Genomic DNA, 72,089 nt, shown 5'->3' with positions numbered 1-72,089 from the left:
CTAGTGGGGGTGTATGCACCTAGTGAGTGCATGTGTGCTTAACTGATTTTTTTATGTGTGCATGTGCAATTGTACACCATGACCTCCTGTCTAACAGTGCAATATTGAGATCCTGAGTGTTGGTCTGACCCCTCAGGGAAACGTCCTCCTTTCCCTATCCTTTGTATTTAAATTACTTTATTCTTTTCAATTTAGTACCCCTGCTCTCTGCAAGTCTGGATCCTATGAAACTTTTGCCTTTCTGAATGAGTTAGTGTTAAAGGTGCCACCCTACTATGCCTGATTTTATATATATGTAGGTATATATGTAGGTATATGTATATGTATAACGTAGGTACCAGTGGAGATGCATTAGTAGTGTTCAGGGGAGAGGATGAAACTCCAGTAAATTGTATTCATCCCATAGTTTTTCATATCAAGACCTACCCAGTATAGATATACCAGTATACACACACACACACATATACATATACATACATACTGGGTAGGTCTTGATATGAAAAACTATGGGATGAATACAATTTACTGGAGTTTCATCCTTTCCCCTGAGTATATGTGTGTGTGTGTGTACATACATATATACATACATACATACACACACACATGCACACATTAGCCAATTGTCCATCAAGAATGATGGGGGAGGGGGGAGGGAGTGGGGAAGCAGGCCCTCCTGCTGCTTGAGGTCCGGGCCTGCTCACCACGGCCTCATCCCCCACCTTCCATCCACTCTGTTGCCTCTGCCTCCAGGGAGCAGGGCTGCGCTGGCCTTGCCATCCCCATCCCCTCTGTCCCTACCACCATAGCAGTGGGTTACCTTCTGTTAGAATGTTTCTTCGCACTCTGATTGGCTGTTTGTTAGTCAATCAGAGCATGAATAAACTGTTATGGACAGACAGACAGACAGACTTTGGCTTTTATAATATTAGAATACACACACACAGCAACTTAACTACAACTGCTACTTTTCAAATCAACCTGGCACAAAGTTATGTCCTCACTTTCCTAATGTGTACCTTCCTACTTAACTCATGCTAGCCTTAATACCTAGTAATGTCAGACCATGGCTTCTGGGTAATCTCCCTGCCCCACAGGAGCAGAAGATACCACTTCATACCACTGGTATAAACATGAATCTGTCATAAATAGAGGTAGGCAGTCCAGAGCAAAGGGTTAGCAACAGGGATCTGGGCCAAAATCAAAGTTTAAAAAGAAAGAATCGGAGATTTGTACAGGAATCAAGGAGCTAGGGAAATCGCTATGCAGGAACCAAGGTAAGCACTGAAGATAAGGCTAGGTCTTAGCAGGCCCACTGAAAGTCTGTGTCAGATACATTGAGCAGATGCAGATGCTTGCCAGCAGTCTGCTCAATCCTTCTATTGTTGACTTTGAGGAAGGAGAGGTATGATCACAAAGGGTATAGTTTCTTGTGAAGTATGGACTAACCAGGTTTTTGCTGAATGAATAATTATGTAAATACTTCCTCATCGCAAGATGTCTCTGTGCTTTATGTAGCATAGGCTGGTCCTGAAATGTTGGACCTTAAAACAGTAATATTTTCATGTATAGAACACCATTTTGGGATCCTCTCTAAGGTTGGTAAAGTTGGGCTCCTGGTTGAAACTGATTTTACTGATAAAAATGTATGAAAAATACTCTCAGCCTTCCACTGCTGGTAAAAGCTAAAATTAAGGTACTGTGTGCAGCCGTAATTTGGTCCAGTCATATGAAAACATTATGATGCAGCATGTTCATAAACATTATAAAACATAATATAATTACAGTTACATGGTATTTTTTCCATAGATACACCACCTCATTTACTGCAAAAGAATGACTAACCCTTGGAATCAGTCAGGAACATGGAGTAGAGGAGATGGTTACTGATGGTCCCTTGCTGCATAAATTGGTAGGTGCATGGTGACTGAGGCCAAGGTTGCAGGAAGAGAAAGTCATTATCTATGAAACCATGTTATAAGTGAATGTTGACCTAGAAAAGCTAATGATTAGGTTAATCATTCTATAGGCAAAGCAGGCCTGGAAACATGTATAATGAATAAGTCCTGAGGTGACACACTAAACATATGGCCGTTTTGTTGGATGGGTGGGGGAGGGGATCTGTATAAGTGTAGTTTAGTCTTTAAAAAAACCCTAACAAACCCAAAAAAGAGAAAATCCATTATTTGGCATCTCATAGAAATCATGTAAAGGTAGAAGATTTAGATTCACACCACAGACTTCTACTTGAGTAGGGACCTATCTCAATCACAATTTTGTGGATTTCATAGAAATCATGAAATCCAGCATTGCCTGTGAAATTGGGCAATCAATGAAAAAATTGGCAAAAAAAAAAAAAAGTGAGGTGGGGGGACTTACTGAAAATAAAATTTTGGCTCCCAGAGGGAGTACTGCAGGCTGGCTGCACAGCCCATCAAGGGGAAAAGTGGGGAGGGAGACTGCAGACATGAAGGAGAGCCAAGATGGTTGCCACCCACCCCTCACCACTGATTGGCTGAGAATGCTACCTGTTATGTGGCTCCACCCCCTCCCCACCAACTGGGGGCAAGTGCAGGGTTGCATGACAGGAAACCCTCACAATCAATCAGAGATGAGGCATGGGGAACTCCACCATGATCAGCCCATGAAAATGGTGGACAGCCCCATGATCTCCCCACAAAATCATCTGGCCACCTCCTTGAACTGGGTAGACCCTGCCCCCCCGCATAAATATGAGCTAGGGGAATAACTGATAGATCATTACAACACACTATTGCAATATGCTATAAAAAGGATTGGGGATGGGACATGATATGATTTGCCAGTCGGTTTTAGAGACTTGCTGACAGCCAAAGACAGCAAAACATCAGGACTCTTGAGTTTCATTCCAGGCTCTAGAGTGGAGAGTCTTCTAGTAGGCACATACTTTTCTGCCCATTCCTTGATACATTTGACTCCTTCATCCCCTGCCCCTAGTTTTGGTCTAATCCCCATTTCTGGATCCCCGTTCAGTCCCTTTCTTTTCATTTAGTTAGTTTCAGGCTTGATTTCTCATATTTTTCATCCCATTCCTATTGTTCAGGTAATCACAAGTCCCTCACTTCCTAGCTCTTCATCAGATCCATCTCTTTCCCCTTGCACTGGCTCCTACGTCTCCCTCCCTGAGTTTATCATTTAATTTCATACTTCTTCACTTCTCACTATCTCTTGCCCTTTGTCTCAGTTTCTAATGAGGTGAGCTTCATCCCTTGAACACTTATGCATCTCACACACACACAATCTATATCTGTATCTGCTTTGGTTAGTCTATATATTGCAAATCTATCCTGCCTTCAGTTTCTTTGCCCAGCCAGTTCTTGTTTTTGCTGTTCATTCCAGATTCTTGTCTAATCTGTATTCCCCTGCATTCCCCTTTCACACTGGTCCCAAGCCCTAATTTTCTAAATTCCTCAACACCTTGGTAGAGTAGAGTCCCTTCCTGCCTTTCTATTTGCATCACTGGATCCAGTCCCAGATTCCTGGACATGTCTCCACACTGAGTCAATCTCAGTCTGCCCCCTTATTCCCAATTCCTTTTCTCTACTCCTTCCTTTAGTATCACCTACCTCTTTCCCTCCACACTTCCGATCTGCATAGGAGTTGGGCAGCCTCCTTTGCAATGCCAATTAGATATCAGTGAGTACAGCTGTCATTTAGAAAAAAGAAGAGACAGAATCTCTGTTGTCACTTTAGGTGATCTGCCTTACCAAGCTGAGAGCTGCATTCCATGGCAAGTCTAGCTACACTCATGAGGTAGCATGCTCAGTTGTGCAGTTAGGATGGCACAGGCTATTCATATTAAACATTAGAGCTAGGAGAGGTGCCAAGTGCTTAATAACTCTAGGAGGGTGAAGTTTGTATTGTCTAATAAACACTAGGAGCTGAAAGGCTCCAGCATACTCAGTAGAGGATGGAATGTTTAGAAAAAAAATGGCTACTAAAGTCTAAGAGGTATGAATGAAGACTATGTAAATTGTAATTTTTTTAAGGGATGATACCTTGGCCAAATTTTCATAGTGATGGAAAAGGGAACATTTGGGTCAAATTACAGTTCCCTGCTCTAGAGAACAGGCCTGCTAGTTTTGTTTTGTTTTTTTAAGTCAGAGTTTTTATTTATATCTAATTTTGTTTTACAATCACACCACTTTTTTTCCCTAGCTTTGTTAGTTTGTTCTTGGAACTAGCTGAGGCATTTTGGCCAAAATTTTGCAAACCTCTCTGCTTCAGACAAATACCCTGCTTGGAAAATTTTTGATCAAATACTGGAAGTTTATCACAGTTATAAACAAATGAAAACAACATTTAAGAAAGCCAATTAGCTTTAATAACCAGGTCCTACTTAAAGCACAACATGCAAGTTGATGTGGTTTGGGGTACACAGGATTCATCGCATTTCTCTGGGATGACCTTCAGAACTTTAAGATAGTGTTGGCACTCCAGTTATGCAGATGGCATCATAAGCAGTTATAGTTTTCTACAAGCACACAAAATAAACAATTAGTTCTTGTAAAACTGGGCACTATCCTACATGGTTTTGGGATTGCTTATTTCCTTTGGGAAGATTTTGCAGGATCAGGCTTTTAAGCCTTACTGCAACAGTTGTTCACCCAAATGGGGAGCAACAATCATATGAGTCATCCCACTGAATGCATTTTCATATGTGTAAGTGTTTGTGAGCCTAAGAATTTAAGTAAATACATTGCCTTAAGTTTTAACACTTCAATTTACAAGAGTAAAACAATATACGTAAGATGTTTTGGTTATGAATCAGCTGGAAATGTTTTTATTTAATCTGTAAAAGAATAATAGCAGTCTACAAGGAATACTTGTTTAATCAAGATTTATCTTGCAAAATTACATCTGGTATATCCATAACATTCACTTATCATGCTTGGTGAATTCCAAGTCAAGTTTACTAAATGAAACACATTGTCACTGGTACAGACAAAAATGCATTTCCATAAAAACACTGCAAATTTATGATAATATATGCACATCAGGACATCCCAATTTGTTTACAACAACACCAACCATTACTGTACTAATCCTCCATGAGGTTAAGGAATAATTTAAGATGGCATTAGAGTCAAATGGAGGGAAATGATTTTCTCATTTATAGGCTTTTGAATAAATCTAGTTAAAATATGCCACAGCAAGAAGGCAGCAAGGCAAGCCAAGTTTACAAAGTCTGTTTTATAGACTACAAATGTCATCTTAAGACTACAGGTAATATGCACTATTACTTACCAATTATATGATATATGGATCTAGCATCCAAGGTTTTCAAACAGCAGTACTTAAAAAAATTCCATCAATATTTCTGCACCTTGATAAATGTTCTTGTCTCCAGGGATGCTGAGGGTTGCCAGCCTGATAACCAGCTTCAAGCATTTCTCTTCAGCTGCTTAGGCAGCAGTTCAATGCAGTGCAGTGGGGCTCCATTAAATTGCCCACCTCAGGGCAAAAACCCATCCCAGAAAGTGTTGTTTCCTTTAGAGAATAACACCTGTAATTTATTTATCTATACTGCAGCAGCTAGAGCAACCATGACAATGTGGGGAATTTATGCATAAGTTAGAACTTCATAATATCGAACCTGAATGTCTTATGTAGTTGTCAATGCGAATAAAATATTTTTGCAGCTTTTAGAGTCACATGTCTCCTCAGCTACACACATTAATTAGTTTCTAAATTGTAACAGGAAGCTCTTGAGGTGGAAGTAACTTGGGACAATGGGTTAGCAGAGGCCTAGGCAAGCCCTGTTTGCCCAGGTTTGTCTACAGGTGATTCAAGTTTGGAGTAGTCAAAAGCTATCAAAGGGCCGAACAAGGAAAGCAGGCATTAGAAAGGGAACACACGAGAGCAGAACTAAAGCACACATGAATCTTGGGCAGGAAAGGGGAAGTGATGGGCAGGACTGACCAATTTAGCAGTAGGACTGACTTCAGACTTAGTAGAGGGAAGAGAAGACAAGCCATAGGTTGTCTGCCTGAAGAAGGCTGACTCTCACAGACTGCAAAAGGAAGGCTGAGCTACAGTATGGATCATTGCATTCAGGAAAAATTGTTTTCTAATGACTTGTACACCCCCTCTCCCCCATCTTGTATCACAGGAAGATAGTGCTCATGAACCTTGATCAAAAAACCTTCTTTCAGAAATGAGCTCTGGGAGAAGGTGTGACAACTGTGTACTGGACAAAGGGACTACACAGTCAGACTATGAGGTCTTGGATCTTCACAGATGCAAAACAGTGTGTCTCATTTAGAGGCTCCAAGACAGAGGCAGTGTTTGGATGTTTCTGATATCTGAGCCACTTAAATTGGATAACATTGGATAACATGCCCAGAAGTCTAGTGAGTGTCCACTGAGAATCCTTGGTTAAATTTTGTCAAAAGGCTGTACAGAAAGCAGAGTGCTATTGTACAAGGTAATGTCCACACATATTAGAAAGACACTCCCTGCCCACACAACATATAAAGAACAGGACAGACCAAAGTTATGGCTATATCTCTCCTTAGCAATCCCTGCTGTCCATTCATTCCCACTCCACCCATGCCACCTGCTTACAAAATGTTCCATAGCTGGTGTTAGTGGTGCCAAATACACAGTGTCCCATTCAGAAGCAAGCTCAACATGACCTTGTATAGTTGATTTTTGCTGCATGCCCAAAGATACTTTAAAGGTCTTTTTTCAGCACAAAGCATGTGTAGAGTAGAATGTGCTGATATGGCTTGTTTCTTAGTGGTAGTCAGAGGATTGCCTTGGGGAAGGGTTGGAAGTACCCCGAGAGAGAGAGAGAGAGAGAGAGAGAGAAAACAGGTAGAGGGAAGAAGTGACTTATCCAAGGCAACACAGAAACCCAGAAATTGAATTTAGGTCTCCTGAAAACCAGATCTGTGTTCTTTTCACCTAGCATCTAATGCCGTACATTTCTCATATAGGTTCCTTCAAGAATAAAGACAGCATTATTTATTGCTATACAATAAATGTACAATAAATAGTACACTATTTAGTGAGGTGAAATATTTCTAGTTTTGGAAGCCTAAAATTAGATTTTAACTAATGACTCTGCAAAATGCAAACTACAAAGACTGACAGTATTCCTTCTGAAACATCTCTTGTTCCACAGACATTATTTATACTAAAGGCAACAAGCAAACACCAGCACATAAAATAGCTCCCTCCTACCTCAGTAAAACAACTATGAAATAAGCCAGAAAGTCTAGTTATGAAAATAACTATAGATGTTGGATACATGGGACAAGCTCCAGTGGCAGACAGGCTTTTTTTTTTACAGTTTCAGGATAAAAATCAAACTTCTTTATGAAGTTTCATCCCCATGGATCGTATGCACAATACTTTATTGTAAGAGTTTTACATAAAGAACAAAACAACAAAATAATTTCTCTCAGTACTTTCTTGCTGATCAGGATTAGGCCACAAACTTTGTTGACCTACTCCATGTCGGGACCGAGGGCAGTCTAAGGCTATGGCCAGTAGACCGGACCATCAGGTGGGGTTTTTCCACGATGGAGTAGAGTTAGGCATGGAAGCGTATTGGTTGTACAAAGAAAGCTTTACTTACACTGCCAATGGTCACAGTGCAGGAAGGAAACTTGCTTGAGTTACAGTTGCACACAAACAAACAGAAGTGAGATCTCTTCTCGCACCGAACCGAGATGAGTCGTCAATATACGACTCTGCACGCTGAACACGGGGAATACGTCAAATTTTCCACTATGACGGGGAGTGGCTAGAAGCTGATCAGGCCTCTATGTCCTCCTCCAAGACACACGCGGAGTTTGCTAGGCTCCACAGCGCGCTTAGAGTTCCCCACGAGATGGTTGTGGAGTCCTCCAACTTGGGAGGAAACTGCTCTAACCTTTTATACGGCTAGCGAGCCAATTGCTAGCCGCCACATAGGAATAATTTAGAATTGACCAATAGTGGGACACTAATTTGCATACGCGTGGCAGGAGCTCTTTGCACCGGGGTTTTCTCTCTGCAGCTGAGAAATCCACCGTGCAAAGAAAGCTCCATGTGGTGGGAAAATTCCAATGTGCCGAGGCACTAAAAATCATTGGGTTATGACACTCCAAAATAAAACTGAGGGGCTCTTCCTAATTGAAAGAGTAGAAAGGGTCCCTCAGGCAGAAGGAAGTTTGGACACTTTTCTCTCAAGAAGCAGAAAAATGTGTCTACAGCTTGGGGGGAGGAAAATCATATTAGAGAGCTTGTAACTGAAAATCAGGCAGAATTTGACAGATGGGAAGGCACTGGGTGCACTCATTATGAAAAGGCACCACTGACACTGTCAGTGGCACCTGTGGGTGGTCGCCGCTCGCCCTCTCCCCTGCCGCTGCTGACACCTCCAGTGACATCTGTGGGTGGTCAGTGATTGCCGCTGGTCATCGTCGACACTGCCGGCAGTAGGAAGAGGACTGTGCTCCAGAGGAAGACCAACCCACTCCACAACCACAGTTCATGCTAATTTAACTAAGGGGGAAAAAAATCCTTCTTGATCCCAAATTTAGCAGTTGCTGTGACACTGATCAGAAGAGCAAGACCTCTGCATTTTCTAGCATCAGTAGGAGCACAGTACTCCATTAAAAAACACAAAACACCAGTCTGGGCTGTGGTCAACTTCCCAATCCCTCAGAAACAGGCAGACACCCCCTAACCCCTGAAGTCAACAGTATTCATGAGAGGAAAATAAAACCTTCCTAGCCCAGCTAGTTACCTCCAAGTCTCTGAGATATGGGATTACCAAATGCTTTCCATGTTACAAGAGCTACCTTTATACCCCAAACTGGGGACTGTAACACATGAAGATGAGTCAGCTTCTGAGAAAAAAACTGCCATCTATTTAGACCTCTCATACACTTAAAACCCACTGATGTTCCAAAAACATTACCATGTTCATGAAGTTAGAATACTTGAGTTAAAAAGAACAAAAGAATAACTGGAAGGAGCCATGCTAGAATACAGCAATTTATTGTTCAATTTCTTTACTAAAAATAGTTAACAGTGTATGGTGGTTTGTCCCAAAATTTAGCATTTGAACAAATAAGCTTTAGTAAAATATAGCCAAACTATTTCCATCACCTCTAAAAAAATCCAGTGAGAACAATTTTTCAACAAGTAAGAAATCACTAAACTGGATTATAACCCTGCTGTTCTAGTTCTGTCAGCTAGAGTGCAACTCATTATGCACAAGAGAACAAATCCTCACTGTTTTTTATCTATGCTGAAACTCAAAAAAGCATAATCAGTGTAGCAATAAGGAAACAGGACTTATTTTCTTTCATTTTTAATAAATCAGGGAACATAGGCAAAGTTATCTGTTTGTCTGCAATGTAACATTGAGGGTTGATTTGCAAGGTAGTACAACATTGGCAGCTTGTCTACTGTGGGAATTGTGGATACCCAGGATGGTAGACAGGGTTACAGTCTCCAAATATGAGGTTCCAAAACATATGAATACTGGAAGTTGCAATGGGAGAGAAGGAACATGTAGAAGATTTAAAAAATGCACTGTTCTCCTTCAGCATCCATGCCCTGCTGCTCCATGAAACAAGATATTGGGCTAGATGGGCCTATGGTCTGACCCAGCAAATGACGTTTCTTATGGACTTAACATCTCTGAAAAACAGGACCCAAGATTCAATACCTGTAGTTGTTACATTGTATCAACTGATATCAATTTATCAACTATATCTAACTGGCAGCCCACCAAGGGTTAAGTTGAAGCCCACAGGCTCACACCTGGCCACCACTTCCCCACCACTGTGGCTGCTGCTGCCACTGCTAGCTGGGGGTCTCTGGGCTTTCTCTTTCTCCGCTGACTGCAGTTTCTAGGCCCACACCTAAATAAGTCTGGGGCCGCACAGGCACGCAGAACAGCTGGGAAGTGGTGGCAGAAGGGAAGAAATTATGCCTGCATGATGCAGCAGGGTGCAGGGGTGCCCGTGGCTCACCCTGGTGTGGTTCATATGCTGTGTGGCCTCTTCTAGTGTGATCCACAGGGCATGCATCCCCAGCCACTTAGAAGTCGGACAGCCCTGAATTGCGGTTATTGAGATATCCCCTGCTCTGACTGTTTTTCCCCTCAATTATGGTAGCATATCAGAGGATCCACAGACAAGGCCATGGAGCCATTGAACAGGAGGATTTTATTCCTGTTTTCACACTTTTAAGGGATTAATTTAATCTTCAAGTCTATGAAAACCTGAGTCCCAGCTCTGTTCAGTATACAGACCTCGGGGATGAAGACAGCAGCTGGTAAACTTAGGAAGAGATGGGGGAGATCTGACCATGACTGAGAAGAAAAGCAAGGTGAGAACCAGTTCTGGATAATACATCTGGAAATTGCTATGTGGAAATGCAAGGGTGAGAAACCAGATTCTCTTGTCATTTTGATGCCAAAGCATGTTGCCTCTACGCTGTCATTGACCTTGAGTGCTGTTTTATCAGTTACCTCTTCACTCCCATAGGATTCCTACATCACAAGGGGACTGGTCTCCCTCCAACCCTGGTCTCCACTCCAGAAACACTCCCCTGAATAATATTTCTGCTCACTACAAAAGGCAAAGAATGGCTGCCTTTGCTCCATCACTGGGATAAACTGAAAGATCACTGACCTAAATTTTCAAGCACCTTGTATATAATACCTAGATTAAGCACAGTGACAGAAACTACAAGTGCTTTGTATATTGATAGCCCTATCCAAAATTGAGGTAGCCAATCCAGTCAATAGTTGCCAAGACTATCAGACTGCCTGGGTGGGGGGCTAGTGGGCAGGTGCCACCTGCAGAGCACTGCTGCCATGGAGGGAAGGTCTGGGGTCTCCCACAGCTCAGGAGCTGTTTGGCCTGCTGGCAGCTCACCCTCCGGCCACAGGAGAGGCAGGTAGGCCCAAGCACCCCATGCAGCCTTTCCACTACTTGGGTCCACCTGGGAACAGTTTGGCTTGCTCCTGGGGCAGTGCGGCAAGTCGTCAGGAGGGTGGCTGGGTGTGCTGGTGACAGGAGAAGGCAGCTGGGACAGTGCATGAGGCACTGGAAGCCTGCCAAACCTGAGCTTCCCCAAGCATATCTGGGCTTTCAGTGCTCCGTGCATCGTTGCACTTCATTACATAGCAAACAAATTACTTCAGATGGGTTTTACCTTGCTATGAAACAAGGTAATTTAAAAAAAATACGCTGTTGATCATGTCATGAAATTAAAGCAAAATACACCACCGAAGGTGTAAACAGCAATGCTGTTAGTGGTGCAAAAGGGCAATAAAGCCGCCTTAAAGTGCAATTTGATCACATGTACAAGCACCCCTGGAATTTAAAATAGGTGAAACTGGCCTAACCTCAGAGTAAATTAAGTCACCTAAAGACACTATACAATATTTCAACATTCAAAAAACGTTGGCCACAACTGAGTGCCCTTCTCTGCAAAGAAACCACCAAACCCTTGCTATAATAAGTAGGGTTATTGCTTATACCACATTCTCCAATGTGTCAAAAGCTCTATTTAAAAAAAAAAGTCCAAAACAAGTCCTGTGGGAAATAATGTCATTAAACGAAACAATAAATCTTACCATAACATAATTTGTCATCTGCCTTTTCCCAACAAATTCATCCCATTATTTTTAACTACAGCCTCTTCTTTGGGATTTACATTCTCTAAGTCCTGCAAGAAGGTAATTTTGTTGGTGTTTAGAAACCCAGGTAACGGTAGCTTTAGTATTGTTTTCAGCTCAGATCAAAAGGGAAAAAAAAAAGAACGTAATCAATTTTTCTAGACGCAGTCCAGATGAAATCTAGAAGTTGGCAATCATAATAAAGAATCTCAAGAGGGCCTGGCAATATCTCCTCTAACTCTCAGCTCTTGACCACTTATTCTAGCATCCAAGTTACCAATTTTAAGGCCAAAAAGATTTTGGGGAGGAGAAAGGAAAGTGTCAAAACTGACCCTATAAAGGAAACTGTTACCATCTTAACTATAAATGGCTCTAAAAGATAACATTTAGACCCAGCCAGCTGACTTAGCTCATATCAGGAGACTTAGAGGTGAATAAAGCAACTTCAACAGAGAAGGCTCCTGTATTCTTGCTGCTCAAGAGGAGCAAAGGGGAGGGGAAGAGAAAGAAATAGGGAATGGTATATGCTTGCTCAGCATATGGAAACAGCAGTGGTTACACTCCTCAGAACATCAGGCAACAATCCTTCCCCTGTGCCACTTCAAAATACAATTATTGTCTGCTTCCTTTTCTGCCTTACTGGTTTATACATATGTAACCACAGAGCTGTCAGAGCTCATTGCAAATAATGAGATATTGACAGACTAGAAGGTTTACTTATGTCCCTTTCTCAGGGTACAGCTGCCAATCAATGGAATTCCAAGCCTCCCAGCCTCCATTCATTAGTAATCCTGGAGGAGCTACCCAAATCTTAGGCAATATGTTTTGGATAAACTTCAATCATCCCCACTGCTGACTCAGTGCTTCTTTCTCCATTTATGCTGTTTTTTTCCTGCCTGCATGTGCAGCCCCAATGTACGGGCTGAATTATACCTTCCTTTGAATACAGGATTTAAATCACCTTCTCTGCCTAGCAGCTTGTCACAGCTCAACCACCAAAGAGAACCACCTACTGGGGTCTAAGGAGATTACACATCAAAAATCACGCTGACTGCTGCTGCTCAAAGGACCAATGGCCATTAAGCTGCAGACTCCGCAACTACAGTGCTATGGTAAACACACAGAAAAGGGAGGAGGTGAGAAATTGAGTAAGATTACTTTTTTCTGGGACAGTGACCTTAATTTTATAATTAAGTGCAGACCCTTTCTTGAAGGTGAGCTATTATTTATATTTAGGTTTCTTACAGTATCTTACAGTATTTAGTTAGTCCATAAAGGTGCAAATCTACTCTGCCTAACGTCAGACCAACATGGCTAACTACCTCTCTCTTCCAGTATCAAAATAAAAGCCAGGTTGCTCACTTGAGTAATATACAGCACAGGGACTCTTCCTTGAAAAACTGGAGAGAGTCTAATAGGAAGGTTGAGAAAAGTTAGTTAGGTATGCCAGAGCACAAATATCTAATTTTTTATGTGGATTTTGCATACAGTCCTAACTCCTTTAGATATACCTGAGACTTTGACCTTCAGACCTCCAACAACGTAATTTACATTGACCGATTCCTGCATACACACAGCACCCCGCTGATTTCTTTTGTATTCTGTGTGAGCATTAGGCTACAAAGCTGTGTCCTAAAAATTATCAGAGGAATGATCAGAGGGTGAGGACTGGCCTAATTAGGGTAGGGCAAATGGGCCAAGTGCTGTAGGCACTGACTTTGTGGGGGAGGGCGTGGCAACTAGAAGTCACCACTACCCCTGTGTCCCAGGTATCCGACTGTGTCCCTACTCTGCTGGGGTGAGGGTGAAAAAGATCTAAGATTTCAGTAACAGAGAAATATTATGCAAAGAAAATATTATTTCCTGGAAATAATCTAAGAATATTATTTCTGAGTCAGTGAGTTTGCACAGTGAGGCTGGTATTTGTGTTTGTTTAAAGGTTTTATTTATTTAGGTATTTATTTTTATTTAAAGTAAATATTTTTGTAGGTTTTCCTACTCATTGTTTTGAAACTCTGGGCCAAAGGAATTGATATTTTGTAACATTAACCAACACTTTTTGGACTCCCGGGGGTAGTTTGGAAGGTAAAAATTATTGCATGGATCCTGTGACTGTTATTCACATGAATAGACCATACCTGTGCCCATACCCTCTCTAAGGATTGATTTCTTCCTTTTGGCCTTATTTTTTGCCATCTTACTGGCCTTACTTTACTTGCTAGTTTAGTCTTCCTGTTGTAGATAGGGGGCATAGTATCTCCTCCCAGGGTGTCAGTCTTGGGATACTCCTCAGCTACTCTCTACTATATGTTTTCTGACATTGGAATCCCAAATAACCGGGCTATCTGCCCCCATAGTTACAACCTGCCTGGCTTCTGCTTCTCAGGGTTTGACATTTTTTGGCTGCCCTCCTTTTCTCATAGAGCACTTTCTCCCAGAGCATTCCTCTCTGTTTGGCTCTCTTAGATCTCTTCTTGCCCTTGCATCTGTGTGCCCACTTCTTGTGCTGTATCCCTCCTTCCTGAGGACTGTTTCACTTCTCAAAGGCTTTCCCAGCTTAACAGGCTTCTGTTGTACTCCCTGGAAAGGGAAGATTACAATGATTTAAATGAGGAAACTTAATTTAAATCAGCAATTTTAATCTTGCTTTACATTTTTTATTTTTAGTTTTTTTCATAAAGAAAGTTGGATTGTGTTTGCATGTTAACCATTAAAGCATCAAATGTTGGCCCCAACTGAGTAATCAATCTTTAAAGTTTTTAATGAAGGCTATAAGGGGATATGCCTTCTTTTACAGTGCACTTGTATTATAACATTTATATAGACTACTCCCTTTTACTACTCCCTTTTGCTAAGTAGGCAGATATACTGCATCTATTTGTCTTTATTTAAAAATAATATGGAGACGAATGCAGAATTCTCAAAAGTGATGGGTGTGTGTGTGTGCGTAAATAAAATTTCTACCTATTGCAAATTTCAAATATATATGAATTATACATGCAAGGAACACTATATCTGGAACTACAGATAGAAAACAGTTACTTTAAAGCTTATTACAATGAAAATTCTAGAAGATATATTGTTTGACTTATAGCTCACTTCCAAAATACAGAGATAGCTGTAAACTCTTCCCTTTGAGGGAAGAATGATCCCAACCATAAATGTTTCTGACCTGATTTCAGTTTTCTAGTAGACAAATGTTGAGTATATTAAATAAGAAAAAAATGTGCCAGTTAGTATTTGTTTTTACAGGATTTTTATGTCAAGTTTCAAACAAACTAAATGGCATATCAAGTCCTTTTCACATGGAACAGCTCATGCCATCATCTCAGGAGTGATCTTTTGAGTCTGATTTGGGAGATTTCTTTTGAAAGTGCAGGCTCCTATCTCCATTCTGTGTAAAACAGTAAGACTTAGTCTAGATTTTCCCTGTAACTGACACTAATTAAGGGTGGTCTAATTTGCAGTTGCATGGTTTCAAAGTAAGCCTTGTCACTAATTTGTTTGCAAGTCTTGAAAGGAAGTATTGCAAGATAGAGTAGTACATTTTGCACACAACAAGGAACAAGAGAAAAGTAAGTAAGCTTTGTTTCAGGTCAGAAGTCTGTCCTTCCAAAATCTCCATATTGCCCTTCTGGAACCTCCACAGGTGTGCTAATCCAGTCTTTGGTCTTTGAAACCAAAGGAGACTTGATAGAAGTATTCTGTCATTCTGTGCCTCATTTAACATCTTATTATTGGTATTTTATAGGCTAGAAAAGGCTCCACTTTATCTGGATGTCTATTTTTAACATGCGACTATGTACGCATATGTGCACAAACTCAAAGTCTAAACAGGGGACGCATCTGAAAGAAAGCTCAACAGATGAGTAATTCTAAATGTTGTCTGAAAAATGCCTATCAGCTTCTTCTGTGTCATATATTTAAAAATCCTAAGCAGCTTGACATTGTCCCTTAAATCTTTAGATATGCTGCCGTTGTAAAAATTTGCCTTCTCATGAATGTTTTGCTAAAGTTTGTATTTCAGTGTGACGGATGCCAGAATGTTTTTAACACATCCCATGTATTTTGGGTATTACTGTTCAATAATGTTGCTTAATGTTCATTCTACTTAGCCCCTTTCCAGGCTCTTCCGTACTCTCAGCCTCTCTCTCTGGGTTCTCAGACCCTTTGGTCCCACACTCCCTCTCTCTGGCCTCATGGGCCCTCTGGCCCAGCTTACACCCCTTGTGGACCATTTACTACGGCTCTCACCCCTTACCTAGGGGTGTGGACTTTGTAGTTTGACTTTCAGGCAACCCCTGGCACTTGTATCTCTTGATCCCACAGTCAGACACTTGGTCTTTAGACCTTCTTTGGTCTCTCTCTCAGCCCTGCTTTGCACTCCTGGTCCTCTGATCACACTCCCAGCACCCTCTCTGGGTCCTGGGCTGGTGGATCTTTTGATCCCCACCCTCTGAGCTCCTGCACTGCCTGCTGGACCCCACTCTCAGTCTCTCTGTGGCTACTGGCAGTCTAAGTAGGCCTTGAGTGTGCCCTTGCAGAGCTCCAGGTTAAATTACTGGTTCTACTTAAAAATAACCACCGGCACCCTCTGGCAGGTGCGCAAATCTTCTTTAGGTTATAACATAAACCAAGGTCTTCTGCTCATATAACAAGCCCCTCTCTGCCCCAGAGACCTTCCCTTGTTCCCAGCCCTGCAGAGTTGCTTGCTCAGTTCCACAGTCAATTCAGGAAGTCTGCTGCCAGGAGCTCCTCACTTCATGGCTCTCAGGACTGAACTGCCTAATGGGCTCAGACCCACGACTTATATATCTCCAGCCCCACCTGCTACTGGTCAGGTGAGTCCCTAATTAATTCTCTTCACCACCTGCAAGCTGCCTCTCCAGCTGCTTGCTCTTTTAAAGGAACAAGCACACCCCAATGCTCTGTTACAGGGTTCCAAAACTGGACACAGATTACATGGCTCCGTGGCATAGATGGAGGTTGAGCACTATTGTCCTAGAGAACTGATATTTTTCTGTTGTCTCTTGACTATCTTCTTTTGTTACTGTGTTATTGCAAAATTTCCTATAACAGTATCTGCAGCTAAGCCTGGTCCTTGAGCCTTTGAAGTCAATGACATCTTCCATAGATTTCAACGGGACCAGAGCTTGACTCTTGGATTAGAATATATATCAGTACCAGAACTTCCACTGTTTTCCTTTAATGGAACAGGGTTAAGTTCTTAATTAACTCCTTTATTTGTGGGCATTGTTGAAACATACTGCTCTTATGGTAGGATTCATCTTTCTAATCTCCTCTTCCTTTAGATGATTTATGAACACATTCTCTGCCTAATTTCTTGGGATGAGACTATATAAAGCAAAGGAGCTATCTAACAGATTTTACTGTCACCTTGAAAAACGTTTTAAAAATTGCCAAGTACCTTCAGCCAGGTAATTACTGATTACTCTAAGATTTTAATTGTAAATATCAAAATTATACTTCTGTGTTGTGATCTCATATGAGTGGAGAATTGGAGGAGCACAGAATATACGTTCAGTGAGAAGGTCAAACTGTGTGCTCTCAGTGGCCATTTTAATAGCTAAAAACCCTCAAAGAACAATTCAAACTTCTTTCAGATTCCAAACAGTTCTAATTAAACTGTATGTGACTCAAGAAGATAGTGATATGTAGCACTGTTTCTCTGGGACTTGAATTCTTTTGTTTGCTTTCTAAAACAGATTGGATTCATGTTATTTCCCAAATAGCTAGGAAAAGACAATCAAATATTCTATCATATTTGCACACAGCGGGCAAGCAAAGGCATTCTCTTCCACTGATGAAAAGTTTTGAACTACAAGCATTGAATCAAACGATCCAAAATAAAATTAAGAGCTTATTGCTAAACAGGACAATATTTGCAGGATGATTTAGCCTCAGTAAAGAAGAAAATCTATTCATTTTTCAGCACAATGAATTGGAAAAGTTTGATAAGATTCATCCTCTCGCTAATTCCAAACAATCCCAATTTCATGCATAGTTTTACTATTTTAGACACCTGTGGGAAATACTTTAGCCCAGGTAACTCAGGTATATACTTCCCTTCTCCAGTTGAAGGGGATTGTTAGCTGGCAGGTGTGCTGTGGGGGAGCTGCAGACCACTCAGTTTCCCTCTGTGCCTATAGAACCAGGCCAGGACAGTCAGGGAACTTAATTATATACACATTTATTTACATTAACTTATCACAAGGAAAAGAAATGTGGATAGAAACATATGTACTTTCTCTCTCTCTCTAAATATATCTAAACAAACAACATAAACAATACCCTCTGGGTAAATGCCATAAAACCTTACACCAGTGTTCCAGATACAGGTAAATCACAGGTAAATATAAGTATTTGATCTGAAACAGATAAACCCCAAAATAAACATAGATAGCCAACAGATAAACTATAGATAAGTATGGGTGAACAATAAATAAGTCAGAAATAAACAACATGTGAAATAATAGCAACAGGGGCCCTAGGGCTCTACTCATCTACTAATTTACAACATGAGAGTTCACAAAATATAAGGCACGATATCACACCACTTATGGCGCAAGAACCCCAAAGGTAAACTCAATCCTGAGGGGAAACCCCAATGCCCTTGTGCTTTTCCCAAGCCCTACAAAGAAGCTGATAACTTTAGCGGGAGCATCCCAGTGGGACCTCCCCTTTCAGGAGGACTTAACTAACCAGGGGGGGCATTCCCCTCCCCTGTGGGAATCCTCCTTTCCCTGAAACTCACGGCACCCAGGCCTGGAGGGTGGCCCTCATCCTCTGCGCCAGATTGCTCTCTCACCTGCAGTGGGCTTCGGGGGGCCAGTGTGGTCCCCATTTACAAGAAGGCTAGAAAGGAGAACCCCAGCAATTATAGGCCAGTCAATCTTACCACGGTCCTTGGGAAGACCTTTCAGAAAATTAACAAGGAACACATCTGCAAGGGCCCATCAGAGAAGGTAATGCTCATGGGCAACCAACATGGGTTCATTGAGGGCAGAAACTGCCTGACTAACCTGGTTTCCTTTTATGATCAGGTCACAAAGTTCCTGGATGAGGGCGTTGAGGTGGATGTCATCTTCCTGGACTTTAAGAAGGACTTTGACACTGTTTCTCACCTCATTCTCTCAAAAAAATTAGGTGACTGTGGCACTGATACCTACACAGTGAGATGGGTGGCAAATTGGCTAGATGGTCACACCGAGAGAGTGATGGTGGACGGGTCATTTTCGACCTGGAGGGGAATGAGCAGTGGAGTTCCCCAGGGCTCAGTCATAGGGCCTGTACTGTTCAACATCCTTATCAGCGATTTGAATGTGAGTGTGGAAAGCACGCTGTCCAGATTTGATGACAATACCAAGATATGGGGTGAAGTGAGAACTCTGGAGGGGAGGGACAGAATCCAGCTAGATCTAGACAGGTTACAGAGGTGGGCAGATGAGAATAGGATGAAATTCAATGCAGACAAGTGCAGGGTACTGCATCTAGGGGGAAGGAACCAGCAACACACTTATAGGCTGGGGAATACCCTTCTTATCAACATAGTGGCAAAAAGGGACCCTGGAGTCATTGTTCACTCCAGGATGAACATGAGTCGCCAAATGTGAGGAAGTGGTCAGTAAGGCTAACTCCACATTGTTGTGCATCTACAGATGCATCACAAGCAGATCCAAGGAGGTGATCCTTCCCCTCTACGCAGCATTGGTCAGGCCGCAGTTGGAGTACTGCATCCAGTTCTGGGCGCCGCATTTCAAGAGGGATGTGGCTAGCATTGAGAGGGTCCAGAGGAGGGACACTCACATGGTCAAAGGGCAGCAGGACAGGCCCTACAAAAAGAGGCTAAAGGGCCTGAATCTATTCAGCCTCCACAAGAGAAGGGAATATACCATTGTGTGAAGCTTTGGGTGCCGATTCAATTTGGAGGAGATTCAGCCCAATTCGGCAGCCGAGTCTCCAATCCGAATCGAATCAGGAGACCAATAAAAAGGTCTGAATCAATTCAAAGCTCTCTTAATTGATTCAGAAAAGATTCAGAGATCTTTGGCAATGTGGGCAATCTCCACTTGCTGCCATGGGGAGCTGTGCTGGTAAGTAGGGGACAGGGAAGGGGGAGCTGGAGGCGGGGGACCATGGAGGGACCCCCGCCAGGCCCCATCCCCTACCTGTTCCCCTAGCCCCTCTGAGTGCCCCTGACCCCTGCTCGCTGTTCCAATCCCCACTCCCCCTTCGCTATTCCAGTCTCCAAATCAGATTCGGCCAAATCAATTCTGGACAGTGATTCAAATCATCGAATCAAATCACTGTCCCCCAAATCGGTCAAATCTGAATCCAAAGTGAATACTAGCTGCTTCTCACAGGCCTAGAAAGCACTCATTGTTTCTGTTGTTTCCTTCTTGGAGCTCCTTCATTCCATAATGGAAAAACAAAACCTATTATTCTTCTTTGTAAAACACCTTAGAAGGGAGAACTCTTTCTGCTTGAACCAAAAGGTACTCTCATAACTTTACACAGAATATGAGAAGCCCCACTAAGTTCAACATGAGTCCTTGCTTGTTTTATGTTAGGCAGGTGCTAAGGCACATTGCTAATTAGAATTAATGCTTGCATTTGTCCTCTTTTAATTTTTAAATGAGTTCTGAAAGATGCTAGCCCAAAACATAGGATCATTTTAGTCATGAGGTACTAGTGTCCCTGACCAGATTCTGTTTTGAGGTGCATCCGGAAAGCTCTCTCTTTCCCTTTCTGCTCTCCTTCCTTCAATTCTGCTTGCCAATCTACGTAGACAAAAGAAGAAAGATGTAGTTCAGAGCTACTCAGTGGATGATGTAAAAAGTCCTGGCAAGTTTATTTTAGGAGCATTATACTTTTTAGGGATCCCCAATTTTAATGCAAAGGGCAGGTAACTGCTTTTTTTCTGTTGGAGATGAGGAGGCAAATGTTCAGTAAGGGTTTGTAAGGAGTGGAAGAGAGAAAAAGAGAAGGAGCACAAGTGAGAGACTCAGGAGGTGGCCGATAAACAGAAAGGACAGAGGAAGGTAGAATAGTATGTAAGAAAACACAAAAGGAAGCATGAATATAGGTGGCAAGTTGAGATGAGTGTCAAGATTCATTGTCAGGAGAAAAGAGAGTGAGTGAGTGATGATTGGGAATAAGGAGAGAGGCAGAGATTTAAGCAAAGCATGAATGAAATGGAGAGGTAGAAGAATGGGACTGGGGAGGCTTTAACTTCATGGTGTAACAGTTCCTTCACACAAAAAACACTGAACAAAATCAAATTACAGGAATCACCAGCAAAGCAAACAAGTAAGCAATGGTAGCTTAGTGACCTAATTGTCCCTCAGTAGGTCAGGAAACTTGCCTTGACTTCTGTATGAATGTATTAACTAATACATTCAGTATTTCTGTCATTAACAATAGAAGAGTTTTCAGAAACTTTTTTGCATGGGCAGTTTTTGGCTATAAGCAAGAATTCAACCCAGGTGCGAGTAAAACAGGTAGCTGTTAGGGGTTACTCACATTTGGGACTGTACTAGCCCAGGACAAATACTGCAGTCCATAGTTTGGCCTCATAATCCCAGGCTCTGATTTTGGAAATCTCTCTCTGCTGCCAAACATTAAACCCTTCCATAGTTAAAAGAGGGCAACTAGCATCCAGATACTTTGTAAATGAAATGCCAGTACTGTATAAAAAACATCAAGTATCCTGTTAACCCATCTCACAAGAGGTCTGGAGCACAACTTGCCTTATCTGCTACTCTTGCACGCATCATATTCTACATGGATTTACATGTCTGAAACCATGCAGTGTCCATGAACTGGAAGGCATTAAAGTGAGAGAAAAAGTTACATTTAAAGATGTCTGACTTCAGTGGGATTTGTCCTCCTAAGTCATTTTAGGCACTTGAGAAAATACTATCCCAAATCATGTAATACATTGACAAAACATATAGGAACTGTAATAATCTTTCTTCAGAAGATTTATTATACCCATTTTACATTGTGTTAGGACAAAAATGGTACAAATTAATCTTTTGCTAAGAAATACAGGATATTAACTGTATTTAACACTTGGAGGAAGAGGGGAAAGGGAACTAATGGACTAGTCAGACAGCTCTTTTGTCACAAAAATTGTTAATTGGAGCATAGAGTGTATTGGGGATTTCACCTATCTTGCAGGGTAGTAAGATATATCGCTACACATGGGTGAATCTAAGATTTTACAAAGGGGAGTGTAGGTGGTGAAATGTACCATCACATATAACATAACACAATGAACATGTTTCTACAGGTAAAAAGAAACCAGAAGCTTTCCTAATATGCTAGGAGCCATGGGCTGTTTAGTTTAAAATGGAAGCAAAACTAAATTTTATTGGAATGTGCATTCATTTGCTCTATTGTATATCATGAATAAAAATCACAACAAACTAGGCAAAAATAATCAAAATATGTTGTTTATTTAGTCCTGTTGTCATTAGAATTAAATTTACATTTCTTTCAGATTCAAAATCTAGCCTTCTTGAGCATGTTGACAATGCTATGCTTCACTAGAAGTTATTTCCATACCCGAGTTGATGTTCACCTTACTTCATTTCCACACCTGAATTAATGTTTTTAGCTAGAGTTAAAAACAGTTTGCAGGACTGTGAAATAGGAGTTACATTATCAGGTGCAGATAAGAGACAGCAGAATTGTAGAAGAAAGGATAACTGGGTTAGTGAAACATCAAGACCATTACAATAGAGAACAAGTCATTATCATCTGTGGAATGAAGAGTTAAGAAGGAATCAGGTCAATTGGCTCCCTCACTGCTGCCTGAGTAATTCAAATGCTGATACCACTGCCAGGCAGTTGTTTTTAAACTTTGGTGGTGCAGGAAAAAAGGGAGGGAGGGGTGACTGCATCCCCACGCTATATCCACTTCTGTTGCTACATACCAGAGAAGACTTTCAGTATCTGCTTCCTGTGGCTAGACGCAATGTGTATTTCTCAGAGGACATGAAGGAATACAGACCAGATGCAGAACTGGAAAGGCAGATTCCTAGATCTAGAGTGAACAAGATGTGAGAAATGGCACACTGTGGCAGGGCACCTTTGGGGTGTCTGCCACTTTAAGGGCAGAGTCAGGTAGCTACCAGGTGCTTGATGGTGGCAGCCATTTTGAGAACAAGGGATATAAAGACTTCAGTTTACTGCTGCCAGCCCGGGCAGAAATATTACGTGGTTGAGCTGCAGCAGGACCATTGTGAAAGTAAGAGCAGGAGGCTCTTGGTCCTGGGCATGACCTAAAACTACACCTTGCCAGGGAAGGGTGGCTTGGTGGGGCTGCTAGTGGTGTGGGAGCCCCGAGGAAATTCCAGGCCAGTTACCTCCCCAGTGAAAGGTGAGAAGAGGCTCTTTAATCCCAGCCCTCATTTTTGGGTGGGCTTTGGAGGCAGTTGTGGGAGTAGCAGGGCCAGGCATGGCAAGTGGAGTGTCACCTGAGCCCAGCAGAGATGTGAGATCCTGGAGACCCCAGAGGGGGTAATGTGAAGATGTGGGAGTAGAGAGGGCCAGGTGTGCTCATCTGTAGGCACCTGGGCCCAACAGGGATGTGAGATCCTGGAGACCCCTGAGAGGGTAGCGTGGGGAGTGTAGAGCGTGGCCCTATACAGAGCAGGGCTGAATAGGAGTAGGCCTGAAGGGCAGTCCCAGGGGTGTCTTGAGTATGGCCGAACTGGGAGTAAGCCTGAAGGGCATCCCAAGGGCCAGCCCTGTGAATAGTTGATCATGAAGATGAGAAGACCCATGTGGGGTGCAGTGTAGAGGCCCTAGAGGGGGCATAGTAGGAACCCCATGTGTGGTGAAGAGGCCAAGGTATGGTTGTGGATGCCGGAAGTCATCGTTTGGGTCACAGGCTAGTAGGGGGTGCAGCCAGAGAGTCCTGACCCCGGTAAGTCCTCCACTGCAAGGAGGTTGAGAGTGTGATGAAAGGAAGACCTTAAGAGCAAGCACAATGACCTGGTGCTCCAGGGAGGGAGTGAGAGTCCCTGTGAGACCCTGGAGCACCAGTCATGGTATGTGATTACATCCTGTGGATGCCATCTGCAAAGCATGGGTTGTGGTGTAGGGAAGGTTCGGAGCTGCAGATAGCGCCCCTGGCATCAGGATGGGGAATGGGTAGCTTCCCATGTTATAACATCAGTTTATGGAAACCGAAAGTAATGGCAAGTGAGACTGGGAGGACTGCCCTGGAGAGATGGTTGGGCAGACCAGCATGAGACCTAGCCCCAACCATGCCCCCTGTCACACACAGCCTGTAGTGATGCACAAGAGAACTTGCAGAAGCTGAATGCTGTAATGCTGACAGTGGGTATCATCTGGCTGTACCCCTCTGCACCCGCCTGGCCTCATATAGGTGCTCTCTAGTGACTTTAGAGTGCACACCCGGTGCTGGCCGCAGGGCGTGTCCCTGGGGCCTAGGCATTGGGTCATGTTCACCCCCCAAGCGAGGCCCCGTTGCTCACCTGCCATGACTTGATCTTCTTTTCTCCGGTGATGGGGCTCCTTCTTCCGGTTCCTTGCAGACTGGGTACTGCTCTTAGCATGCGTTCTTGGGGCTCCACCTCCCCTACACCTCAGCCATGCACCAGCCCTCAGGACAGCCGGATAATGGGTCACCGGCCTGTCCCTTCATGTCATCACCTGCTTTCTTTGCTCCCTGCCCGTCTCTCAGTGTCCCTTCGCACTGGATGACTACAGGACATGGGACTGTCCTTGCCACTGCGTCTAGTCTTCTCTTGAGGTGTAGTAGTCTGCTGCACTACCTCAGCTCTCTCTTGACCCAAGAGGTCTCTTGAAGCCTCTCTCCCTGGTTTGGGGCTCTGTGTAACCTCCAAAACAAAAGTTAAGAGAAAAGAAGAAAGAAATAGTTGGGGCACGGGGACTCAGCCCACCCCACTCACAGGTCCGGCATCTGTGGCCCTCAGGATCCCTCAACGCCATCCTCCTTGGCCCAGCTGCCCTGTGGTGATGCTTCTTTTACAGGAACCGGAACCCTTCTTGTGGGTCTCTGTCTGGCCCCTTGCCAAGCTGCTGACATGACCTGTGTTCAGCCTGGGGACCAGCCTTGCCTTCTGGCTCCTCTCCCTTCCATTCCCTGCTCTCCCCTCCGTTTCCTCGCTGCCAGCTTTTAAATCAGCCGGACAGTGATTTTTGATTATGTCATCCGCTGGCACCCTCCCAGTTGGCAATAAAAGTGGCTGATGAACCTCTCAGGATGTTCATCTTGGCACAGCTCGTCTGGCTCCATTTCTCCTGAAAATAGTAAGTATGCCCCATTTTCGGGGCTTTTTATTTCCTTCTTCAGGTGGGTCAGCCCTGCCTTGGGTCACGCTGTGGGAGGGTGCTCCGGGGCCTCCACTTATGTCCCCCTGGGACACCCTCCTTCTACACAGACCTTGATAGACCACAGAATTAACTCTCATATTACTGAACTGTATGAAGATATGCAAAAACTAGCCAATTACCTGTCAAAAATGATGTGGGGGGAGGGGGTTGGGATGGAGTGCCACCACCTAATGCCCCATGCTGTCGCTGTCCTGCCTCTTGCAGGGAGTGAGGTTGGGGAGACAAGGCCAGTGCTGTTGGCCTCGGCTTCCCCACCCTCTGTCTGGTCCTCAGCACTGCTTCAGATTCAGTGGTGGTCCCCCACACTTGGAACACTCTGGTTGGCTGTTTCTGTCAGCCAATCAGAGCATGAATAAAGCATTACAGAGAGATAGACAGACAGACAGACTTAGGCTTTTATAATATTAGAATGATGATTTTGTCCACAGTACATTTGGAAGCTTACCCTCCAGGAATTAGCTGTATTCCTGCTTAAAGGTCAGCCACTTGAGAGAACAAAAGGAACTTCTGATTTTGAAGTGGGATAGACATGAGACATTAAAATGCATTTAGGTACAGTTCATCTGTTGTAAGCACAATTAATCAGCCTAGCAGATAATGGGCATCCACTGGAAATGGATTTAAGTGTCCCCTACCATCTCCTATGTGAGACAGAAGATTTGGTCCTCATGGAAAAAGCAAGGAGCTTAGCCTCCAAGACACACGGCTTACCAAGGGATGAAAGTCAAAGTCATCCTGAGCCAAAACCTATGAGGCAATTAAGTATGATTCTATATGACCCTGCACAACTCCCTGAGAAACTTCTGTGATGAACCTTCATTTTAGACTTAAGATTGAGTCACAAGAAACAGCAAGGGAGAAGAGAAACCACTTACCTTTTGCATTCATGTTTTCTTTGGGACCTCAAGGAGGGTGGAATAGGCTTGCACTTAGACATTTAAATGGCTCACAAGTAGAATTGGCTCTTGTCCTTCACAAGAAGAATGGCCATTCCTTAAGAATGCAATCCTTAAGGATCAGAGAAAATCCATTCCCTTACAGAGAAAAAGTAGCAGAAGGGTCAAAAAACCCTCTTGGCTAAGCAGGGAAGTTGCAGTCCTCCTACAGAAAAAGAAAGGTGTACAAACAACGGAAGCTTGGGACAGCCTCTAAGGAAGACTACATGACAATGGCCCACACTTGTAGAAAACAGATTAGGCAAGCTAAGGCAGAAACCAAACTAAAACTAGCTACAAAAATCAAGGACAACAAGAAGTCCTTCTTTAGCTACATAGGCAGTAAAAGGAAAACTAATGGGAGTGTGGGGCTGCTGCTCTGTGCCTCAGGATACCTTGTCACTACCACTCAGAAAAAAACAGAACTCCTAAATGACTACTTTGCCTCAGTCTTTCAGAAGACCAAGGGCAACAACATGCCAGGTAGGGCACAGAACAAGCAAGATGGGATTGACACCGTTGCCATAGAACTGGTGTATGATCAATTAAAGAAATTAGACTTACATAAATCAGCAAGACTGGATGAACTCCACCCAATAGTGCTGCAAGAGTTGGCCGAAGTAATCGCAGACCCCTTGGCAAAGGTCTTTCAAAAATCATGGGCCTCTGGAGAAATCCCAGAGGACTGGAGGAGGGCCAATGTTGTGCCCATCTTCAAGAAGGGGAAGTCTGAAGACCCAGGAAACTAAAGGGCAATTAGCTTAACTTCCAGGGAAAATCCTAGAAACATTTATCAAAGAGGCTATATGTGACAAACTTGCAGAAGGCATAATACTGATTGACAGCCAGCATGGCTTCATCGCAGGCAGGTCTTGTGTGACCAACTTCATTTCTTTCTATGATCAGGTGACTCGCTACATGGATGAGAGAAAAGTGGTTGACATCATGTACCTCAACTTCCAGAAAGCCTTTGACCTGGTTCATAGATTGATAGATGTTAGGGTCAGAAGGGACCTCGATAGATCATCGAGTCCGACCCCCTGCATAGGCAGGAAAGAGTGCTGGGTCTAGATGACCCCAGCTAGATGCATATCCAACCTCCTTTTGAAGACCCCCAGGGTAGGGGAGAGCACCACCTCCCTTGGGAGTCCGTTCCAGACCATGGCCACTCTGACTGTGAAGAAGTTCTTCCTAATGTCCAGTCTAAATCTGCTCTCTGCTAGCTTGTGGCCATTCTTTCTTGTAACCCCCGGGGGTGCCTTGGTGAATAACACCTCACCAGTTCCCTTCTGTGCCCCCATGATGAACTTATAGGCAGCCACAAGGTCGCCTCTCAACCTTCTCTTGCGGAGGCTGAAGAGGTCCAGTTTCTCTAGTCTCTCGTCATAGGGCTTGGTCTGCAGGCCCTTGACCATACGAGTTGCCCTTCTCTGGACCCTCTCCAGGTTATCCGCATCCCTCTTGAAGTGCGGTGCCCAGAATTGCACGCAGTACTCCAACTGCGGTCTGACCAGTGCCCAATAGAGGGGAAGTATCACCTCTTTGGATCTATTCGTCATGCATCTGCTTATGCATGATAAAATGCCATTGGCTTTTCTGATGGCTTCGTCACACTGCCGACTCATGTTCATCTTGGAGTCCACTAGGACTCCAAGGTCCCTTTCCACTTCCATGCCACCCAGCAGGTCATTTCCTAGGCAGTAGGTGTGCTGGACATTTTTCCTCCCTAGTTGCAGCACTTTGCATTTCTCCTTGTTGAACTGCATTCTGTTGTTCTCTGCCCACTTGTCCAACCTGTCCAGGTCTGCTTGCAGCTGTTCCCTGCCCTCCGGCGTGTCCACTTCTCCCCATAGCTTTGTGTCATCCGCAAACTTGGACAGAGTACACTTCACTCCCTCGTCCAAGTCGCTGATGAAGACATTAAAGAGTATCAATCCAAGGACCGAGCCCTGCGGAACCCCACTGCCCACACCCTTCCAGGTTGAAACCGACCCATCCACCACGACTCTCTGGGTGTGACCCTCTAGCTAATTCACCACCCACCGGACTGTGTAGTCATCCAAGTCACAGCCTCTTAACTTGTTCACCAGTATGGGGTGGGATACTGTATCGAAGGCCTTCCTGAATTCTAAGTATACGACATCCACCCCTCCTCCTGTGTCCAGGCGTTTCGTAACCTGGTCATAAAAAGAGACCAGATTAGTCAGGCACGATCTGCCTGCTACGAACCCGTGAGTATGCCGTGAGGTACTGATTAGAAAACTGGAAGATATCAGGCTCAACTGTGGGACTGTCAAGTGGGTATGAAACTGGTTGCAGAGTCCAAATGAATAGATTGGTGTCATCCTGGCAAGATGTGGGCAGCAGCATACCCTAGGGGTCAGTACTTGGCCCAGTGCTGTTCAATATCTTCATCAACGACCTGGATGAGGGGGTGAAAAGCCAGTTGGCTAAGTTAGTGGACAATACCAAGATATGGGGTTGTGTGGATGTCGCGGCGGGGTCCTCCAGGAGGGCCGTGATCTCCTTAAGGCCCCCTCTCCACGCCTATTCGGCCCAAGGGCACCCTCTATTCTCTCCTGCCACGTCTTGGATCTTAAGTTAAGTTAGGAGGCTGCCTTACGTCTCCTAGGCACAGTTAGCTGGGACCTCCGTCCCCGTGTTCTCCCGGACCCACCGTGGGTTTCGCTGTACACTGGGTGTGTTCCAGGCACCCTAGCCTTATGGGTTATGCGTGGCTCCTACCAACCCCTAATACCATGCCCCAAGCCTCGCAGATGTACTAGATGTTGGTCTGTCAAAATACTCGCCCGCTCCCCGGGCCTCCTCTGTAGTCTAGCCCACTCCCAGGCCTTCTCTAATATACGGCCCCTCGCTGGGACTCTCGTCGCGCCCCACTCTGGGCCTTCTCTAAAATAACCTAGCCCACTACGGGACTTCCTCCCGAGTCTCCGGGCTCCCTGGGCCTCCTCTGTAGTCTAGCCCACTCCTGGGCCTTCTCTAATATATGGCCCCTCACTGGGACTCTCATCACGCCCCACTCTGGGCCTTCTCTAAAATAACCTAGCCCGCTACGGGACTTCCTCCCAAGTCTCCAGTCCTTTATGCCCACCGCACGGCTACCGTCTCCTATCCAGGCTCACCGCACTGTTATCCCCTTTTGCCGGGGACCACCGCAGCACCTTGCCTTTCTCCTGGGGTGTTGTACTACTAACCCCTTCTGTCGGGGTCCACCGCAGCACCCTACCCCTATCTGAGGGCTCTTGCCATACTAGCCTACCGCCGGGCTCGCTACGCCCGTTCCGGGCTTCTCAATAGTCCCCCTTTCCTGGGACCTTACATGCCCGCGCTGGGCTGCCGAATACTATCGCCCCCTCTCTGGGGCTTGCTGTGCCCCCGCTGGGCTCCTTAATAATGCCGCCCCTTCTCTGGGGCTGGGGTCTATGCACCCCGCAAGTTGTGCCTTTACTGGCGCCGGGGTCCCCTCGCCACTGGGGTTGCCCCTGAGAATACTGCGCCTTCCTGGGCGCTAGGGCCCCACACCCTGTGGACCCTTATAAGTATGCTGCGCCCTCCTCAGGCGCTGGGGCCCCCACCCCTCTGGGGGTCCCTATGAGGCCTCCTCCAACCCCTATAGCCTCACCCAAACCACCTGTTTAATACAAACACTAAAGCAAACACAAGCCTCCTGGCTATAACTTAACTTAAGGCTGCCTGGCTGTAACAACATCATTGCTCTAGCCTCTGGAGCTCTCGCGAGCTATACTTGCGATCAGGGTTCTCCCTATATCCTGGCCAAGGGAACTCCTGCCTCTCCGGCAGCTAGCAGGGAACTGCCAGCCTGGCTTCAGCCCTGGGCTTTATAAGGGCCAGGCCCTGCCTCCTACAGGCAGCTGACTCTCCTTAGTTGCCCCGGCAACCCACAGCTGTACTCCCTAGTCACCGCTAGGGCTCCTTATGCACTACCAAAGCTTTTCCTCTGTCAGTTTTCCCCTCTCTAGGAGCGGGGCAGCGAGGTGCCCCGCGACAGTGGACATACCTGCAGATAGGCTGTGCATACAAGCAGACGTAGCATGTTGAGCAGAATGGAACCAATGAGGTTCAACATGGAGAAATGCAAAGTGCTGCATATGGGAAGGAAGAACCCTCAGCACACCCATAGTCTGGGCATGGTTAACCTGACCAGCAAATGAAAGGGATCTGGGGATAAAAATAGACCCCAGCATGTATATGAGCCGGCAATGTGACACAGTAGCTGCTAGGGCCAAAAAAACTCTGGCATGCATCAATCGATGCATCTCTAGTAAATCCAAATAAGTGATTCTCTCACTTTACTCAACACTGGTGTGGCCACAGCTGGAGTATTGCGTCCAGTTCTGGGCACTGCACTTCAACAAGAATGTGCTAAAGCTCGAGAGGGTCCAGAGAAGGGCCGCCCACATGATCAGGGACTTTCATGGCAAGCCATGTGAGAAGAGTCTGAGAAATCTTGGACTCTTCAACCTAAAGAAAAGAAGGCTGAGAGGGGACCTGGTTATGGCTTACCACTATATCAGAGGCATACATCAGGGGCCCAGTGAACAACTGTTCACTGAGAATGAACTGTTCATTGCAGAACAACAAGGAAGTTTTTTTACCTCCCTGCCTCCCATCTGACACCTTCAGGGAAGGAATTCTACCTGATCAACACATCAAAGAGCTACTCAACACAGCTCACAAAGACACTCTCATGGACCCAGAGGGACAGACTTCCATCTTCAGCTCCCTCTGTGCAAGAATGAAGTTTATTTTCTACCTCTGGGGACTTTTTACCATCTTGTACCATTTACACTTTCCCCAGAGCCTGACGAAGGGACTTTGATCCCGAAAGCTTGCAGAAAAGGACAATTTTCTTGCCATTTTCCAGTTGCTCTAATAAAAGGTATAATTTTGGAACCAAGAGATCTAGATTTTGCATGTCAACTGTTCACCAGGGTGCCCTGGGAGGAGAACTAGAAACAATGGCCACAAACTCCTGGAATATAGTTTCAGGCTGAACATTAGGAAAAACTTCTTTACAACTGGGATGTCCAGACTATGGAACAAGCTCCCTCTAGAGGTGGTGCAATCATCTACCCTGGAGGTCTTCAAGAGAAAAATGAATGGTTAACTGCCTGGGGTCATCTGACCCCAGCTGTCTTTCCTGTTCATGCAGGGAGGCTGGACCCAGTGATCCTTAGGGGTCCCTTTCAGCCCTGTGATTCTATGTGGAGGCCTGTGCATCTGCATTAGCACAGGCACTGCAGATGCCTTGCTATTGGAGTTCTCCTGCCAATTAATATTGTTGGCCCTGATGTAGCAAAACCCCCAGTTTTTTTTAAATTTATTTTAAAATGCATTCCCTCCCCTTCCCCAATCATTTCTGACTTTTTCTCTCCCTCTCTATTCCCTATAAATAAGTATAAGTGAGCTCAGACTTAGGATAGCTTTAACATTTTTATTTTGGTAGCAAGTTTTTGGTTCTGGATATCCACTCTTTTATATTGTATAATTATTAGGTTTGTATTGATTGTTACTGTTGTATATTGTATTATTATCATTTTTGTATTGATTTTTATTGTTTCAAATGGATATTGTATGGTTTAGGCCTGTGTTTGTAAGTGAACCAAAATCATGTCAATTTTCCATTTTGTATGTCAAGCCTCCATCTTCTGCTCTCTGCCTGGGCATCCCCTGTGTCACAACTGTATGAGTCACATATCCCTCCCATGTAAATTGGTTCCTGGATGAATGAGTGTGATTGGGAATGATTGAAATACAATGGTAGCAGACCTGTACTGAATGGCCTGTAATGATTGGGCCATCACCTCGCATTGATTCACCCAGAAACCATGGACCTCACCCAGGAACAGAGACGTGAACCCAGCATTTGAAAGACAAAAGACCCTGCAGAACCAGCAACTCTCTCACCATTACAGACACCTGAAACTGCACATCCCTGCATGGAGCACACATGCACAGTACGCCGGGGCCTGACCCTTGCCTGGGCATGCCTCCTGTCACTAGGGTCACACAAGGTCTGCCCCTATAAAAAGGGGCAGTGAAGACAGACCCAGTGGGATGCCCTCTCCATCTGGACCAGCACCATGCCACACCATCTATCCACCCAGAGGCCCTGCCAGCAACCCCCCTCTGGACAATATCTACTGGACAAGGACCCCTTTCCAGCCTGGATAGATAGATATTACCTGCACACCTCCTCCTACAATTTGGACTCTCTCTCTCTCTGCCTGGACTTCAGTGGACTTCAGGCCCTGCACCAAGCCTCTTTAAGCCTGCTGCCATTGAGTGTGTGTGTGGTTGCAAGAGAACCAAAAAGACATTGTGTCAACATTTCCACTGTTCAATAAAACCACTGTCATTTGCAACCCTGAGTTGGGTCATGTTTTACTGAATCCCAGTCCCTTCCTTATCTTAAATTCCAGCCTCGTTCTCTTTCTCTCTCTGTCTCAATTCCAGCCCCCACCCCTCTCCACTAGTTTCCCGATCTCTTAATTCCTACTGATGAGTACCCCTGAAACTTTTATAGGTTTTTTTATACTTTGGGAACAGCTGTATGTTTTGAAAAAGTATTTTATCCAACCAAGGGCATAGAGTAGGTTGTTTAGGCTGGGGGAGATCGCTTGTTGCCTAGTTGCTTAATTGCTGGCCTTGCTAGAGGGAAAGCCATATCAGCAAGGTCCCTAAGGGGCTGGAAAGGGGGGTTACTGGCTGAGCTTGCTGAATAACAGGTGCCACATCAGCAAATTACACTGTCACGAAGGCAAGTTCAAACTGACTAGGGAGGGGTCTGTAGCTAGGGTGAAGTGCGCATGGACCAAAAGGGGCAACCTATAGTAACTGCATAGCGTGTAAGGCTAGAAGAGGCTATATAAGGCTAATGCCCACTTGGGTGGGTGTGCTTGCTTTGCGAACGATTGCCAAGCACTGCTTTCTGTGCAGAAATAAAGATTAAGTTGGATTCTTCACCCCTGTGTGTTTATTGGCACAAGTGCACCGGGCACGAACTCACTATCCTTTGGGAACAACAATTTCTGGTGACCACGAAGGGACCCTAGCTGACTGCCTTGCCCAGTCCACCTCTTTGGCTCCGGCAACAACTGTGGACGGCGCGAGGGCCAGGCGCCACCGACCTTATTTGTCGGAGGTCTGACCGTCTCCTGGTTGCCTGATGGAGTCATGGAGGGGCACAACGGTGCAACGCTCGAAGGACCAACTTAATCGGGCGGGGCGAGGGAGGTTTCAATGGACTGGTGAGTACTTCTTTCCATATTTTGATCAGGATTGGGAAAGAGACGGCTTTAAAGGTTCCGACCGTGTAGACGCCTTAGGCGAGTGAGACTGGGTAGCAGTCCCATGAATTCCCTTTAATCAGTTGGGTACTGAGGCTGAGCGGCGGTCGCCGTCCGTCAGTTGGACAATGGGAAGTAACCAGTCCAAGATTCCGCCTGCAGCCCCTTAGGATGCATTTTGAAAAACTGGCCAAAGTTTGGAAGCGACCCTATGACGAAATAACAGATGATTCGGTATTGCAATACATGTTGGCCACAGTACCAACTTGCAGATGGTGCAGCCTGGCCGGAGAATGGGTCTTTGGATTATAACACAATCTTGCAGTTACAGTTGTTTTGTAGGCGCCAAGGAAAGTGGGATGAGATGCTTTATGTAGAGGCATATATGACTTTGTATGGGGATGGGGCTACGCAGAAGTCGTGTGGGATATTTAGGGGAAGCGGGGTAATGGCTTTACAGGGGGTCACCACAGTGTGTCCAGAGGAGCCGGGGGAGGAAGATGTGCCGTTGTTAATTGCTCCCACAGCTCCTCCGTCTTATCCGTTGAGCCCTGCATCACCACAGGGGACTTCCACTGCACCTGAAATGGCTCATCAGGGACTCCTGCCTGGCTCGCCCAGTCCATCATCCCCCACCTCCCCTGACAGCCCTGGGGTGCTGTCCCTGGGTCCGGCGGATGCAGGTGGTAGCAATCTGGCGGTAGAAGGGACTGTAGGAGATGGGGCATTTAGCCCTGTGGTGAGTCGCTTATGATCAGGGGCCTAATCAGTAGTTCAGGCCCCTTTGTGTCAAGGGGTGGGTCCTGAGGGTAGACCAGTTTTTGTCCATGTGCCATTCAGCATGGCAGACTTGATAAATTGGAAACAGTCCGTGGGCCAATATCACCAGAATCTGGAGGCAATGACCCAGTTGTTCTCTACTATTTTCCTCACCCACCAACCAAACTGGATAGATATTCAGACCTTATTGCCCGCTCTTCTGACTCCGGAAGAAAAGAGGTTGGTCTTAGAGAAAGCACGCACGATAGCACAGAAGTGTCACCCAACCGGTGATGTAGATGAACTTTGCCCTAAGAAAAATCTAGACTGGGATCCCAACACCCGGGGGGGCCAGAAGGAGTTAGCGCTGTATCAGGAGTTTGTGCTGGCTGCTCTCCGGGAGGCTATCCCCAAGCAGAAAAATTTGTCTAAATTGTATGAAGTGCAGCAGGGTCTGGAGTTTTTATGGGAGATTGTGCGAGGCAGCCAGACAGTGGACGGATTTAGATCTGGAGCTGCGGGAAAATGCCAAGATGTTTAACACACTGTTTATAGGACAGTCAGCCCCAGATATTAGGAAAAAGCTACAGAAAGCTGAAGGAGCAGCTGGAATGAGCATCAGCCAAATGATTGAGATTGCTTATAAGGTGTACTCTAACTGAGATCAGGTTAAGGAGAAAAAGGAAGACAAAAGAATGAAGGCACAGGCGTCGTTACAAGCATCGTTGTTGGCAGCGGCAATTGTAGATCAGAGGAGTAGAGGACGGGGCAGGGGAAGTAGAGGGCGTGGAGGAAGAGGAGGCATGAGCTATGCTCCGGGAGACTACAGCCAGGGTCCCAGGCTGGGACCTAACCAGTGCGCTATTTGCAAGCAGGAAGGGCATTGGAAAAATGAGTGCCCCAAGAGGGGGGAGAAGAGACGAGAGGAGGAAGAAAGGTTGTTGATGTTAGATGGCTCTGACCAGGAGTGACGAGGACTGGGGGCTAACACTGAAGTAAGCCCTGTCTCCCCCGACGAGCCCCTGGTTAGCTTGCAAGTAGGGGGAGAACTTATTGATTTTTTAGTGGATAGTGGAGCCACGCATTCAGTTGTAACCAATTTTAAAGGACCCTTATCAAAAACCAAGATCCCCATAATTGGAGCCATTGGCCAGCGGATGCATCGTTCTTTTGTGTCACCCATGGAATGCAAATTGGGAGGAAAGAAAGTGCCTCATCAGTTTTTGTATATGCCTGAGTGCACCATACCCTTGTTTGGGAGGGATTTGCTGTGCAAATTGCAGGCCCAATTGACCTTTTCAGAGGGCAAAATTACTATGAAGATACCAACTGAGGAGGCCTGGAAGGCTCAGGTGTGTCTCCTATTGCAGGAGGGGGAGGAAGGGAGAATTACCCCCGAAGTAGAAGACACTGTAGTACCCTGGGTATGGGCGGGAGAGAAGCCAGGAAGAGCCAAACTGGCCACCCCTGTAAAAATTGATTTGAAGCCAGGAATCATCCCGCCCAGAGTGCCACAGTATCGGTTGAAAATAGAAGCTTGGAAAGGCCTGGAACCGCTTATAAAGCTATTCCTTGAACATGGTTTGCTTCGGGAGTGCCAATCATCTTTCATTTCCCCCATTTTGCCTGTCAAAAAGCCTCACAGTAACGAGTATCGTTTTGTGCAGGACCTCAGAGCCGTGAACAAGGTCACGGTGACCCTCCACCCGGTGGTGCCGAACCCTTATATTTTGCTGGCTACTTTGTCTGCAGAGGACCAGTGGTTTACAGTCCTGGACCTGAAAGATGCCTTCTTTTGCATCCCACTTGAAAGAAACAGCCAAGAGATTTTTGCATTTGAGTGGGAAGACCCGAATACTAGGAGAAAAACCCAATTGTGCTTGACAGTTTTACCTCAGGGTTTTAAGAACAGTCCCACTATTTTCAGCACTGCCTTAAGTACCGACCTTCAGAAGTGGAATAAAAGTATGTCAGGAACCCTGTTACAGTATGTGGATGATTTGTTGATTGCAGCAAAAACGAGGGAAGAGTGCCACCTGCTGATCGTAAGTTTACTGAACTTCCTGGGACAAGTGGGATACCGGGTGTCTCGGAAGAAAGCCCAGATAGAGCAAAAGCGGGTACAATACCTGGGATTTGACATCTCACAAGGCCAGAGGATGTTGGGCCCTGAGAGAAAGGAGGCCATCTGCCGGATGGCAGTCCCAAAGACCAAGAGACAGTTGCGAGGCTTTTTGGGGATGGCAGGATTCTGCCGGATCTGGATCCCCAATTTTGGACTGATAGCCAAGGTTCTTTATGAGGCCACTGCTGGCAGCGAGGGAGATTTGCAATGGACGGCAGAATGCCGAAAGAGCTTTGACATTATCAAACAGGCCCTCATGACGGTGCCGGCCCTGGGCCTACCTGACCTGAGTAAACCATTTCAACTTTACGTTCATGAACGCCAAGGGGTTGCGTCAGGAGTACTGACCCAGTACTTGGGTAGCTGAAAAAGAGCAGTGGCCTACTTCTCCAAACAATTGGATCCCACTAGTTTGGGATGGCCGGCCTGCTTGCGAGCAGTGGCAGCTGCAGCTATGCTGGTAAAAGAATCTAAGAAACTTACTTTAGGACAGCCAATGACCGTGTATACCCCACATTCAGTGCTGGCGGTGATGGATGCAAAGGGGGGAACCTGGCTTTCCCCTGGACGAATGGCTAAATATCAGGCGGCTCTCCTGGATCAGGGAGACATCCAGTTGCAGACCTCTAGTACACTGAACCCAGCTACGCTAATGCCATTGGAACAGGACGAAGGATTACAGCATGATTGCATTGAAACTATTGAGAGCGTGTATGCTAGCCGGCCGGATCTTAAAGATGCCCCACTACCTAATGCAGACCTTGAATTCTACACAGATGGAAGCAGCTTCATGGACAATGGAACCTGAAATGCGGGATACGCCGTGGTTACATCATGGGATACTGTGGAAGCAAAAGCCTTGCCTCCAAATACCTCTGCACAGAAAGCTGAGCTTATTGCGCTGACCCGAGCTCTCCATTTGGCAAAAGGAAAGACAGCCACTATATACACGGATTCTAAGTACGCCTTTGGAGTCCTACACGCCCACGGAGCTATATGGAAAGAGAGAGGACTCTTAACGGCAAGTAAAAGCCCGGTAAAGCATGGAACAGAGATCCTGAAACTACTTGAAGCCGTGATGGAACCACTAGAGGTAGCTGTGGTGCACTGTAAGGCCCATCAAAAGGGAGATGGTGAAGTTATAAGAGGAAATCAATGAGCAGCTGCTGCGGCAAAGAAGGCAGCTAGAGAACAAGTTCAGGAGACTCAAATGTTGGCATTGATGCCTCAGGTAGTGTTGCCTGAAGAACCTCCCAAATATACTGAAAAAGAGAACCAACTCGCAGAGAAACTGGGAAGCAAAGAACAACAAGATGGATGGTGGGTCTTGCCTGAACTGGCAAGGTCCTGATGCCAAAACTGATTCTTAACAAAGTGCTCCAAGAGTACCACCAGAGCACCCATATGGGAGCTGACGCCATGACCCAAGGTCTCCAAAGAATTGTAGTGGGACCTAAGATGAGGAAAACAGCAGAACAGATAGTGCGAAGATGCCCTGTCTGTTGTGCCAACAATCCTAAGATTTCCCCCAAGCCTCCGCCAGGAGCAGGAAGGCAAGGACTATTAGCAGGAAAATGTTGGCAGATAGATTTCTCTGAAGTTCCCAGGAAGGGACACTACAAATACCTGTTAGTGCTCGTGGACACCTTGACTGGATGGACCGAGGCCTTCCCGTGCCGAACCAATAAAGCAAAAGAAGTGGTCCGGGTGATGTTAAAAGAAATGATTCCACGATTCGGAATCATTAGCCTTGGACCGAGGGCCACACTTTGTGTCAGAAGTGACCCAGGCAGTTTCCCGGGCTCTGGGGATACAATGGGACCTTCACACAGCATGGAGACCACAGTCAAGTGGACAGGTGGAACGAATGAATCAGACTCTGAAAAGACAACTGGCTAAACTTTGCCAAGAGACTCAGTTGAAATGGCCCGAAGCTCTGCCTCTTGCCTTGCTTAGAGTGCACATAGCCCCTAGAGCTAAATTGGGAGTTAGTCCATTTGAATTAATGTATGGCAAGCCATATCCTAAGAATCCAGTGGTGACGCATGGGAGTCAAATGCATGTAAAAGGGGAAGTCTGGGCAAAAGATTATTTGTATTCTTTGTCTGCTGTATTGTGTTCTCTCCACAGGTATGTCCAGGAGCGACTTCCACTCCCCTTAGATACACCAGTCCATAAGTTCCAGATCGGAGATGAGGTGCTGGTCCGAATGTGGAAAGAAGAGCCGCTTCAGCCCAGGTGGAAGGGACCGTATCCTGTGATTCTCACCACTCACGCTGCAGTGAAGGTTCAGGGGGTAAAACTGTGGATACACTACCCCTGGGTGAAGGCCGCACCAGAAGTACCACCTGCGGGAGAAGTTGCTGAGAGTGTCGCACCAGAAGCCAACACAAACGGACACCGTTGGACAGCAGAGCCAGTAGAAGGACTTAAATTTCTGTTTAAACGTCAACCATGTGGACAGTAGTTCTTTGCATAGGCGTAATGTTTCTAGGGTCTAAGGGGTTGGTGCACCAAAGGTTCGAAAAGAGTCAAAATGTGTGGGTTTATTTGGCAAAGGATGTATTAAATGTCACTCATTTTTGTTTGGCGGGAGGAACATCGGTTGAGGATATTTTCACGTCATGCCTTATAGGGGTGCCCACTCCGTTGGAAGCAGTCCGGAATCAGACTTGGTTCGCATCTGAGGGAATAGGAGTTCCAATCAATTACACTAACTACCCCATGTGGGGAACCATTACCACAGAAAGGAACGCCAGTACCTTTGAAATAGATTTGTTGACAGTCACCTCCCCTAGTAACACCAGCTATGCCAATTTTGTGAACTGTACCAAAGCTTGTAAGAGCCTAACCAAAGAAATGAAAATTTTCAATTGCTCAGACGTGACTAATGTATCTTGCAACTACGGTCATGTGGTATTACCCCGGGGGTGGTTCCTTCTTTGTGGGAAGACTTCCTATTCATATATCCCAGCCAATGCCACAGGAGGCCCTTGTGCTCTGGGCCGGTTGACTGTCTGGCTACCAGGTATGCCTACAACCCCTAGTAAATGTCACCGGAGAGGTTTGCATGTGCTAGATGAATCCTGTGATAGTGACATAGACCTCCTGAGTAAGGCCGATGTAGTGTCCTTAGCAGTTTCCATAGTAGGGGTGCCAGGCCTAGTAGTGGACTCTGAGAGGCAGCTTAGTAAGGTGGCCTGTGCCCTGGCAAAGGGCCTAAATACAACTTTACAGGCCCTAGCTGCCCTCAGTACTGAAATGAAAGAACTAAGAGGAGCTACTCTGCAAAATAGAGCAGCCATAGATTACCTGTTGCTGAGGCATAACCACGGATGTGAAGAGTTCAAGGGAATGCGTTGTTTCAGTTTGACAGATAATTCCGAGTTGATAGAGTCAAAAGTGCAGAAGTTAAAAGAAGTTCTGTCCCACATTAAGCAAGGGGAAGGGTTCGACTTCTCATGGCTTACTTCTTGGCTTCCTAATTTTTCATGGCTTAAGCAAATTTTCCTATTAGTTGTGGCAAGTATGTGTATTTTCTTGATGATTTGTTGTGGAGTACAGTGTGTGCCTATGTGTTGTGAGGTACTGAAGAGATCAATTTCTTCCCCCGTTCACCGCATGATGCTTGTAAAACCATCAGTTACAAACCCGATCCAAAAGAATCGGGAGGGAGCGAAGAGATTTCTGAAGATGAAAAAGATGGTCGAGGACTATGGTCCTATTCCATAGGGTCATAGCCTCAAAGTGGGGATTTGATGAGTACAACTGAAACTTTTATAGGTTTTTTTATACTTTGGGAACAGCTGTATGTTTTGAAAAAAGTATTTTATCTAACCAAGGGCATAGAGTAGGTTGTTTAGGCTGGGGGAGATCGCTTGTTGCCTAGTTGCTTAATTGCTGGCCTTGCTAGAGGGAAAGCCATATCAGCAAGGTCCCTAAGGGGTTGGAAAGGGGGGTTACTGGCTGAGCTTGCTGAATAACAGGTGCCACATCAGCAAATTACACTGTCACGAAGGCAAGTTCAAACTGACTAGGGAGGGGTCTGTAGCTAGGGTGAAGTGCGCATGGACCAAAAAGGGCAACCTATAGTAACTGCATAGCGTGTAAGGCTAGAAGAGGCTATATAAGGCTAATGCGCACTTGGGTGGGTGTGCTTGCTTTGCGAACGATTGCCAAGCACCACTTTCTGAGCAGAAATAAAGATTAAGATAGATTCTTCACCCCTGTGTGTTTATTGGCACAAGCGTACCAGGCACGAACTCACTGTCCTTTGGGGACAACACTACTGTCTTTTCCCTGTGACTTTCTGCTGCCTTTCTCTGCTTTCCTGGTGCCCCTGCCACCTTTCAGTCTCTCCTGCTGTTTTTCCTGTGATTTTTCTGCTGTCTGTCTCTCTGTTTTCAGGCTTCCCCTGCACCTTCTGTAGTCACACCCCCCCCCACTGCAGCTTCCCAGCTCCTCGTGGCTGTTCCGCAATTTTCTCCAGCAGCTGGAGCCTTTCTGCAGCTCCCAGCACATACTGCCGCTCCCCGCAACTTCTCTAGCTGCCCGGGAGCCATCCTCTGGCTCTCCACATCCAGAGCCCCTCTTTAACACTTGCACTTTCCCTTAGTCCCATTTTACCTCTCCCCACCTACTTTTTCTGCTCCCCTGTAGCTCTGGCTCCAGTCCAGCCTCAGCCTCTGTGACGGCATTGCTTCCCTGTTCTGCAGGCTTTGGGCATTGTCTTTTAGTCAATTAAGATCAATTAACCTAAAGTTACCCTTGAGCCTCAGTTCTTCAGCCCAGGTCCCTGTAGTCTACGGGTTCTAATCCTGGTCCTGGTAACTTTCACTCCCAGCAACTTTCACTCCGTACACTTCTACTTTCTTACCTTAACCTTTCCCCAGGTATCCCAAGTACAGCAAGCACATACATACATACACACACATCACAATACCCAACTTAGAAACTCTCCTGTCTGTATGTGTAGGTGGGTGGTATGTGTGTGAATTAGTGAATATATATATATATATATAGATATAGATACACACACACACACATATATAAATATGATTGTGTGTGTGGTATATGAATTAGTAATTCATGTATATGTTTTGGATGTGCAGGTGTTGGGAACTGATTCCATCTAAATTTGGAGTGTGTATCTGAGTTGCTAGTGTGAGCATACACATATACACAACAACTAGTTTAGGTTTATGCACACCTATCATATATATGTGGCATTGTGTGCATTATATATGAATTAGTGATCTGTGTCTAACTTTTGGGGTGTATAGTGTATATGCTTGAATTGGTGATAGGTATGAATGTGCCTAGGCTGGTTTGAATGTGTATGTGCCTAAGGTGGTAATATGTGTATGTATGCACCTAATTGATTTGTGTGTTTATAAATATGCAATTGTACACCACGCCCTCCTGTCTAACAGTGCAATATTGAGATCCTGAGCATTGGCCTGTCCCCTCAGGGCAACACTGACTAATGGGGAAGGGTCTGAAGTCATGAGAGACAGCAAGCAAATGTGAATTGTGATTTAATTGTGGTTCCAAAAAGCAAGTTCTCTTATTACATAAGGATTTCATCTCTGATCTCAGAGGTGAGCTGGAAAAAATATTCTAAGGCAGCCACAAGAAGTCCTCTTGGTTGGCTTCAGGATGAAATGAGAAAGGTAAACAGTATCATGATGAGCGAAGTACTTGGCTAGGATTCCATTTTGTGGTAACCTGGGTATGGATAATCCAAATCAGCAGGTGATATGGATGGAAAGGAAGATTTGGCAAATATCTGGGCAGAAATGTTGTGTTTAATTCCAAATGACAATTCGTGATTTTATAGGAAAAATTCCTCTCTTAAGCCATCACCAGAAAACAATAAGTAAATTCCTCAGGCTGAGAGTTTCCGAAGTTCTTTATTCTGTAAAGGAAGGCAACAGACTCAGGAGGTCTGGATTTGGGTCACTAGCATAGGTCCTATCTCCACTGCCTAAAAGAAAGCCATGTTAACCTGCCCCCAAAAAGAAGCCACTTCTTATATGTAGCCATTTTCCCTTAACATTTTCAACTTCATTATAGCGTTTAGAACATAAGAACTTCAAATTATAACCTTAGTAGCTGTGTCTGTTTTGCCATATCAGAAAGCTGTCAGTCTATCAAGTTAAAACTTAAATTTTTTAATGACCAAGTATGAATGTTCACAATGGATATTTACAAAGCCTTTAAGGCAAGTGGCTATGGTCTGTTGATTTTTAAAATGTACTTAAAAAAAACAAACTAGGCAAACAGTGTTGATATGATCATGTAAATAATACATAATTTTAAAATAGACATAACATGAAAAATCACTTACAGATTGCAGGACAATGGTGAATTATTTGATAGCATATGGAGACTATTTGAGGATTATATTCACAATAATGATAATATACAAGATAAACAATTCAACTCGAGTGAATTACTCCTTCTGTGTGTGTGTGTGTGTGTGTGTGTGTGTGTGTGTGTGTGTAATAAGTGTGCTTGATCATTTTTACAGAGTAACTGAGGTGTTAACCTTCATTGGATACTATCATATCTATTTTTTCCCCCACCTCTTCCTTTTAAGCCAGTGGGCCAGCAGTTCTCAACCTTTTTCTGCCCAAGGCACCATTTCTCCCCCCCGCCCCCCCCTGCTCCCCCACTGGAAAATGCCACCTCTTATCTCTTACTCACTTTTAAACTCATTTTTTGACTACAGAAAGATAATACAGCAAGTCTTCTGTTGCAAAGATCTCAAAGATCAACATAGGTCAGAATGTTTTTAACGCTGTGGATTCCTAGTTAAAATTGGTTTATATTGTGGATCACGCTTGCACACCTGACAGTGCTAACACTGTGACGGGCAAGGTGCCATGAAACCATGGTTGAGAATGAGGGAAAAAAAATGAAAGTAGTCAAAGTAAGATGAAGTTGACAAGCCATTATGAGAACCTTGCTCAAGAGTAGAATTTTCTGGATGGTAGATGGCAAAAATATATTTCTAATGTAAAATATGATATGCTTTTGTCAGAACAAATTTTAATGTGGTTCTGCTTTGGAAACAGACTTTGGCTAGAATTAAGAGACTCCAAGAGTTTGTCTGTACTGAAATTCAGAGCTGCACTTGAGGATTGCTTGCAGCTAATTCAAATTACACCAGCTGCTTCCCCCCCATCTGTATATTATCTTGAGGCTATTGCACACTGCTTTTCCTGTCCCTTAACCAGGATCCTTCTAGGACTCTGTCTGCCCAAACTTCTCTCTCCTTTTGTGACTGACACTAATTTCAGGTGGTAGAAACAGCAAATTGGGTCTGCAAGTCAGCAGCATGGAACTGTAAGATTGCTGCTCCCTGTGCTTGTTATCTGTAGCACCTGGGTGAGTTCTAAATACACTGCAGAAAGGGGCAGGTTGGGGGAAGATATGAACTCAGGTTCTGGAACTCAGAGCTTTTAGGGTCAGGCAGGACTGCTATCAGAACTTGAGCTCGGAAGTTTTTTATGTGAATGATGCTCAGAGTATATAGGTTTGAAGGTGACCCTACAATGCAGACATACTCCAGGAGTGCTGAAATAAGATATTTCTCCATGAATCTTGATAGCAGCACTACTAGCTTACCTAGGAATCTGAAGTCAAAGTAAGTTCGGTTTGTCTTGCATTTCATCACCTGAAAGGAAAGTTCTACAGAACAATTTAGGACCTCAGTTATACACCTTTAACTCCACTGTTCTCAAAGTAGATTGTCTCTACAAACATATTAGCTTTCATTGGACTTGTGCCAGTATCAAAAAGTGAATAATTATTCAGGGTTTAAGTGATTTAATCCTCAGAGATAAACCTAATCAGAACAAAATTAATAAACCTCATTTTTAACTGGCTTATTCCGGTGTAAATTTTGACTAAGGCCATTGAAATCCATGGAGTGGCACCACTTTATGAACAGAACCAGGCTTGCTATTTACAAAGTAGCACAGAGTCTTTGAAGAACTGCTGTAACTCAGTATAATTTATTACCTCTTTGGACTTTCACAAAATATGCCTTTTAAATATTGCATTAAAACACCAGATATTAAGCCACACATACATTAAGGATACTGTAAGAAATAAAGCTCCATAGCAATGCAACAATTTATTATTAATAACATGATTACATTTATACCTTCGGTTAAGTTACTAGAAACTTACACTTCCTTTAAATTGTAAAAATCCCTAGGAATTCTATTTTTCTTTCAGTCAGAGAGACTCCTAACCTGTAAAAAGAAGATGACACCAGGAACTATAAAACATCTAACAGTATATATAGACATTTGGGGAGGTTGGAGGGGTTAGATCAAGTTAAAAATGGCTACCCAACCTAAGGTAAGTTGGGATGGAGGGGAGCTAGCCAGGGGAGAAGGGTTAGAGGAGGATCAGGGAGGTTGGTGGGGTCTATGAGTGCAATTGGGGGGCAGGTGGAGTCTACAGGGGATCAGGGGATGAGTGGGATCTACAGGGGGCTTGGGCAGATTGGGAGGGCTAGCAGGGTCCACAGGAGAGGGAGAAACTCTCCCCCCCTCTCCGCCGACCAGCCACTATTTCTGGGAGAGGTGAGGGATCAATGAGTTAAAAATATCCTGGTTTTGCTGGGGGGAGGGGCGGAAGAGGTAAGAAAGGTGCAGGCCCAGAACTGGGGCCAATGTTTGGGCTTTCCCAGCCCTAGGACTCCATTGGGAACTGTATAGAAGTGTAATTATATCGGTTTCACCAGACCTGATCTAAGTTAAGTCTACCTCCAGAGTAGTCTAACTTAGATCTCATCAACCATTTTTACACTGATCTAAACTTCCTGAACTTTACAGTTTGCACTTAGATCCCTAGTTAGGTCAATCTAAGTGAAAGGTTCACACTTGGGTGAACTAAGTTGGACTGAGTGGCCCTTTAACCGCCCCATAACATTTGTACCTAGCTTAAGTGTGTTTATCCAGGCTGTGAAATGCAGCTTTTAAAACTATTAGTTTACTTTAACTTTCTGGTTCACTTTCTTTCATGCTAGATTTTTAAAAGTTATATTTAAGCATCGATTACTGTAGTTTGTGATTTTGTATAAAACATGTATGTCGCAGAGCACTGAGGTGCCCTGCTCCTAGAGAGGGGAAACTGCCGGGGAAAGAGTCCAAGCAGGGAATAAGGTTGCCAGGGCAACCAGGAGGTCATCTGACTGTAAAGGGCAGGGCCTGGCTCTTATAAAGCCCAGGAGCTGAGGCCAGAGGCAGTTCCCTGCCAGCAGCCAGAGAGGCAGAAGCTCCCTAAGCCAGGGTGCGAGAAGAAGCTTGACCGCAGGTACAGCTTAAGCTGAGTAAAGGATGGCAGCTCTGGGACGTTTGAGCAATGTTGTTATAGCCAGGGGACTTATGTTTATGTTATAGCCAAGAGGCTCGAATTTCTGTTGTGTTGTTGTTCATTACCGGTGGTTTGGGTGAGGCTATTAGGGGTTGGAGGAGGCCTCATAGGGGACCCACAGCAGTGTGGGGGCCCCAGTGCCAGTAAGGGTGCTGCATACAGGGTGCATAGACCCCAGCAACAGAGAGGGGCGGTTGAGAAGCCCTAGTGCGGGCATGACGAGCCCCAGAGAGGGGGCACTACTGGGAAGCCCTAGTGCAGGCGCGGCGAGCCCCAGAGAAGGGGACAGCTTACCGGCGAGCCCTGAGAGAGGGCGGCATTATAGGAGAGCCCCGAGAGAGGGCAGTTTGACTGAGAGAGTGCAACCACAGAGAGCCCTAGGAGTGGGTGGTTTGACTGAGAAGGCCCAGTGCGGCCATGGAGAGCCCCAGGAGAGGGGCGGCATTCTTGCGAAGGCCCAGAGTGGGCACGGAGAGCCCCAGGAGAGGGGCGGCATTCTTGCGAAGGCCCAGAGTGGGCACGGAGAGCCCCAGGACGGGGCGGCAGTACCAAGAAGGCCTGAGAGATGGGTGTGAGTGTAGACAGAGAGATTGAACAATGTCTATTCCAACTGCGAGGCTTGGGGCGTGGTATAAGGGGTGGTTGGAGCCACTCGTAGCCACTAAGGCTAGGGTGCCCCGAAGCACCCATCATAGAGTGAGAACCCCATAAGGGGCCCAGGAAACCACGGGGTCTGAACGAACACCAAGAAGTGATCAAGAGGGCGTAAGGCAGCCTCCCAAACTTATCTAAACATCAAAGATGTGGCGGGCGAGAATCAGAGGGTGCCCTTGGGCCAACTTGGCACGGAGGAAGGGGCCTTAAGGAGATCATGGCCCTCCTGAAGGACCCTGCCCCTGACAATGTATTAAAAGAAAGGTTAACTCCAACTTGTAAATGTACTGTAAAGGGCCAATCATAAATCTAAGCATTTGGTCTAAAAGCAAACAACCACATTTGTCTTTGGAAAACAAAGCAGTTTGGGGTAGAAATGCATTTTCTCAAAGAATAGAGGTTTTAGGAATGTGTTATTGAAAGCCATAAGCTACAATCTAAAAAATGGGCTTTTCCCCCCTCACCATCCTGGACGAGAGGCTTCTATTCTGTTACAGAGAGAGACTGGTTTTGTGTGAAGAACTTCTGTTTTGTTATGGGTATAGACTAGTTTCTGATCACTTAGGCCAGGTACAGAGATTACATTTTTACTGGTATATGTTTGACAGCACAGTACTTAAACCAGTTTGAAGCAGAACTTGAATTTTTATTAAGCCCCATTGAAACTCAAAAGATATCAGAATGGATTGAACAGAAAAGTTGTTCAATAAAATGTCCTACCACAAAGATGAAAGCAGTAGGATTATCAGTCAAAAAGTTCTCAAATGAGACAAAATTATTTGATGCACAGTGTGAAACAGCCAGCTTTCCCTCCACAATATGAAATTTCTTTATAGCTGCACTTCTAAAAGTATTGACATGTAAAAACCAGGGGTCAAAAAAAATAAAATAAAAAATCACTCCTAGCTGTAGGCACTGCTATGAGTGCTGTGTTCAAGAACTGAAACTGCTGCAGCCCATAGGTAAAAAATGGGATGTCACCCTTATTATCGCTTTCCTTGCAGTAGTAGATTTATTGAGCACAACTTGTTATGTGTATTCATAGTCTTTCAGCCAAATTCTGTCCTTATGTTACACCATATGTAACCCACAAGGATCACTGAGTTTCTTGTGGATCTGTGTGAGAATGAGGGCAAAATATTTAGTTTTTAAATAGATTTCCCTTGAATTACTGTATACACATCTAGGACTTTGTTTATATTATCACAGGAATATTATGGTCTCTAAACTTCCATTGGCAGATCATGACTTACAACTAACCAACCACTTTATAGCCACTTAAATACTTAAAATAATAATCTCCCTTGCATGTAAATAGCAAGATCCTACAGTTTAATGGATAAATATATATACAGGAAACATTTCAGTGATGTCAATAATAATGCTTCTCTAGGTAGAGTTACTTTCAAGTACTAAGTATTTTTAAGGTCAGGCCCAACCAGAATTATCCAATAGAATCTGTTCCTGGGAATCCCATCCTTCCACAAAACTCTGAAAAGGCAGGCTGGTGGGAGAAATGTCTATTTAGAGATCCTTTCTAGGAAAGGCTTAGGTGGCTAAAGCACTGCATGGTAGTAGAACCATTCAAAAATGATTCTATTATGCCTTTATTCTGAATAGCTTTTTGATACATTATGTGCAGTTAAAATACTTTCTCCCTTTTCACAAAATTCAGCAAGGATCTTTTTATGTACACCTAACTGAGGCTACTAAAACATACCTAATGTGCAGCCACCCAGGGTCTTTTAGCTGTAATGAAATATGAGCTTTCCCTTCAGGCATCAAAGTCAGCTTAACTCAAGACAAAACACCAACAACTGTTTGTTGGAAACTCCTTGTAACCTGCAACTTCTGCACAGAACCATTTCTTTGCCCTTAGTATTTGTGTCTGTGTGCATGCATATGTTGCAGTGGTATAAGTTATAAAGTAGAGAAGCTACCTAGCAGAAGGCTGAAGAACAACATCTCAGGCAACATCTAATTAGTTAGATATTCAGTTTTAGTTAGTAAATTAGAACAGTTACAGTCATTACACTTTTACCAGTATAAGTGTTTGGAAACTGGTCCCTACCCATAACAGAACAGAAGTTTGGCATGCACATAGACTGATTTAAAAAATGGTGGAAACCAGTTTAAGATTTACCACCAAAGGGCAAATTTGTGTTCTGTTTACTACTGATCTAAACTATTCTGTTTATAGAAAACTGAGTAACTCAGGCTTTTTGAATGTCTGTACATAGCTTTAGTGAGAGCCAGACAGAAACTGCAGGAGTTGCACACTTGTCCAGAATAAAATCTGTTGAGTTGTTCTTATTCATGCATATCTGTGTTCAACTGAACCCAGTGATCACTCTGTGTGTGTGTGTGTGTGTGTGTGTGTGTGTGTGTGTGTGTGTGTGTAAGAGAGAGATTTTTATTTTTGCAGCTTTTGGGCACTGCTGACCAGATGAGTAACTTTAAATTTTGGTGCTTGAGGTGGTACAGGGGAAGGAACGCTCACCTTCTTCTGAAGACTGCAGCATCATGGGGTGCTGCTCCCAACATGGGCTGTGGTAGCAGCACAGGCTCCTTTGGGGGCTGCCATTCTGCCCCCCTGCCCTTGAATCAGCACCTGGGTGTAGTGTCCTGTTTGCCCCACTCTAAGTTGTCCTGTTCCTGCTGAATAAGCCTGCACTTTAGGGTAGCAGAAGAAAGTGAAGTAAGGAATATCTATTTCAAGCCCCATCCTACATGCAAGTCAGTACATGCAGACCCTTATGTGCACAGAGAACCTTAAAAGAAGCCAGTGAGGCTCTGTATGGAGCAAACAAATGTCCCCATGTGGAGCAGTATCAGGACCTTGTTATGTTTTTCCAGAGGTTTCACAGAAAGCAATAAGGCATTTAACTTTGTTCTATAAACACAATGAAATCCTGTTCGGGGCCTCATACTGTATGTCCCCTCAGAAATTGTAACATTGAGGGATTAGCATCACACTTAATCTGGCTGTTTGTGTAAATCTCTGTCACTTTTGACTGATACTGGGAGAAAGTTAATATTCACTTTGAATTACCAAAAATGAAAACATCAGCTTTATTGCTTACTTGGGGCTATTAAAGGAGCAGGAAAGAATAAAAATAACAAATTACTTTTTCTTTAAAAAAAACCCACAACCCCCCCCCGTAAGTGAAAGGACATGATATTTCATTCTGCTGAGTGTTGGAGATTTCTAAAAGATACATGGTGCAACAAGATCTCTCTCTCACTTTTCCTATTTGCAGACACTAGGGACCAAACTGGTCTTCCATTAAGGTTTTATTTAGTTTAATTTTCAGTTTCTTTCCTTTTATAAAGACTTCATGTTGTGGGAAAGCAAGTTAAAAGATGTGTTCTAAAGGATTTGGCTTGGAGGACAGTAAATGTCCAATAAATGTCCAATATAACCCTATCCCTCCCCCCCAAATTCGGCTTTACAAGCTTCAGTTTAACAGAAATGTGAAGATTTATAGTCAAATGGAAATTACTTTGAGTTTGAAGAAAATCTGCTGCACTTGCAACTCAAACAAGGGCCTCAGATATTAGCAGCAGGTTTCAAGTGAGCTGACCACATGAGCATGAACAACAGTAGAGCCGACTCACTTAACTGTACTACCCAGTCTGAGATGCAAAAAAACAAAAGAAAAAAGTAGTTGGGTTGATTGGCAAGAAAACGTTTAGACTTTTAAAACTTTTCAGTTTGCATAAGTTATGAAGTGTTATTAGTATTGCTATTCTTTATGTACTGTTGCATATAAAGGTAATTTATATATAAAATGTATGGAGTTTTCAAAATAAACCAATTTCTGTAGAAAAACAGGAAGCAAAAAGCATCACAATTTCATAACATCTACTACAGCTTGAACTTTACTCTTCTAAAAAGATATTTTTTGTTTTGAATTCAAGGCCATCAAATCAGAAGGGGAAGATTCATGGAGTGAGGTTGTGCAGGACCCCAAGGAAGACTTCAAGATGTTCAGGAGTGCGTTTTATAATTGGTTTTAAAGATACTGCAAATGGTTAGAAATGCATTCAATTACCACTGCCTTGTTGAACCAGAAGTTGTTCACATCTGCATTCCATTGATAGAGTTATAATGCCACAAGAGGATTTTACATATCGTCAGCATAAGGAAGGAAGAGTAATGTACATATTAGTTGGAAAACAGAAAGATTAACCATCTGGGGATTGCTCATTGTGGAAAGCAAAGAATTTACTGCAATTCTTATGAACATGGGTGTATGCGCTGTTGATGAGTTACTTGCTATGGAGTTGGAACAGATGGGGATATAAAAGGAGCAAAACAGGAAATGGCTTAGATAAACAGCATTCCCACAAACAGTGAACAAAATAACCATATTAATAAATGTGAAGCAGTGGCAGGTCCCCTTCACTCCAACCTTAGTGACATACATGCTGTACCTGGATATAAGACACCAATGCTAGGTGATGCCTGCATAGAAGCTTGAGGGCATGGGCAAGTGTAGGGAAGATGGGATGTGTGTCCATCTCTCTATTGTTCTGTAACTGTTTTCTTAAGTGCTATTTACATTTTGGCAAATCAATCTTACCTAGCTTCAAAGAAATGCTTTGTGAGGGAGCACATACTTTCACCAAATGCTCTAGTAAGCATTTGTAGAACAACCAAATCTCTTCTAGGTTTACATTCAATCTACAAATCAGACATTTGCAACTGAAAAAATGTCAGTTCTCAAGGGGGCTGAGAATGTTAGCCAGACCTCATTAGAATGATTTATGATGACTGTCATTCAACAATTTCCCCACATAAACAAAGATAAACTTGTAAAGGTGTAGCTTAAAGCCAAAGACTCCTTATCTATTGAGCATAATGATGCTCATGTTTTTGTTAGCATTTGTGACATATGAGCTACAGACCTCTCTGGTTCTGTGCACACTATTGTAAGAGGACTGCACCAACATTATGTTGGTTTGGTTACCATTATTAGGGAAACATTCCCCTAAAAGTTCACTACCCCAAGGAATCTTTGTATGCCTGTCAGGCAGGCATATTAGTAATGGCCTCAGTGGTGCCATAATCTATCTATTCACCTTGCCGCATGCAATTCTCTCCTTAAAATGTTCTCTCTTATACATTTTTGTTCATTTAGCTCTGATCCAGGATTTTTGATGCTTTCCAAAACTTCTTGGGGCATTTGATCAGACCTGGGAGGGTAACGCTATGTGGATTTTCGGGGAGCATTGAATCTGCAGCTGGAAGAAGGCTTTAACTCGTGGCGTAGCAAAAGTTGCTGAGCACAAGGCAGAATGATAGGTAAGCCAGCCATTTGCTTATGCTAAGTAACCATTTAACTGTGTCAACCATTTTCAAGTAAGTTTGTGTGCTGTGAATGAGGTAAAGCCTGAGGAATGTGGAAGATGGTACAAATTGGGACAGAAAAACAGATTGAAATTTGAAAAACAACATGCAATTGGTAACGGAATCTGAAGTGAGCATAGGCAAAAAGGTGAATTGTGATTGGTGAAGAAGCCTCCAGAAGCTTCCAGATTTTGGTCAAAGTTTGCCTATTGACCAAAGAAGAGAAGTCAAGGTCTTAGACATGCGCTCATAGCAAAAAGACATGTAAATGAGTAAAATGCATAGGTAATTCCATGCGAATGAAGCAAACAATAAACAGAGGCGGAGCTTGAGATGGGAGGAGAAATGGGTGGAACAGGAGGAGGGATGAAGGTGGAGTGAATGTTAATGAACTTAAACCAAAGTGTATAAATGTAGGAAAAAACTATTGTTTAGTGCAGGTCCCTGGTTTGCTGGGGTTTTTTGGGACCTTTGTCCGAAGCAGTCTCCATTCTGAATAAAGCTGTTGCAAGCAATGTGTGCTGGTGTTTGCTCCCTGCTCTGCTCTGGCTAATGAGTAACAGAACCCATGAGCAATTGGATCGTTGTCTCCCTAGTCGTTGGGCACCACATGGAGTCAGGGTCTAACAATACCTTCTTTTGTCCTCTTAAAATAAATAAATAAATAAATAAATCTGATCTGTAGTATGCTCTATATACCATAAACAAATATGTTACATTTCCCTCTAAATTACACTGAGTTCCCAACAAGTCACATGGCTGTCTGAGGACTGTCTGAATTCCTTTGCTTGACAAATCATAACTGTGTGGTCAATGATTAATTCTGGGTCTTCCAACACAATCTCACTGAGTGTTTTGTCCCAGATCCTAGTCATGCTCTTGTCTCGTATAAAAGAAGACTTAGTTAGGCCCTCCACTCAAAATTTGCAAGCCTGTCCCTTCAGCCTTAGAACTAGTCTTTGTTTTCACCTTCTTTTTGTATTCTGTCTGAAAATACATCACTAATGTTTCATTTATACATGGTGTAACTCCTACTCGAATTTCTAGCACATAGTTTCACAATGAACCACATGTGCCTGATTTATAACTATTAAAAAAAACACACAATATTTCAGAATTAGCTATTGTGTGAAATAAAGGTACCTTCTGAACATCCTCCTTCCTGCTGGCACCCATTACCTGTGTAGATATATTCATCAGATGTTTAAACATTCATCAGATATCCACCATATTTCTGGAGAGTTTCAGTTCTTGTGGGGCTTTTCACTGCTTCGCTCTTTCATGCAAGGTGTTTTCTTACTTTGTCTAAATCCTAGAATCACATGTTGTTCAGTAGTTATGCAGAGATAAGGAGTCTGACACAGGGTCAACTATACATGGTGCCCAAGTTCTAATTGATCAGCATGGAGTTGCACAAGGACCTGCTTAACTGTTTCAGCTGGTTCATACCAGAACAAATTAGGTTGACTTCAAATTAATTGATCATCTGTATCAAAGTATAACTGGTTTTATAGTTCATAAATCATAATTTACAAATGCTAAGAGTATGTGAATCTCAATAAGTCAAGATAAGTCTCGAATATGCCCTTAGTTTTTACTATATGTTATGTTTGCCCTATTTTTTCCTTTCTTCAGATGATGCTCAGACTACATGAAAGGAAGACAGAAATGAAGGAAGTGCTAGCAAAGGGAGGAGAAAGAAAGAAGACAATACACAATGGGCAAGGGGAAGAGACACCCAAATATTGGGGGAAAAGGGCAGCATAATACAAAAGAGATAAGGAAGACAAAGTGTCACCAAGCAGTGGATCTCGATCCACTAGTAGATCTTGGAGCCTCTTATAGTGGACCTTGGAGCCTCTTGGAGTCAATCTGAGGCTGGAGCGGGGGGGGCTGAGTGCCCGCATATATGCATGCACGTGCGCCAGGTCAGTCTGTTGGGGAGGGAAGGGGCAGGGGCTAGATTGAGGCCCCTGCTGTGAGGGACGGTGCTACGGGAGCAGGGGTAAGTGGAGTAGACCCTGGCTCAGTGGGACTTACCTGCTGGGGAGGCATGGCCCCAAATAATTTTTTCTTAAACTACCCCCTCACTTCCCTTCTGTAACAGGGGGCCTTCTCAGGGCCGCTTTCGCTGTGGTCCGCCCACCTGTTCCTGGCCTAACCGCCCACCTTCTTGCCCACCACACTTTGTTGGTATAATTAATTAATAGATGTTAATAAGCGGGAGGCTGCCCATTTACTGCCCCGATGCCAGGGGGCACTATTTGCAGCTCCTTTCCTCCCCTGCACCGCAGCCCAAGCCTCGCAGATGGCATCTCAATGTCCCTTTAATTACTGGCCCCCACACTGGGCTCCAGAATCCTCCTATTGAATCCCACCTGGATTCCTCCCCTCAGGCAGCCTCTTCCACCGTCATACCAGGCAGCATAGCCCCCTGAACTGGTTCCCCTTTGGGTGTAATTCCCCCCACCAGGACCTTTGGCTACTAGCCCTGGCCCACCTCCAGGCCAGTCGGGACCCCAGGCCCTCAGGTCTTGGGCAACTCTCGTGGTGGGCCCCTGGCCCTTCAACCCTTCTGGTCCTAGCCCCAGCATGGGCCAGTCAGGGGAAACTCAGACAGGCCTGAGTCTATGGCCCTTTTCTCTCTCCGAGGGTCCACTCTCTGGGCCCTCCAAAACAAGGGGTAACCCACCCGGTCATGGGGGCTAGGGGTTAAGGTGCCCCGACCCACCTTTCACCAGGGTGGTAACTGGCCTGGCATTTCCTGGGGGCTCCCACACCACTGACAGCCCTACCAGGCCACCTATTCCTGGCAGGGTGCAGTTTTAGGTTGTACCCAGGACCAGGAGCCTCCTTACTATCCCCTACAGCTCCTCCCTCACCTCCAGATAACACCAGCAGCCCTCCAGCCAGGCAATGTTGTTGCTTGGCCCCTAGCAGCCAAGCTGCCCTGTTTATATGGGCAGCCCCAGATCCCAAAATAGCTGCCCTAATCAGGCATCTGGCAGCTGCCAGCTCCAGGACCTTAAAGTGGGAGGCACAACCAGTGCCCTGCCACACCTTCCTACAGATTTACCTGCTGGGTGGTGGTGTGGTGTGGGTGTGGTTGTGGTGGCAGCAGCAGTGGCAGTGCACAGTAGATCTTGGGTTGCTTTTAAGTGCCAAAGGTGATCTCCTACTTAAAAAGGTTGGAGACCACTGTTGTAGAGTACAAAGTCCACAAGGAAGGTGGGAAGGAGTTGTCAAGAAATGTAAGTGAAAAAATGCACGGAACTACTACAGCCTATAAAAATGAGAACAGTCTCTTTTATACTATACAGTTTCTTACACTGTGGATGCATCTCCATGAGAAACTGACTGCAGTTGGTAATCTGCAGTCATTTAATACTTGCATACACATGTACTAAACAACTGCGCAGTAACCGGAATTACTGCACAGAACATCCCTAAACAGCTTCTTGGTGACACTAACTACAAAGTAGCTTGTTAATACTGCACATTAGTGTTGCATCATACTTCATGCCATGTGACACTGCTGCATGGTAGTAACAAGCTACTGCGGAGTCAGTGTGGACACGACCTGTGTACACCACTGTGGAGTCTAATTCAGTGAAAGGTTTTCGACAACAAAGAAATCAGACAAAAAACACTATTACTACTACTACTACTACAACAACAAAAAATCAGAGTTACAGGAGCCAAATAATATTCAGCAAGTATCTAGGTCTGGAAGAAAGGTTCTGGCAGATCTGGAATTCTCATTCTTCCTCTCATTCTTCCAAATTCTATGACAGATCAGTCCTTATTTCCATTTATCATCTTTTTTATGCTGATATCTTCTTTGACAATAAACACTGTGGGGGTTTGGTTAAAATTTGTTCAAAATTTCAGGTACTTGGAATGCACTGCATTGTGTTGCTTTTGATATGCAATCTACATGAGGCATGATTTCAGGAGTTAAACATGAAATGTAACCTTTAAACACTGAAAATAAATTCATACAACAGCTTGAGGACAATATACACAGCTGACTACAACCAGATTGGCAAGAATATTTCTTCTGCCAATATTTCTTCTGAACTTGCTTGAATATTTCTTCTGAATGAATGCTCCAGCATTCAATTATATACTAACAAATCAATAACTGTTCATCTGACTGATCCACACATATTTGCAGAGATGCAATAAAATTTTAAAAGGAAACCTTTTATCCTGCATCTGTTTGAGATACCAGAGGTTAGTGGGTCAGGAAATCACTGCCCCACTAATATTTTAAACTTTGTTCATCCTGAAAAGTCAGACTTGATGCCATAAGATTAAAATCTGTCCTGTTTTTGTCATCCTTTGGCTCAGGCCAAATTTTTAACATTTTTAACATTTGAAAAAGTTTTTAACATGCTACATACTCACCATAAAACATTGTTTGAAAAAAAACACAGCACCTTTTCTGATGCTAGCAATGGGACAAAAAGCACTTCTAAACTCAGGGAACATTCCATAGATTTTTTTTTTATACAAAGACCTTTGCCAGATTCCCAGCACTGAACATACATGAATTTTGGTATGCTTAGAATCGCAACTGCTCGAGCCCAGCTCATTCTAACAAAAACTAAGCTGCGTTGATTTATGCTTTGTAAGTGGTGTCGACACTATTAGGCATAACACAGCATAATATTTAAATCAAGATCATAGCATTACAGAATTTCATATGAACTCTGTCAATTTAATAGCCCATCATGATAGAGTTGCAACTGGTATCTAACACTCCAAACACAGCACATACAATCACAAGAAAATGGTATATGATGGAAGAAGTTTCCAAAAGTCACTTCTTAATGCAGCTGAAAGACAGGAAGCATTTCCCAGGTTTTTATAGAAGCATTTCAGAACCTGGCACAGTATACAAAGTCAACCCTTGTATGTTTGTGATGGGATGATATACCCCTGTTCCATTGTCCACACAGTTTTCAGGGACTGCATTTGGCCTTTTAGAATTGTTGCTTCCCTCTTTTGCAGTATGATCCAATCCTGTATGTCTCCTTTATGCAGAAATCCATGGGTGTCTAGTATCTCTTGAGTCGGGGAGGGGGTTTCCCCCCAGCAGCTGATCCCACTGGCCATGGGGGCGCCAATCTCACTCACCATAAAAGTAGCCATACCACTTCCAGAGCTCCGCAGCCACTTTTGCAAGTGGCATGGCTCCTTTTGCTGGTGGTCCTGCTCTCCAGCTGGCACTTGCGGGGGCGGCACCTATTTTCAAGTGTGACCATGCTTCCCCTTAACTTGGCATCATCCAGAAACTTGGCCAATGAGCAATGGAGCAAGCATGGACACCTGAGGGACAGCACTGGCTATGTCTCACCAGGATGACACAGATCCATTCATTAGGACTCTTTGGGTCCTACTGCGCAGCCAGCTCCCCACCCACCTAATTGTCGAATAGTTAAGCCCGCAATCCTCCAATTTTCCTATGAGAGCATCATTGGATACCAAATCAAAGGCCTTTTTGAAGTCTAGGTATACAATGTCGAATCCTCTCTCTTATCCAGGTTGTGAAATTCACAGCCTCGACTGAACAAGGTGATGGGGCTCCCAGCCATAGGGGAGACCCTGATACATGCAAATTAAAGCTCAATATCAACCAGCTATAAAGTTAGTACACATTTTTGAGGTCTAACTTTACAGCTGGTTGAAGCTTTTTATGGCATGGTAAGTACTTTGGATGTGTAGCTGGTCTTCAGGTAATTGCGCAATTAACCAGATATAATTGCCTGATAACTTTGAAGGCATTTCAAAGAAAATAATGCTCAAATTTTTTAACCTGTAAAAATATTTTACCCTAGCTTCATTGTCAGAAATAGTTGAACCATTTCCAATGAATTTTTCCAATATTTCAACCATGCACACAATTCAGCTCTTCAGCCTGAACAGGTAAACATTGGCAAAGTTACAAGTAACTGAAAACTCAGTTTTAAAAAGGGAAATAGCAGGCAACTTTAAAAACAGGCAGTGTTACCAGCCCTGTCTCTAGTATAAATACAGAATTAGCTTTAAGATGCTCTTATTAGCACACACAAATTATTTCACAAACTTGCCAGTAAATTACAGGGATATTTTTTCATAGGTTTGGCTGCAAAAAGTATGCAGCTGTTTTTAAGGCTGGGAGATGCAATACAGATCTGAAAGCAGTGCCTGCTGCCAAGTTGTTTCAACAGTTCTAATTAAATCCAGTTTGTGGAGATTACCATGCGCTTCATCATATGACCTCTGCTTGGAACACAGCTACTCCCTCTGCAGAGATGTACATTTTTGCAGGGTCCTCATTAAAGCTGTATCACTATTTCTGTTATGTTACATGTAGAGGTATAAAATGAAAAAATCTTCAGCCAAAATTCAGGGGCTCTTAAAATTCATCAACCCTAAAAGGATATTTCTTAACTTGAAAGAAGAATAAACATGAAACCTATTAAACCTGTTAAAAAGATATCCTGTTAAATAACCTATTTAAAACCTGTTAAAAACCTGTTAAAAAGATGCTTCCTTCCTGCAGATAACGTGAAACAAAAACTGGCATTAGCCCAAATCAAAACACTGCTTTTCAACCTGCTGAATTGTATGTGCATATGCGTTAGGGTTTGTATACACACAAGTGGAAATTTCAGATTCTGAATCTAGATATTGATCCATATTTTGCAGCCAGAATCTGCCTTAGATATGGAAACTGACTTCTGAAGGATGACACAGTGGTTAAGGACCACCTTGTTATGGTGACACTATTTGGATCTTGGAAAGCATTGGATTTGCAGCTGAACAAAAGGCTATAACCTGTGGCCTAGCAAAGCTGCTAACCACAAGGCAGAATCGTATGTTAAAAGTAACCTTGCAAGACGCATTTTCCTAACAATATAGTATTGCTGTAAGATATATAGCTCATTGTGTATGAAGAACTGGATGAAGCCCACCGGCTAGCATTAGGAGATAAAGCAGAAGCAAGACCTTGGAGATGGTGAAGAAATCAGCAAGAAGCCACAAGTGACAAAAAGAAGCCAGGGTCAAGGTCTTAGGTATGAACTCATAGCAAAAAGACATGTAAATAAGTTAAATGCATAGGCAATTCAATACTAATGAAGTAAACAGTAAACAGAGGTGGAGCTTAAGAAGGGAAAGACTATGGGTGGAACAAAGGAGAGACAAAGCTGGGGTAAATGTTAATGAACATAAACCAAGGTTTATAAATATGGAAAGAACTAATGTTTGGGGCAGCTCCCCAGTTTGTTGCAGCTTTGTCCAAAGCTGTCTCCATTTTGAATAAAGCTGTTGATGAGCAATGTGTGCAGGTGATAGCATTGATCCATTGTCTCCCTATTTGTTGGGCGTCGCATGGACATCTTGGCCTAGTTGGTAGGATCAACACACATTTAGAGGGGAACTGATCATCCTGTCCTACTAGGGTAAGGCCTAGCAGCATACTTGGTTCTCTGGAGTTAGCTCAGCTATCATACCCCATCTTATATCTTCCCCCAATAGCATGGCAGCAGGTTCAGAGACTTTTCCTCTGTGTGTGTGGGGTCCAGGGGACCTCAGGGATTTTATTGAATGTTGGGTTAAATGGAATGGGGAGCCATTGCAGGGGCCCCAGGGTAATCCATCTAGCCCATTTTGGATTACGGTCTGGGTGTGGGCCGAGGGAATTTTAAGTTAAAAATCATGGAAGCAGGCTTTCTGTAAAGCAGCTGCCCTCCAGGCATTGTCCTGGGGTATTCAAGCCTTCTGGCTTGAGTGTCAAGAAAAGGAAAAACTTTGTCAGGAAAAGGATGATCTTATTTGTCAACTTAAAGAAGTTGTAGCTCAACAGCAACAGTTCAATCATGCTTTGGTGGTTGTTGTTGAGATAAAAGAAAGAGACTCAGAAGATTTGCTAAGCACCAAGTGAGAAATTGAGTCTCTCAAGTCTCTTATTGACAAAATGCAGACTCTGGGGAATGCAGCTGATCCCCAGAGTGTTGCTGTTCTGAGTGGCAAAACGTCACCCGTGGTAACACCTTCCACCCCGCTTTTTAGGCCTCCCTCAGCCTACCCACCCCTTCCTCCAGATCTCCCCAATTACTCAGCAGAAGTGCATGCTGTTGAGCAAATTGTAACCCTAAATTGCCCCCAGTGGTGCCCCCCAGGCTGCTTCCCCTGGGCTGATTCATCGGTCTGGTTTAGATCTGCCTGAAGGAACAACTCACGTGCAGTGAGTTAAAATCACTTCCCCTACCCCCATCGAGTGAGACGCACCATGAGCCCAGTTGGGCTTCATGCCTTTGGAGTGGGATGAATAGAACCAGTGGCTGGTAAAAGCCAAAAGGAGCCTTGCTATGCTCCCAGGCCATGATTTATCTGAAGTTCTACTTGGACTGGTAAAGGGTGTCATCCCCACTGTTTTGGGAGATGGAGGGTGGCAGGCCCGAATGACAACTATTGCCTGAGCACTTTTTGGGGTCTATACAGTGGATCAGGGCACTAGCCAAATGCATCCACTTCATGAAGAACACCCCTGGGATATAGCTGAGTGACTGCAGGCTTGGGTCTGAGTATAGGAAGATTCTTTGCCTCCAGAGTGGGCATTGTCACCCCGTGTTGGCAGTGCAGCACGGACACGCTGCCTATTTGATGTATGGATACAGCTGTCCCCCCAATTTAATCACTATGATAGAGATGCAAGAGGGATTACTGCAGGATAACTAATTACACCACTACCTTGAATGAGCTGAAGCTTGGTGGCAATCACAACAAACTATCCAAGCCCAACAGGTCTTAAAGAATCAAGGAGCCACTGAATCCAAATCACAGCTTTGCTGATCAGAGTGTATGTTAGAAGAATTATCAGCTAAGCTTGTAAGTTTCCCTGCCAAGCTACACGCTGAAAATCCTAATCACAGAGAAGGTGATCGGGAAGGTAAAAGCAGCAAGGGTTTTCAGTCACGCAGGCCAGGGGATTGGGAATGTCCTCAGGGATTGTGTCCCACAAAAATTTTCCCAACAGGGATCCGTGTTTCAGATGTGGCACCCCTTGACCAGAGTGAATAAATCAAACTACCCCTTGGCCAGCAACCTGGGTTCTCACCCTCACTTCAGAGCCTGAGAATCTGCCTGTGCCTCTTCAAGGCTGAGACCGTGCCTCCTGCGGTCCCAGCCAGTGTCCCCCATTCCAATTCAATCAGGATGGGAGACCCTGGATCCGGGGCTGGGTAGAAGGAAGGGCACCTGAAATCTTTTTATTAGATATCAGATCCATGCTAAATTTCAGCAAGACTATCTCACCTACAGTGGAGGAGGAAAAATCCCTAGTCTCATTCTCAGGAGCCACAGGAGGTTTTAATCAAGGTTGGAAGGTGACATGTTCAGTGTCAGTGAACAACCTGCATCACCAGATGCAAAGGTTTCAATTGACATGGCTGTGTCACCCATCCCTTAGTATTATTGGAATGCCATTCTTACAATATTGCTGTGTAGATTTAGCCAAGCAGCTTGTATGGATCAGGGATGGCCCGGCACAGTAGCCCATGGAATTAGCCTTCCATTCTGTTAAAGCACTTAAGTCCGCAGTCATTCTCGTGGACTGGGAGAGCTGAATGGACGTATGGGCTATCAACAGTCTGGACGTAGGATTATTAAAAAACCAAGAGCTGGTCTATATTCTGGGAGGACCTCCCCTCAATCATTTTAGTATCCAATTCCAAGAGATGCGGTTCAATAATATCTCCACAGTTATTCATATCTTGTGAAAGCGTAAAATTATCCAAACCCCAGGTTTCTCTCGGCAACTCTCCCATGTGGCTGCTAAAGAAACCAAATGGTACTTGGAGACTCACCATTGATTATAGGAAATTAAATGCTGCTTCTACCCCCATGGCCCCAGTAGTAGCCCTGTTTCCAAAACTGGTTAGCCAGCTAACTAACCACGTGCAATGGTTTTCTGTTTTGGATATCAGTAATGGTTTTTAGAGTCTTCCAGTCCACCCATATGACCACTGGAAAACAGCGTTCACCTGGCAAGGACTTCAGTTTGTCTGGACTCAACTACCTGAGGGATACCACAACGCTCCCATGCTGTTTCATCAAGCATTGAAAAAGGTACAGTTGCCTGCATCAGAACATTGCTTGCAATATGTAGATGACATTCTTATCTGGGGAGCTACACAGGAACAGTGTCACCACCATACTGAAGTAATTTTGCAAGTACTACAAAATGCTGGCCTGAAGATAAACAGCACCAAAGCCCAGCTAGTAAAACAAGAAGTTCGATATCTAGGGCTTACAATTACTTGCCAAGGAAAACAAATTTTCAATGATTGGCGCTCACTAATTTGTCAAATGCCGCCACCTACTGACTGAAAATCATTGCAGTCCTTTATTGGTCTTGTAGGGTTCAGCCGAGAGTTCATACCTGATTGCAGAGAAATTATGGAGCCATTCCATCAAGCTGTGCAGCAAACCAAATGGGAGTGGTCTCCAGAGTGTCAAGCAGCATTTATCAAGCTAAAAGATCAGTTACAAAGAGCCCCTGCCCTCAGTGCCAGAATCTCTAAGGTAGAAGTTGAAATCTGGTGTTGAGCTGCTGACCGGCATGTAACAGTAGAAGCCACCCAAAACCAAGATGGAATCAACATCCCCTTGGCATTTGCCTCCTGGGGGCTAAGTCTTACAGAACAAAAATATGGAACTTGTGAAAAGGCATTGCTAAGCATGTATTGGTCCCTGCAAAAACTCAAATATCTAGTAGGGAGAGAAGCTGTAAGCATTTGAATGCCACACAATCTCCATCAATTGCTTAAAAACAGAGAATTGTTGAAGGGAGGGTTAACAACCCCACGGATAGGCTGGTTTTTATTAGCACTGGATAACCCAAGAATTTGGTTTCAGCCCCTTCCTTCAACAGAAATTAACATTTGGGGTTGGGTAACCCCTAAAAAATTGCATGTGTGTTACCCTGGACAAACCACCTGGCCAGTACTTGTCCACAGTGTACAACAGGTACAATCAGGCAAAATATTATGATTTATTAATGGAAGTTTTGCAGGAACTGGAGAAACTGCTTGGGCAGCCTGTGCTGTTGTGGGACCCCAAAAGACAGAAGCCTGGTTACTGCCCAAAGCCACCAGCCAAGAAGCAGAAGCCATAAGTCTCCTAATCACACTTCAAATCATGTCTAACAATTCCTGCTTATCTCATCCAGTGCTGGTCCCACTGGATTTGTGATACCACTGTAACTGTTGCAGATTCAGTACTTGCCCCACTATCCTCTATTCCCCATTCCAGCAGACACCTAGGCAGACACCTGGCGGACATCTATCCTGGTTGGAGGGCAGCAGGGAGTGAGCAGTGCTGCTCAATGCATCTACAATTCATATGCGAATCACACTCACGCCTGATGAATGGCTTTTGAAACATTATTTTTGCAATTGTAGCAAAGTCAGGCAGAGGAATGGCTCCTCAAATGGGCCGTGCCTGACTTGTTTCAAACACACTCTGTAAGGAAGAGGAGAGATGGTGCCAGTACTATCTGGGACAGGTTAAACTCCTCAATGGGAGTCTGGAATTCATATAAAGTGGACAATAATGCTGATTGGTTGAACCACTTAAAGCATGGCATTCTATGTATAGACTGGGAGGCAAGAATGGAAAACCAAGTATTACTTGATGCCATTCAATGGACCTCCCACGCAGGAGTAAGTATAACCCATGTTTTAAGAGGTTTATTGCAGATTGAGTATATGGGGTTTCAAGACCTAACCTGGGATGAAGTATGTGACAGTGCCCAGCAAGCACTCAATGCTCAATTGATTGGTGCAGTCAAAGATATCAAAAAAGGGCTCTGGCCAGACGACTTAAACAACAGCAGCCTGTCCATCACTCTAAAGTCAGTCTGATGGTTTAGACGTTATTGGACATTAACCTGGGAAGGATGTCAAAAGGGCCTCTGCCACTTCACAGTCATTGGACTTGGAGGTGGATTCTGGACAAAAAGCAGGCTCTTGACTCCGGGAGTGGGAGGAGGTTGTCAATGGGATTGGGTAGTACACTGCGAGATATGGGATGTGGCTACACCAGAGGGATCTAGGTTTCTTGTCTGCAATCCCCTGTATTGGAACCATGGAATATGGATAGGGATAGGAACTATCTGGAGGGAATGGCTTAAAAAACCATGACAATTAAGTTGTGTCAAACTGCTATCCAATGGGGATATAATTGCTGTTGAAAACAGGATATGTTGGGAAGGACCCACAAACTTGATCTGGCCTAACCACACCCTATGGGTAAACAATACAGAAGGATGTGTGTGGCCTATAGATTCAAAAGGAGCCTCTATTATAATTCAAACTCTCAAAGGTCCCACCACAATAAATTGGCCGCCCACAATAGAATTCAACACCAAAGCCAAGTTGACCCCCCCTAAAAGCCACTGTTTGGGCACACCAGTTTCCAGGGTGGGAACATTCAGAGAAACAATTAAAAGACATTAAAAAGGAATGGAGATGGGGAGCTCTGCTCAGCGCTGCTGCAGTTGAAGCTAAGGGAATGTACAAATTAGCCATGGACATTGCAGAACTGTGTGGAATGGGAGATGTAATCTGTTTGATTGCAAATAGTCCACCCTGAGTCCACGCTAGTGTTTGGGTGGTAACTGACATTTTTGCTTTATTTAGTCTTATTATTATTGGTACTTGTGTATGTATATGCTGTATTCGTAATAGAAGCAAATCAATTCAGCTGCATGTTCATGCCAATGGAAAAGCAGAAAATATCCCTATGGTACCATCGTCTTAGGTCCTGGCTCAGTCCCAGGCTGGAAAGTAAGTAGCCTGAGCACTCTCTCACTCATTACCACCAATAGGCAAAAGGGTCAATCCTCTGTCTGAGTAACACAAAAGCACCATCTACCTTGCCAGGCCCAAGGGGTGTATTGTGTGGAAAGAGTGATGGCTCCTGGAGAATTGGCTGGGTTTCTCTTTTGCTGCTTATACTAATTCTGTAAGGCAGTGTTAGGGAGACAGTATTTGGATCTTGGGGAGCATTGGATTTGCTATAAATAATAAAAGGCTATAACCTGTGGCCTAGCAAAGCTGCTAACCACAAGGCAGAATGGTGTGTTAAAACTAACCTTGCAAGATGCTTAGGCAAGCATTTTCCTAACAACAAAGTATTGTTGTAAGATACATAGCTCATTGTGTAAGAAGAACAGGATGCAACCCACCAGCTACCATTAGGAGATAAAGCAGAAGCAAGACCTTGGAGATGGTGAAGAAATCATCAAGAAGCCACAAGTGACAAAAAGAAGCCAGGGTCAAGGTCTTAGGTATGAGCTCATAGCAAAAAGACATGTAAATAAGTTAAATGCATAGGCAATTCCATGCTAATGAAGTAAACAGTAAACAGAGGTGGAGCTTAAGATGGGACGGACTATGGGTGGAACAAAGGAGGGACAAAAGTGGGGTAAATGTTAATGAACATAAACCAAGGTTTATAAATATGGAAAGAACTAATGTTTGGGGCAGCTCCTCGGTTTGTTGCAGCTTTGTCCGAAGCTGTCTCCATTTTGAATAAAGCTGTTGATGAGCAATGTGTGCAAGTGATGCATGACGGCATTGATCCATTGTCTTCCTAGTCATTGGGCTTCGCATGGAGTTGAGGTCTAACACACCTGTAGGGCTTGTACATATCTTAAATATACCGATATTTTCTCACAAACCACACACCTTTTCCTTGAAAATCAGTTCCCCCAAATTGGGGTGCATGCATGAAGCAGAAATGCTGAGTGTCTGACTGTGATAGAAGCACCCTGCTTTGATTCCAGCTCCATAGTGCTGCAGCTGTGGCATTATTATTCAGGCAGCTGAAGGCTAAGGTTCTCCACTCCACAGGTGTTAAAAATTGCTTCTTTTTAATGGTCTTGATGTTTCATTAATCAAGCTACGTCCAATTCAGAAGTGTTCTCTTTTACTACTGGGTCAAATTTGAAGAAGCACTTTTTCTAACAAAGCTTATGGATTCACCCCTCAGGACATGATCCAGACATAGGCTTAAGGCTGGTCCAATTAATCATCAGATAGACTTGTGATTTGCAAATTTTTTGGGTTGTAAAAATGTGTTATACTGCTGCAGGATCCTATGACATAAATGTTCTACATCTCAGGATCCCATGACATTTATAATATAAAAAGACACTGTTATTACAACACAGTGTAACTACTCATATCATGGAATATGTCCTCATTTTCCCCCCTCATTTTTCTCCAGTTCTACATCTTGCTTCCTTTCTTCTGTTTTCCCAGTTCTTCCTCTTGTGTACATCTAGACATTTTCCATATACCCCTGTTTGGGAATGCCATTATAGACAAAGGCTTGAAGATGAAACTGAGATGCAGTTTGGCATGCTAAATTTGCCTTGAGATTATTCTGCCTATTTTCAGATAAAATTAATCTCCCAAGAAAGGGCTATAGATAATAAAACATCTGTATAACAAACAAAAGCCATTTGCAGCTTTTACTGTAGAGATACTATAATGCCTCTGTGACATATGATGATATATATTACTAACAACATGAAAAAAGAGAAAATATGGTGCATGTTTAACAAGGAAAATGTGAAAGAAGGTATTATGTATTAGGGCTTTGTGAAACAGCAATGTTCTGCTTCGACTTCCGTTTTGACAGAAAAGTGTTTTGTTTTGAGTTTCATTTAATTTTGAAAGCACTGTACCATTCCATTTCATCAAAATGGTTTCACCGTTTTGATGCTGTTTTGACATTTTGCCCATAGGCTATAATGGGGAAGCATGAAACAGGCTGTAACTTTGTCATTTCTTGCCTGATGCTGATGAAACTTGCAGGGATGTTAGCCTTTCTGAGGACATGGAGCCTGCCAAGTTTCAAGGAGATAGGTGCAGGGGTTTCTATCTGTGCCTCAAGCTACTGACAAGCAGGAGCCAGGGAGCAGGAGCAGCGTCATGTGATCCAACAGGCAGATTGGGGGTCTGCACCCCTGGGAGGAGTCCAGCAGAGCCCCCACAGCCCTTCCAGGGGTGTGAGTGGGCCCCCAATCTGCCTGCCAGATGACAGAAGGCTGTTCCTGCTTCCTAGGACCCAGCACTGGGGAACTGAGCCTGGCTGATGAAGCACCTCCCGCTGCCAGGCTCAGTCCTCAGCACTAGGAACTGAGCCTGGTGGCAGAAGGTGCTTCCCCAAGATGGGCTCAGTTCCCCAGTGCTGTGAGCTGCTGGGAACTGAGCCCAGCAGCGGGAGGCACACCCCACCACCTGGCTCAGTTCCCAGCAGCTGCCAGCCCTGGGGAACTGAGCCCAGTGAGGGGAAGCACCTCCCGTCACTGGGCTCAGCTCCCAGTGGCTTGCAGCCCTTGTGGAACTCAGTCCAGTGGTGAGAGGTGGAGCGCAGCATCGGCTCTGCCCACCTTTCACCACTAGGCTGTGCTCCATGGGGCTGGCAAAGCTGATCGGAGTGCGGCCTTTCGGCGGGAGGTGGGGAGAGCCAGAGCTGTGCTCCCCACCGGGCTGAGCCACATCGGGCTGTGGAGCCACTTGGAGCACTGCCCTGGCTCGCCCCTGCCTCCCACCACCTGGCTGGCTGCTTCAGAATTTGAAATGCTTCAAAACTGCCCTCATTTCATTTCAAGGCTGTTTCAAAGCCCTTTTTTTCATTTTGATTTCACTATTCCAAGCTCAAAATGAGTCGAAACAGAGTCAAAATGAAACAGCTGGTGAAGCTTTGCACAACCCTATTACATATGGCAAGTAATGTAATACAGCTAATAAGGGAGATACTCATAATAGGCAGGTGTTTATGCACCTGGACTGGACTTTATCCTATAGGATAGGTGGTAAATCCCAGTTTTAACTTCATGTACCAATGGCTTAGGCTCCCAGAATTGTTCCTACAACCAACAGCACCTTCTACAGAAATAATACTGGCTATGCAATCTTAGCAGACAAGATGAGTTCCTTTGAAATCAATGAACTTGATCAGGAGAGCAAGAATTACTGCTCGATCAGGCAGACAAATTGAAAGTGTGTGTGTGTGTGTGTGTGTGTGTGTGTGTGTGTGTGTGTGTATATTTGTTTAAAAAAAATTCAGGAAACTTACCAAGCAATCATTTTAGTTTTCAACTTTCAAGGCCAGATCTCTTTACATCTAGCTTTTCAGAAAACAATTGTGTTACCTCTCAGCTTCATGTTCTTGGGGAACCCTGACACAGGACTCAGCCTGTCTGACTCACAAAGAATTCCCCCCACCTCCCCTCCTCTACCTAAACAAAAACTGATTAAGATGGAGTGGGAGATGCACCTAGAACCCTCCAGATAAGGGTGACAAGAGTGAAACAACTGCCCTAGGTCTCATTTGCATCCGAGATGGAACCAAATGACAACTCATTTACATGGGAGATGGAGAAGAAAAAGTCTGAAGCAGAGACTGCAGTGAATTCTGGGATCAGAGAAGCAGGGGAACACTGCATGATAGGGAATCTGTGCTCCACATGCTAATCAACCCACATTTACACACACCCAGCTCAGCATTTATCAAACCAGTTCTAATCTGGATTTACAAAGGACTTCCTCTCCAACACCTCTAAGTTTAATAGGCATCTCAGGCCGTACATTCCCTGGTCCCACTATGGGAGGCCTATTTAAACTTGATTGACTAAAACTCGGTTGCCGGGTTAGGGAATGCTGAGGCAAAGAGACCGAGTCAGAGGGGGTATGGGCAACATTTGAACAATTGTAAAGGGGTTCATCACAGCATCCAGCCCATTGGAGCCCTGACCACAAGTGTTGTCATACTTTTCCCGGGATGACTGGTGGAAGTCTTCCCTCCCCAAAAGGTTATGAACATATTGCCTTAAGTCTGTTAAAAGACTATAGTAAGATCTGGAAAAGTCATGCTAAGCTGAGGCTTGTTCACAAGTAAAAATCCAAAATCCTGATGCTGCAAGCTATCTATTGTTTCTGAAGAAACCATGAGATATCCCATTAGTATATCTGCTATTCATAGGCATTTCAAGCTGGCTCCTAAGTGTCTGATTACTCTCTAGCCTTATGATTTTTTCTGATTATTAATCAGTTTCTTGAAATGTTCCAAACCAGATAACCCCTTGTCAATAGAAAAGACAATGATTTACACTACTGAAAATGCTTTGAAGAAGCTGAACTGAGGGTATAAAAATCTGTAAAAATGCAGCAATGTGTATGTGCTTCAGGAGGAGAACTCTCTCTCACACCACCCACTGTTGTTCTTGGGACACTGGAAGAAACAGATCATCTCCCTTCAAGGATCGTGCTACGAACTTTACCTGTCAGCAAACAACCCAAGTGCCTTGGACTGGTGAGATCGCAGCGTGCTCTCTCTCTCTTTTTTCTCTCTCTAGGCATACATTTCTGAACCTGAACTGTATTAGTTAATCTTGAGCTAAGTTTCTCCAAATACTTAGTGAAACCAGGGTAATATTGTAATTGTTTGTGTTTGTTTTTCCTTTGCATGTCTATTACTATTAGTACCATTATATATTTCATATACTTAGCAGTAAATAACTTTTATAGTCAAACTGGTAGTAGCTGGGTATATTTTTCCTTTTCTACTTCTCCTTCCCCAGTTGCTCTGCAGCAATGCTTCTTTTACCTAAGCTAAAGATCCCTGTAAAGCCCCAAAATACTGTGAGATCTGCTCATCAAGAGGCTAAAGACATGCTGAGTTTAAAACACATAAGGGGATCAGCTTGTACAGGTTGATTGACTCAGTTTGGCTCAGATGTCCCCTAATGAACTGAATGCTGGCCCATGAAGGTGTCACCTGGACACCCAGCTGGATTCAGAGGTATTCTGTTTACCTGTGTGTTTGTGTCTGACTGCAGTTTATTGTTGCTCTGATGAACTGATTCTTGTCATATGAAGGTGTCACCCTGTCCATGCTGATCAACCCAGCTGGGTCAGGCATGTCACATTAATCTCTGTGTGTTTGTGTGTATGACTGATTTGGTGACTGGAGAAACTCAGCCCCATTGAAACTGAGTCCTGCAAGATAGCTCCATTGGGGCTGAGGACTTGCAGAAGGGAGATGTAGAGCTCCGTATAGAAACACAAGTAACACAAGCAGCACATTGATAGAATTACCAAGACCCTAGAAACGTATCCCTAATAAATGAGCACACCCCAAAGTGATGGGCAAATATGGTGACAATTGGGGTAATAATTTAAACAATTAAAATCACTCACAACACTTATATGCTAGGGCTGTGCAAAGCTTCAGGTGGTTATTTAATTTGGAGGAGATTCAGCCTGATTCAGTGGCTGAATCTCTGAATTCGAATTGAATCAGGGGACCAATTAAAAGGTCTGAATCAATTTGAAGCTCTCTGAATCTTCGGAAAAGATTTGGAGAACTTTGATGATTTGGACAGTCCCCAGTGGCTGCAGCAGGGAGCTGCAGCCAGACTAGGAGCTGGTAAGTAGGGGTAGGGGAGGCATACTGGAGGGGAGGGGAGGGGAGGGGAGAGGAGGGGACCATGGGGGGACCCCTGCCTGCTCCCTCAGCCCTTTCCCCCATGGCTGCCCCACCTGCCCCAGCTCCCAGTGCTTAAAAAAAAAAGGCCCCACTTACTGGGTGCTGCTGGGCAGGGGGTGATCCCTGCTGCCCCCCATTGCTCCACACTACATGGGGGGCTCTGCACAAGACCCCCAACACCCCCCCACTTCCCCAGCCCCCCCGACTGCTGCCCCACATGGCCCAGCTCCTGCCCTTTGAGAAAAAAATTCACCAGTGCCTGCAGTGGCCTTGGGGCTTCTGGGGGGTCATGGAAGAGCCCCCCGTGTGGCATAGGGCAGTGGGGGACAATGGGCATCACCCCCCACCAGGCAGAAATGGTGAGTCTGGGGTTTTTCTCATTTTTTTTCTTAAGGGGCTGGAGCTGAGGTGAGTGGGGCAGCCATGGGCAGGGCTGGGACAGCGGTGGTGGGCTGGGGGACTCGTGGCAGAGCCCCCCCCATGCATCATGGGACAATGGGGGGCAGCAGGGATCACCCCTCCACCTGGCAATTCCCAGTGAGCTGGGGCTTTTTTTTATAAAGTGCCGGGGGGCTGGGAGAGTGGGCAGGGGATAGGCTTGGGTGATTCAGAGATTTGGCAGCAGCTGAATCTCCAAATGAGAGACAGTGATTCGGGACAGTGATTTGAGTCACTGAATCAAATCACTGTCCCCCGAATTGGCCGAATCCAAATCCGAAGCGAATACTAGCCACTTCTCACAGGCCTATTATATGCACCCTATCAATTAGTTAAATTTACAAGAAATTGCTAACCACCCAACAGCAAAAAATCATATGCAAATAATACATTCATTCAGTCAGCAGCTAATAAATCAATGCAGGAAACCACTTTCTTTAATTACCTCCTCCTAGTTAAATACCTCAACCTTCCTCCCCTCCAAACTGACAAAATTAAATAATGTTTTAGTGGATTTGGAGGATCAATTTTAAGATATTTTGGAACAAAAGGGTCTAATTGTTAAACGGTTAACTTACAGCTACATTCCCTGTTGTGTAGCAGGGGAAGGAGACAAAGAACACTTCTCTGGATATGCATACTTAATTCCTGATGTGACTGAGCTTTCGAAGGCAACCATAAAGTTTAGCATTCTGCTCTCCTATTCCTTATTTTACAGTCCACTTGGATTTTACAGCTTTATTTAGCTTCATGAAAGTAAATTCTTTATTTATATCCATTGTAAAAATTGAGCAGCTTATTGTGTATGTAAACCTAACCCTCAGCTAAGCCTTGAAAAAAATATGTAGAAGCTTTTTAAAAGAGGAGCTTTTATCTCTTGCTAATCAATTAAAATAAATATATCTCTAGCTCTATCTAGAACAGTCTAAAATAGACTTTGGTCTTAGATGAACCAAATAGATTAAAAAAAAAAGGGCAATCTAAAATGGAAGGGATTTTTCTGATCAAGTGAAAATGTTATACAGAGAGAAAATAAATGATTCTTGGTCAGATTTGTCATAAGACTTGTATTGAAGTTTCCAAAGCCTCATTTTCCTCCTTCGGTCTGGTGTGATTCAAGGACATTTGCCATCTTGCACAATAATTATCCTAACCATCCTTCCTCTCCTGGCATTATTTGAAAGATTATTTATTACCAGTAGCTACCATGAAGTCAAACACTTACATTGCTGGAAAGAAATCTGTTCTGTGGTTAGCTGTGAGGTTTGAAAAGGGAAAAACTGAATGCTTTGGATAGCGTAGGTGCTAAAATGAATAATAAATTCAGTTCAAATATAACAAAATCACTTCATACAAATATATGCCTCTTATAATACAGTATGTACACATGCCTGGCTAGGTGAAAATGATCTTAACAACTGGAAAAGGAAGAGAAGTGATCATTCTGAGTATGTATTCCCTTTGC

The 72,089-nt window shown here is 44.3% G+C and overlaps 1 protein-coding gene and 1 long non-coding RNA gene across 2 annotated transcripts; both read left to right on the top strand.

Annotated features, from left to right (window-relative positions):
- The first annotated feature begins 12,693 nt into the window (after window positions 1-12,693).
- On the top strand, window positions 12,694-40,452 carry LOC132250851 (uncharacterized). Its single transcript, XM_059728614.1, has 2 exons — window positions 12,694-12,804; window positions 38,362-40,452. The coding sequence occupies exon 2, from the start codon at window positions 38,686-38,688 to the stop codon at window positions 39,961-39,963; it is 1,278 nt and encodes a 425-aa protein (XP_059584597.1). The 5' UTR covers window positions 12,694-12,804; window positions 38,362-38,685; the 3' UTR covers window positions 39,964-40,452.
- A 4,581-nt stretch (window positions 40,453-45,033) lies between these two features.
- LOC132250850 (uncharacterized) lies at window positions 45,034-56,060 on the top strand. The gene is made up of 4 exons (XR_009462508.1): window positions 45,034-45,564; window positions 50,200-50,275; window positions 51,423-51,586; window positions 53,267-56,060. It is a non-coding gene; the product is annotated as an uncharacterized LOC132250850 (long non-coding RNA).
- The last annotated feature ends 16,029 nt before the right edge of the window (window positions 56,061-72,089 follow it).

The sequence above is a fragment of the Alligator mississippiensis genome, chromosome 5, assembly GCF_030867095.1.
Source record: "Alligator mississippiensis isolate rAllMis1 chromosome 5, rAllMis1, whole genome shotgun sequence".
Taxonomy (NCBI): domain Eukaryota; kingdom Metazoa; phylum Chordata; order Crocodylia; family Alligatoridae; genus Alligator; species Alligator mississippiensis.
This window is presented reverse-complemented; position numbering and strand designations above follow the sequence as displayed.

What these genes read in the sequence shown, in the direction of transcription:
- LOC132250851 (XM_059728614.1), top strand. Translation starts at nt 38,686, where the DNA reads ATGTGGACAGTAGTTCTTTGCATAGGCGTAATGTTTCTAGGGTCTAAG.